At 37.3% G+C, this 71241-nt stretch overlaps 7 protein-coding genes across 10 annotated transcripts; 4 read left to right on the top strand and 3 right to left on the bottom strand.

Moving 5' to 3' along the window:
• Nucleotides 1-9332: 9332 nt before the first annotated feature.
• On the top strand, nt 9333-14893 carry LOC142636443 (glyoxylate/hydroxypyruvate/pyruvate reductase 2KGR). The gene is made up of 2 exons (XM_075810680.1): nt 9333-9911; nt 14179-14893. Exons 1-2 carry the CDS (start codon nt 9489-9491, stop codon nt 14695-14697), a joined length of 942 nt encoding a protein of 313 aa, XP_075666795.1. The 5' UTR covers nt 9333-9488; the 3' UTR covers nt 14698-14893.
• Nucleotides 14894-19213: 4320 nt separating this feature from the next.
• Nucleotides 19214-23135, top strand: LOC142636445 (glyoxylate/hydroxypyruvate/pyruvate reductase 2KGR-like). The gene is made up of 2 exons (XM_075810682.1): nt 19214-19764; nt 22417-23135. The coding sequence occupies exons 1-2, from the start codon at nt 19342-19344 to the stop codon at nt 22933-22935; spliced, it is 942 nt and encodes a 313-aa protein (XP_075666797.1). The 5' UTR covers nt 19214-19341; the 3' UTR covers nt 22936-23135.
• Nucleotides 23136-28412: 5277 nt separating this feature from the next.
• On the top strand, nt 28413-36042 carry LOC142636444 (hydroxyphenylpyruvate reductase-like). 4 transcript variants are annotated; one of them, XR_012844318.1, is made up of 5 exons: nt 28413-29020; nt 30462-30993; nt 33391-33602; nt 34940-35472; nt 36019-36042. XR_012844318.1 is itself a non-coding variant. In XM_075810681.1 (3 exons), the coding sequence occupies exons 1-2, from the start codon at nt 28598-28600 to the stop codon at nt 30978-30980; spliced, it is 942 nt and encodes a 313-aa protein (XP_075666796.1). In that variant the 5' UTR covers nt 28413-28597; the 3' UTR covers nt 30981-30993; nt 34940-35789. The 4 variants fall into 4 exon arrangements, 1 of the variants encoding a protein (XP_075666796.1); XR_012844317.1 differs by lacking the exon at nt 36019-36042 and having other exon boundaries at nt 34940-35789; XR_012844319.1 differs by lacking the exon at nt 36019-36042 and having other exon boundaries at nt 34945-35789.
• LOC142634853 (hydroxyphenylpyruvate reductase-like) lies at nt 33271-35372 on the top strand. The gene is made up of 4 exons (XM_075809104.1): nt 33271-33327; nt 33391-33504; nt 34940-34993; nt 35136-35372. Exons 1-4 carry the CDS (start codon nt 33271-33273, stop codon nt 35370-35372), a joined length of 462 nt encoding a protein of 153 aa, XP_075665219.1.
• Nucleotides 36043-36751: 709 nt separating the features above from the next.
• LOC142636446 (dynein light chain 1, cytoplasmic-like) lies at nt 36752-38199 on the bottom strand. Its single transcript, XM_075810683.1, has 2 exons — nt 37719-38199; nt 36752-37371 (listed from the first exon to the last, which is right to left on the bottom strand). Exons 1-2 carry the CDS (start codon nt 37854-37856, stop codon nt 37216-37218), a joined length of 294 nt encoding a protein of 97 aa, XP_075666798.1. The 5' UTR covers nt 37857-38199; the 3' UTR covers nt 36752-37215.
• Nucleotides 38200-51955: 13756 nt separating this feature from the next.
• LOC142634854 (uncharacterized) lies at nt 51956-52489 on the bottom strand. The gene has a single exon (XM_075809105.1). The coding sequence runs from the start codon at nt 52487-52489 to the stop codon at nt 51956-51958; it is 534 nt and encodes a 177-aa protein (XP_075665220.1).
• Nucleotides 52490-69747: 17258 nt separating this feature from the next.
• LOC142634855 (uncharacterized) lies at nt 69748-70287 on the bottom strand. The gene has a single exon (XM_075809106.1). The coding sequence runs from the start codon at nt 70285-70287 to the stop codon at nt 69748-69750; it is 540 nt and encodes a 179-aa protein (XP_075665221.1).
• Between the last annotated feature and the right edge of the window lie 954 nt (nt 70288-71241).

Below are 71241 nucleotides of genomic sequence, written 5' to 3' on the forward strand. Positions count from 1 at the left end.
GCTTACAAACCTTGAAAGAGGAAGTTTTTTTTGGCAACATGTAAAACCCAAAAATCTAGGGCCTTGTATGTCCATGAAGAAGGCTATCAATTTTATTTCCAAGACATCATATCTGCTTGCTTCTACGATAGATATGTCTGATTATAAACTCATTGAGAAGAATGTTGTTTTATAATTGCCATCATTTGAGACTTTTTTTTAATAACTAAATTGATATCAATGTGTTCCTACTTTCTATTGAATCTTCTTGAGTTAAGATTTTTACTAATTACAGTAAATTAGGCGTTACAAAAAAAATTAGGTGTTAAGATTTTTACTAATTACATGGTTTTTTACTTCTAAAAAAAAGTCATTCTATCTGGTATCTCAAAAAAAAAAAAAAAGTCTTACAAAACAAATTGGGTGAAATTTATTGTGGGGAGTAAAAGGACCTAAGCGGGCATTTGGGTCTTTGGGCTCTAGCAAGGAGGGCCGATCTGTTCTTGAGCTAAGAATCTGTTAGTACTGCGAATCGGCCCATACGCCAAGGGTCCGAGGACACATCCGAGGGTGAGTTTCTCCTCGGACAGACCCAAGATAACTTGGAGATTCACTACGAAGGGCAAGGCAGAATTCCGAAAAGACTGTTGGTTAAGAGGGGGAAACCCTGAACTTTCTAGATACACCGGTGTTAGAAAAATATCATGAGTAAAGGCTGCCACCTCCACATTAAAGACTCTACACCTACCTCCCTGGCCGCATTAATGGGGAAGTGACCCTTGAACAATAGAATTGAAACTTCTGGTCACTATTTAAAGGCACTAAGAGAAGAAATATCTAGGGGGGAGGGGGTTTGAGCAACACGTGGATAAAGTATTAGGAAAAGAAGTATTTAAGGGAGGTGAAGGCCAAAGAAAAGAGGAGGCCAATTTGTAACCAAAAAAGAAATTAAGAGTTGTAATCTTTAAGAAAGAAAGAGAAATAATACAGAAGTAGTCCTCGGCTCACGTCCAGGGAGGTCCATCTGCAATTATCATTCATTATTTACAAGTGTTTGCACACTATAGTTTGTTATCAAGTTCTCAGTACTTCTAATCTAGATTTCAAGCCCACACTCTACAAATTTCATTGTTTAAGGCTCATTGGGCCTGAGCCCATAATAGTCTTTGGATCCAGGTGCAATTGTGCACTTATAATTGGCGCTGTCTGTGAGAATCTAGTCTGGAAGAAACTGGGATACTATGGCAGGCGTAGGTTCACACCATGTAGAATCTCAAGGATCACAACCGGAGGATCTTTTTGAGCGTCTTGAGTGTCGAATGGATTGAGAGGGAAGCGTCCATACAGAATACCCTAGGGCTAGCCATACTCATGGCGGGGGTAGCACCACCCACGAGGATGGTGCTAAAGCCATGCAGAAGGAGATTAATCGTTTGAAAAGAAAACTGCGCCGCGCCAGACGTAAGCCTTCACCGTCCTCATCTAATCCTTCTTCAGTGGAGGTCCGGGGAGGTAGTTACAGCTCCAGGTCATGCTCATCCCCCAACGCAATATCCTCTTGTGAGGAGGACGACCTGCCAGCTCGCAGACACAAGAAACTTCCTTCCAGGGGCTTGGGGAACGATGCTATGAGTCGGGCGTTGCACCAACTCTCCAAATCTCCATTCTCACGGAGGATTGAGAAGGGGAGGCTCCCCAAGAGGTTCACCCAGCCCACCTTTACCATCTACAATGGCCGGACTGATCCGGTGGAGCACGTGAGTCACTTTAACCAGAGGATGGCAGTGCACTCTCACAACGAGACCCTGATGTGTAAAGTTTTCCCCTCTAGCTTGGGACCTGTTGCTATGAGGTGGTTCAACGGCCTTAAATCGGGGTCTGTAGGTTCGTTTGGAGAGCTTACTAGAGCATTCGCTTCGCGGTTTATTACGTGTAGCAGAGTGTCTCGGCCATTGGACTCGCTGTTATCCATGACCATGAGGGAAGGGGAGACATTGAAAGCATACTCCGACCGGTACTGGGAGATGTTTAATGAGATAGATGGTGATTTCGATGAGGTGACGCTCAATACCTTTAAGGTAGGCCTTCCTACTGATCACGACTTGAGGAAGTCCTTGACCAAAAAGCCCGTCTGCAGCGTACGTTGCCTCATGGATCGTATTGATGAATACAAAAGGGTAGAGGAAGACCAACAGCAAGGAAAGGGTAAGGAGAAGGTTATCCCGCAAGAGAGAAGGGATTTCAGGTCGGACAGATACCGCAACAACAAGCCGAGAAGGGATTACGTCGGTCAATCCGGCTCGGCAGCACCTCAGATCGTGAACACTGTGTTCCGAGAACCAGTACACCAATTACTGGAGAAAGTTCGTAAAGAGCCCTTTTTCAGGTGGCCTAGTAAGATGGCAGGAGACCCCGCAAAGAGGAATCAGAACCTCTTTTGTCAGTACCATCAGGACGTGGGCCCCACTACCGAGAATTGTCGGACCCTTTGGAACCACTTGGAGCAACTTGTCAGTGAAGGAAAACTGAAGCAGCACCTGTGTCAACCTAATGGGCAGGGCAGTCAATCTGGCTCAAACAATCAGAAGAATAATCCATCTCGGCCGGCATTGGGAACAATTAACGTTATCTTCGCTGCACTTGGTAGGACCGAAGAGGGAGGCTCTAGGCCGAAGAGGTTAAAGGTGAATTTACCTGTCTTGAAATTTTCAGAGGAGGATAAGGTTGGTACCATTCAACCCCATGACGATGCTTTTGTGGTCACTCTTAGAATAGAGAATTATGATGTGAAAAGGGTGATGATTGATCAGGGTAGTGGTGCAGATATCATGTACCCTGATTTATTTAAGGGGATAAGGTTGAAGCTGGAAGATCTTACTCCTTATGACTCGTCACTCATAAGCTTTGAAGGAAAGACCGTTGTGCCGAAGGGACAGATTCGTTTGCCCATTCAATCCGGCTCAGAAACGGTTGAGGTGGATTTCATTGTGGTTGAGGCCGATTTCATTGTGGTTGAGGCCGAGTACGAAGCAGTCTTGGTGGGCATGCACATGGTACATAGGATGGGTGGAAAGGAAGTCCATGCGTTCTCGGACTCCTAGTTAGTGGTCGGCCAGGTCATGGGGACCATGGAGGCTAGGGACCCAAGAATGCAAGAATACTTGGCCCAGGTCAAATGTCAGCAAGCTAAATTCGATTCTTTGTCTTGTCTCACATCTCTAGGAGTGGAAACACCCATACAGATTCTTTGGCCACGTTAGCAACGTCTTCGGCTCAGGGTTTGCCCAGGATTATCCTCGTGGAGGATTTGCTAGAGCCAACTCTTATCGCTGTCAACGCAGCTCGCATCCATCTGATAAGGCCTGGGCCTAGTTGGATTGACCTGGTCATATCTTTTCTTAAGAACGACATCCTTCCTAAGGACAAGTTTGAAGCAGATAAGATACGTCAAAAGGCGCCACGTTTCTGGTTGTCCGAGGACCAGAAACTGTATAAGCGATCCTTCTCAGGACCATACTTGTTATGTGTGCACCCTGAATCAACGGAAGCACTTCTGGAAGAACTGCATGAAGGGATTTGTGGGAGCCACACCGGAGGAAGATCCTTAGCCCACAGAGCTCTGACTCAGGGTTATTGGTGGCCCAATATGCAGAGAGAGGCTCAGGACTATGCCTGAAAATGTGATCAATGCTAGAGGTTTGCCCTAATATTCATCAACCTGGAGGGGTTCTCAACCCTCTCTCCAATCCTTGGCCTTTCACACAATGGGGATTGGACATAGTGGGGCCATTTTCGAGGGCTGCAGGAAACAAAAGATGGCTTCTCGTGGGGACAGACTACTTCACTAAATGGGTTGAGGTCGAGCCCTTAGCAAATATCAGAGACGTTGATTCCAAGAAGTTTGTCTGGAAAAACATCGTCACTAGATTCGGTATACCACACACACTTATCTCGGACAATGGCGTTCAATTCGACAGCAAGGCTTTTAGGAAATATTGTGGTGATATGGGCATCATAAATAGATACTCCATCCCAGCTTATCCTCAGGGAAATGGGCAAGCCGAGGCTGTTAACAAGGTCATAGTCAGTGGGCTCAAGAAAAGGTTGGACGATGCGAAAGGTAGATGGGTAGAAGAACTCCCACATGTTCTATGGATGTATCGGACTACACCGCACAGGTCCACGGGGGAAATGCCATTCTCTATGACTTATGGAGCTGAGGCGGTGATACCTCTGGAATCTGGTTTTCCCACCCTAAAGACGAGTTTTTTTAGTCCGAGAATAACGATGGCCTCCCCGGAGAAAGGCCTGGATTTAGTTGAGGAACGGCGCGAGGCACTATGGTCCAAATGGCTTATTATCAACGAAGCTTAAACGGGATATGATGCCCACGTGAAGCTAAGGCCACTCGCACCTGGGATCTTGTACTAAGAAAAGTTGTGGGTGCTTCTAAGAACCCACTGGGGTAAGCTAGGACCAAACCTGGGAAGGCCCCTATCGCATTGTTTCAAGCAGGCATAGTGGTCATATCGCTAGCCTGACCTAGATGAAAGAATTGTACCACGCCCATGGAATATAAATAACCTTCGAAGGTATTATTATTAATAAAATGTGCTTTTGTTAGTTAACAGTTCAAAGTTATAAATACCTCTTGGGCTTACAGTTACTATTCTTAAGTGTCAAACAGAAACTTGGTTAAGTGTGGTCCTCGGACCACAAACGTTGTGAAAATTGATATCTTATCATTTGTTAAACAGAACCTTAGTTATGCCGGGTCCTCAGACCTCCTACTTTGGGGAAATTAACATTTGAAGTTACTATTCTTAAGTGTCAAACAGAAACTTGGTTAAGTATGGTCCTCGGACCACAAACCTTGTGGAAATTGATATCTTATCATTTGTTAAACAGAACCTTGATATCTTATTATTTAGACATTGTTCTTATTCTTATCACATATTTTGTGGAAGTCAAATGCTTTACCATTTGTTAAATTGGATCTTAAGGTAAGCAGCTGTAAATATCGAAACAAAGATTCTGTAAGGTATGATCTTTGAACCTTACACTCTACTAAAATTGATATCTCGGATTACAAAGTTTAACTATCATGTGGGCTTTCTAAGTAAGGCACTGCATACATCTAAGCTAAGTTAGTTTTTGCCAGATTCTTGAATGATATACTTTGCAAAGCAAGTGTGCATATGGGTGTTTAAAATTTATAATTGTTTAATTGAGTGGAGTTAAACTTATTTATTCTGTTCTTCCTTTAACTATGTGTTAGTGAGAACTTTCATGACAAATCACAAAAAGAATAAAGTAAAATAAATACAACTTGAATAAAGGTTGAATAAACATTGTTCTTCATTAGTTATAAGCAAAATACATCATTATTTGAAGAAAACTGCAAAGTACAGGAAAAATCCTATGCTAGGCCCTAAGCTTTGGGAGGGGGGTCTTGGAAGGAACTGCTGCCAGCCTCTATGCTCTTCAGCTCCATCTCAAAGGCAGACAAGACTCGTTTCCCTTTGTCTGTTGGAGGAAGGATAGGCTCCACGTTCTGGTTTGGCTCCTGCTCGGCAGCTTCACACCCGTCCTTCTCTTTATGGGAACCTTCAGGTTCTATAGGATCAGGAACGAGTTCTAGCACCACGGGAGGAAGGGCAGGAGAGGCAACAACAAGAGGGTCTTCTATCTCCTGTATGTCTAGGGGAAGCTAAATGTTCTCAGGCTTCCTCAGCTCTGAAGCTTGAGGAACCCCTGCTGCGTTCAAGGCCTCTCCCCAGACCTGTTGACAATACTCTCGGCACAAGGTCGCGAAGGCTTCTGTCAACTGTTCCTGCATTGCAGTTACTCCCTCCTCGATACCGGCCTCGCTTGGGCCGGCCTCCAATGAGCGCTTGTGGGTGCGAGCCTCCTCCTTCATCCGCGTAAGCTCCTTCTCCAAATCAGAGCGTACCCGTTGGGCTTGGGAGATCTCGTCGTCCTTTTGGCGAAGAAGCTTACGTTGCCCCTCCACTTAGTTCTCCATCGTCCTTAAGCTAGCCTCGGCACCATCTTTCTCTCTTTTTAGATCGGCCAGCTGCGATGTGATCTTCCCATTTTCTACTAGGGCCTAGCGTAGGGACCTTTCTTTCTCTTTCCGTAGCTCTTGCTCTATTCCAGCTCGCTTCCGAGAATCCTCCACGAACTTCTCGGTCGCGAAAACTTCTTGGATGGCCTGCAAAAAATGTTAGGGGGTTAAATGTGATAAAGTGTTTACAAATGAACCTAGAGTATAAGTGTGAGGTGGAACTTACCAGAGCTAAATTCCTTTTCAATGACAGGAACAGCTGCGGTTGGCTCATCTTCTCCAAGGCTTCCATGTCCTTAGGCAGCAGAAGAGGACGCTCCAACGCCTCGGCCAGGTGGAGGGCATGGCCTTGTTGGAACAGCCTGATGTTGGACTGAAAGGGAATTGGCGCTCCATCCAGTCTCAGTTCGGGAGACCACATAGCTGGTGCTCGGCGCACCTCGGCCACGTCTTTGATCTCGCCGCTTTCAACCGAACAGGCGCGCCCTTTGCCCTTGTTCAGCTTCTGCTGCTGAGTCGGCGGTGGCTGCTGTTTCGCCTTCTTTGGCTTCTCGCCACCAGCCCTCGGCCTCCACCTTCCTTTTCTTCTTCTGGATCGTCGGTAGGAGGCTTGGGGTCGGCTGGAGGAGGGGGTGGTGGCAAGGCAGGGGGAGCTTGGGATCCCCTCGTCCCCTTTTTGGCAACTTTCTCCCCTCTCGCGGTCAGGAGGTCCTTAAGCACATCCATGTCCTCTTCAATAGAGCTGTCGTCTGGACGTGCTATCACTAGACCGGCTATCCCAGAGGTCTCGGCGGCTTCCTTTTCCTCGTCAGAGAGGACGACAAATGGGCTTCCACGAGGCCTTTGGACGTCCTCAAGTTGAAAGTTGTTTATCTCCTCGTCCAACGTGTTCGACGAAGACACTTGCTCCTCTGGGACAACTGTTGCCTAAGAGTGCGTGGTGAGGGGAATTACCGCAATGGGCTGTGTGTACACCAAAACAGACAAACATGGTCAGATTTGTAGGAAATGTAATAAACTAAAGTTAAAATGCTTAGTAAGCGTAAGTGGACATTTAAACATGTTTAGATGGAGCTATGGGGAGGGAAGTTAGATCCTAAGGAGTCACACCTGGATCTCCCCACTCGACTGGGCAGTGGGGGCCGTCGTGCCAGTTGCCTGAGGCAATGAGGTAGTCGTCCTTCATGCCTTTATTGGACTTAGGCAGACAAGAAATCAACCTAACTACGCTAGAGCGGGACTTGATGTAATAGCCTACCCTAGTAAGTTTATGGCATTCGTACATAAAGGCGACGTCATGCTAGGTAAGGTTCAGACCCATCTGCTCGTTTAGAGCATCGACGCTTCCTAAGACTCTAAAGACGTTGGGAGCACACTGGTCAGGACACAACCGGTGGTTGCGAAGGTATTCCCTGGTCATGCTTCTCATAGGGAGGGTCATCCCACCTTCTATGAAGGCAATCATGGGAATGATAACCTCTCCCGTTTTCCTAGACCCAGCCACGGCTTTCGCCGGACAGTATCTTAAACCTACGTCGCTGGGAATGTGGTATTTGGCTCTGAAACCTTCCATCCTAGCGGCGGTGTCAAATAAACACTTAAATCTACCCATCAGAAAGGAACGAAAGACAAAGTTTTAAGGGAAAGAATGGTTAAGATGGAAGCCGAGGACAGGATCTGAGGAGAATGGGTTAAAGAAAAGAATAGGAACTTACAAGTTTGAAGTTGTGCGAGTTTCCACGGATTTCTGCAGAGAAAAGGTGATTACTAATGTTTTGATGGGACGTGCGGAAAGCGGCCTTGAAATTGCATTCGTCCCGCCCAAATTTTCAGGGGGTAACAAGGGCCGTTAGATGCTCATCTTACCATTGAATGTGGGGGACAAGGTGTAACTTACGGTAATAAATGCGCGCATTTTTGAAATTAAAACCGCCAAGTGGCATCCTCTGGAACACGAAACGATCTCCACACGCGCAGTTATTTACAAAACGTGTGGGGTAAGTTCTCGTTGGATCAAAACCCTATTTATCTCATCGGATGTTGAAAAATAGAGTTTTGAGGGGCTATTGTGGGGAGTAAAAGGACCTAAGCGGGCATTTGGGCCTTTGGGCTCTAGCAAGGAGGGCCGATCTGTTCTTGAGCTAAGAATCTGTTAGTACTACGAATCGGCCCATACGCCAAGGGTCCGAGGGCACATCCGAGGGTGAGTTTCTCCTAAGACAGACCCAAGATAACTTGGAGATTTACTACGAAGGGCAAGACAGAATTCCGGAAAGACTGTTGGTTAAGAGGGAGAAACCCTGAACCTTCTAGATACACCGGTGTTAGAAAAATATCATGAGTAAAGGTTGCCACCTCTACATTAAAGACTCTGCACCTACCTCCCTGGCCGCATTAATGGGGAAGTGACCCCCGAACAGAGTAATCGAAACTTCCTTCACTATTCAAAGCGCACTAAGAGAAGAAATATCTAGAGGGAGTGGGGTTTGAGCAACACGTGGATAAAGCATCAGAAAAGAAGTATTTAAGGGGGGTGAAGGCCAAAGAAAAGAGGAGGCCAATCCTGAACCAAAAAGAAATTAAGAATTGTAATCTTTAAGAAAGAAGAGAGAAATAATACAAGTAGTCCTGGCTACGTCCGGAGGTCCATCTACATTTATCATTCATTATTTACAAGTGTTTGCACACCATAGCCTGTTATCAAGTTCTCAGTACTTCTACTCTAGATTTCAAGCCCACACTCTATAAATTTCATTATTTAAGGCTCATTGGGCCTGAGCCCATAATAGTCTTTGGGTCTAGGTGCAATTGTGCACTTACATTTATAAATCACCTTAATTGCTATAACAGATATATTGTTGATAATTAAATAGACACGAATGCCATTCATTTCTTTATTCATACCAATATGCTTATTGACTTAAGCAGTTAATGGAATTAAACAAAATTTAGGACTCTGTTTTAACTTTGAGAATTATTAGCTTTGGGATGGTTTAATTATTTTTTAGTGTTATTCTTTATTTGAATACAATGCAAGTGCTGAAATAAAAAAGAAGATGTTTGATCACTGTGAAAATGTTGTAACTTTATTTCAATAATTGCATTTGAATGAAATTAGTAAAACAATACATTCAAAATTTTCAGTGCATCTGAATGAAGTTAGGGACTAGTATATAGAATTACTATTCAGTCTCTTTTTTTTTTTTTTTTTTTTATTTTTTTTTATTATAAGGAAATTACAGTGCTGACTCCAACGACACCGTTTTAGATCAGATGTCCTTGCCAATATCAATTCCATTCTCTGGCTCACAATTGACAATTCACAACGCACGTTCAAACTCAGTAGTTCTCCATTTCTGATTCTCTCTTTCCATCACGACACTACCTACTCCACCATCTTCAACCATTTCCCAAAACCCTCGAAGCCCTAACCCTATAACTCATGGAATCCATTGGCGTACTCATGCTCATCCCGATGAACACGTACCTGGAGCAAGAGCTCCAGAAACGCTACAACCTCTTCAAGCTCTGGACGGCTCCGCAGAAGCCGCAGTTCATCAAGGAGCACGCCAATTCGATCCGCGCCGTCGTCGGAAACGCCGGAGCCGGCGCCGATGCCGAGCTGATCGAGGCGTTGCCGAGGCTGGAGATCGTGTCGAGCTTCAGCGTGGGAGTGGACAAGATCGACCTCGCGAAGTGCAGGGAGAAGGGGATTAGGGTTACGAACACCCCCGACGTGTTGACCGAAGACGTCGCCGACCTCGCCATCGGGCTCATGTTGGCTGTGCTGAGGAGGCTCTGTGAGAGCGATCGGTATGTGAGGAGTGGGAAGTGGAAGAAGGGAGACTACAAGTTGACTACTAAGGTTTCTCTTCTTTGCTTTCATTTTTTTTTTCTCTCTTTTTGAGTTTGTTAGGCATATTTGATACATTTTGTTAGGCATATTTGATACATTGCTTTAAATAACAGTTTTTAGTTATTTTGAAATCTGTAAGTTGTGTAAGAATAAGTGAAAATTCGTGTAATGTTGTTTAAAAACTGATAACATGTGTCATGGACCAATTATGCTCTTAATTTTTATGTCATGACATGACTTGGGAAATGTGCTAGTTACATCTGCACGATAATCCAAAAAAATTAGTTACTATTAAGGTTTTTGGAATATAAGAATTGGTTGAAATTGAATTTTATTTTTTGTGTAATTATTAAAAAAGAAAATGATGTGGGGCTCATGCTAAATAAAGGAAGTTGACAAACTACCCCATTTTAGTAATGTTTGCACTTGAGGAATTTACTAGTCACATCATCACGATATTCCAATAAAGTTAAGGTTTTTTTTAGTGATGATATACTTATGTATGATGTGAGACTCGTCATACATCCACGTATTGATTAACCAACTGAATTTGCATAGTGCCACATTTTAGGAATGCATGTTTTGGAGGAATTTGGTAAACATGACTTAGATATATGGAATCTTGTTATTATGGAAAGAGTGGAATAGTCGGGTTTTTGTGGAGAGCTCTATAAACCAATTGCAGTCCCTGTTGAAGTGTTGATTCTTTTTTCTTTTTTTGGTTGCTCTAGGGTTTGGGGGTTTACTCGTTGTACTTCCATTCTTAAGTTTCAAAATTCCCTTAGCTTTTCTGTATATATATTTTTTTAGATACTTTGTGTTCATCACTGTGAACATGAACAAGCAAATTACTCAATGATATGCGTATGATGTGAGACTCAGCATGCAGTCACATAATGTTTAACAAACAAAATTCATTCACATGGTACCACATTTTTGTAATGCTTCACAATCGTTTGTTGAAATGCTTGTTCTTGATGAATTTGCTCATTTTGTTTATGTTTGGTGGCTTTAAAACTAAAAATTGTGTGTGTGCTGGTTTTGAAGCTTTTGGAAAGATTTAAATGGTTGAGTAATTGGTTTGGTTCTATTTGTACTAGTTGTTATTTGCTGGAAATGTGAATAGGATAGAGGGTTGAATTGGTTGCTGAAATGCTTCTTGTTAATGAGTGTGCAAATTTTGTTTATGTTTGGTGTCTGTTCTTTGTTGAATGTGTGTCTAATGGTTTTGAAGCTTTTGGAAAGATTTAAATGGTTGAGTAATTGGTTTGGTTCTATTTGTACTAGTTGTTATTTGCTGGGAATGTGAATAGGATAGAGGGTGGAATTGGTTGCTGAAATGCTTGTTGTTGATGAGTGTGCAAATTTTGTTTATGTTTGGTGTCTGTTCTTTGTTGAATGTGTGTCTAATGGTTTTGAAGCTTTTGGAATGGCCGGTATGGTTGAGTGATTTTTATTTTTTGTTTGTACTAGTTGTTATATGCTAGAAGTGTGAATAGGATGCTGTATTTATCCCAAAAAAAAAAGTGTAGATAGGATGCGGAGGTTGAATTGGTAATGATTGTGAAAGATTGTGGCCGTATATGCCTGACTTATTGAACTGGAATTTTGATTTGGTTGCTCCTGAGCTCGATAATGCTGCAGTCAAAGGGCCAGTGGTGCTTACACTTACCCAAATCAGAACTAAATTCCAACATTCAAGGAAAAAAAAGAGAAAACTAAGAAAACATTTTGTATTAAAATTTTCAGATATTGTTGGGGGTCGATCATTATTGCTTCCCCGTTTGTTTCTTTAGTTTCACTAAAACCAATCATTGTAGTGATTCATGAAGGAAGAAAGAAAATGTTATTGATGTGTTCGAGACAATTTTTTATATGTGGATTGAGTTAAACTGTAGTAAAAGTTGGCCATTTGTTTTTGTTTCTATCTGAAAAAGAAGAATTTGATTTTGGGAGGTTGCTTTGCCAAAAGAATTCATTTCTAGTAGTGAAGTGGAATTCTGATCACAGTTATTTTGTCTGTACTGAACTGTCTGTACCCCAGAAGATTGTCTAATCAACAGAGCCTTGAACTGTAAGCCTAGAAGTCAAGCTTCCCTTCCTCTCTCAAGCTTAATCAATGTTGTCGGGTTAAAGTGGATGAGCCTTGGACTACATGTCTACATTTCATATCTTTTGTTGACAGATAGCTCCAGATTATGAGGTTGTCAATGGTCTTTACTTATAAGAGATACAGAGAGAGAGAGAGAGGAATTATAAGGTGGTCTGCATATCCTTTTTGGTTTCATTGATAAGTGGTGTTTAACTCTTCGATGTCTATTGGATACTTTTTGTGATTGCATTACTAGAGTCCAATGCTAGTTATGCTATTGATTACCAATTAAAGCATTTGGAAAAATTAGTTTAGGAAAAGAAGCATCCTATTATTCATTTGAATTATAAATGTTTTACTCAATATAAGCAGATTTTATGCAACAATATTTGAACCAACCTCTTGGACTGTGAACGAGGTACATCTGTATTAATGGTCAACAGTCTGTTTCTCATTCTTGATTGTGCAGAAGTAATTGCTTTTGGGTTAAATTAAGTATGTGGCTGACCTTGAATAATTTGTTGAAGATCCATAACCAGCCACAAAAATTTGGGACTAATGCTTTGTTGTTGCTGTTTTCTTTGTATAAACAGTGAAAAGTACTCAATGATTTTATATCTTTTCAAGTTCTCTGCTAAAGTGCTAAAGACATTCATTAATTTAATAATGCATTGGGCAGAAGGTTTTTCGGGGGAGAGTACAGGATGCTCAAACTGACTTATTCAGGTGGTTCCAAGTGCAAACAAATAACTAGCTGCATTATAATTATGTGACAGACACGAGTAAGATATTGATATTTTGGGATTGCTTGCTGTCATTTTGCCTTGCATTATGATACCATAGCTGCTGAAAATTGGAGATGGATGTGTATGAAATGGCAGCCATATGACTCCTACACATAGAATGAATGTATTAGTTGTATTAGTTAAAGTGAAGTGGTATACTACATAAACTTTATGACTTTAAACCATCTACAAGCCATGTAAGTCAGATTGCAACCGTATGTCTGCTATGCATACAGTTAACAAGAACTTAACGTTTGAAACTTCAGTGTATGTGTATATCTGAAAGTGCAAGACATTGTATTTCCTCTTAGCTAAATTGCTCAACGTTCGTTATTTAACTCTGTTAACTGCTAAGCTTGGTTATGTATGTTTGGCCAAGCTTGAGATTGTTTAATAAGAGTTTGTGTTTTTGGAAATTAGCCTTATCACACTTTTTTGTCCATGTTAGAATTCAATCCGCCTGCACATAGATTATGCACAATAGCAATTACAACATAACTTAAACTTCACTAATTGATCCTTCTAACTCACCAAGATGTTGGCATCAAATAAACTTGTATTCTCATGTGTTTTTTGTGGGTTAGTTTCTTTAGGAGTTAGGCCAGCAGTATTGCATCAGCTTACTGTAAATTATGAAGAGCCTCATTGAGTGGGATTGATGTTGTTCAAGCTCAGCTTGTTAAAGAACAAAGCTTGAAACTAGGTTGGCTGATATATATGCTAAGGAACGAAAGCTTGAGTATTCATGAATTTTGTAGTGTCTATACGTCTTGGCTTCCTTTATATATATTATTGACAAGATTATGCGTCTACAAATCTTTTATATTACCCCAAGCAAGCTATAGATGGATTTAGTTTGTGCCTTCTTTGGTAAGAATTCAAGTCGTTTATCTAGGCATTTCACTAGTGGCATAGAAACATCATATTTATTATGAAAGTAATTGAGTTCAACCTGTAGCATAATGAAATTATAGGTTGGAGCATGATATCGATGAGAGAAATTATCGAGGCACACACAACAAGAGGTTAATAGCTGCTGGTACAAAATATGCGTGATCAGTTTTGACACTTTAAAGGCAGTTAGATGTGGATATAATGCACATAGATACTCTTGAGTAAGATATCAAAGTCAGATGGAAGTTTTGTAACTGTCTGGCAATTAAATGTCCTATGTTGTATATCAGAAAGTGTACTTGCCATTTGGTGTGATCTGCTTGATACTAGTTGTATGTTATAACAAAGTAATTAGGCCTGTCATATTATGCACGATACTTCCTTATATATTCATTATATTGCTCTTGACCAAGGACTCTACAAATCTATTGCCTTTTTACTCTTTTTCACATGCACTTCTTTCCTTTTCCTTTTAATAATATCCATTTCTTTCTTTATTTTGAAGTTCTCTGGAAAAACAGTTGGTATTATCGGTTTGGGAAGAATTGGGATGGCAGTTGCCAAGAGAGCTGAAGCATTTAACTGCCCAATCTGTTATTATTCAAGAACAGAAAAATCAGACACGAAGTACAAATACTATCCTAGTGTTGTTGAGTTAGCCTCCAACTGTCAAATTCTGGTTGTTGCTTGCCCGCTGACAGAAGAAACCCGGCATATCGTCAATCGTGAAGTCATGAATGCATTGGGTCCGAAGGGTGTTCTCATCAACATCGGGAGGGGCCCTCACGTCGATGAACCAGAGCTGGTATCTGCATTGGTTGAGGGTCGGTTAGGTGGGGCTGGTCTTGATGTGTATGAACATGAGCCTGAGGTACCTGAGGAACTCTTTGGTCTTGAAAATGTAGTCCTCTTGCCTCATGTAGGAAGTGGCACAGTGGAAACTCGGAAGGTCATGGCTGACCTTGTGCTTGGAAACCTTGAGGCTCACTTTTCGAACAAACCCCTGTTAACTCCACTGGTATGATATCATTAAGGAATGTGAAGATTGGTTGGAAGCTCGCCTGCTGCGATCTTATATTTTCTTCAATTATGTAATTAATTGTTTCCAGAACTAGTCAAATGCATCTCAATGGAAGAAAAAACCTTAATAATTTTTCTGTTACATGTAAACATTAGAATCCGTATGTTTCAATGCAGGGCTGAGCTTTCTGATATATAAACACGCCTCTCTGAATCTCTTCCCCTCGATTACTCTATTCTTCTTTAAGTGAGGCTGTGTTTATATAGTCCAAAACTTTGATTTAAAGGCGTTTACTAGAGCAAATGATGTCTGTTCCTTTCAAAATTGTTTTGGGAGTTGGATACACGATATGTAAAGACTGAAGAGGAACGACGCCACCAAGGGGTTTGAAGAAGCAATGTATTGTAAGGGCAACCAATTTTTGTTTGCAACCATTGCTACCTAATTTTGTCCGGAAAAATAAACGCATCCAAATCCCTTCTAACTCTAGGCTTCTACATTCATGCAGATAACCAAAACTTTGCTCAAAACATTGTCACTATGCATCCATTTTGCATAGCTACTGTGAGCAGGGGAGTAGCCAGGAATAATTACTTGGGGGGAGGGGGGTTGTAGTAGAAATATACTAAAATATAATTCAACCAACTTTCATGTGATTCAAACCACGGAAATTGAAAACTACAACGATAATTTTTCGGTTCTTTGTATGGATATTCTATGTTTCTAGGTTGATATATGGACCTGTTATAAGATAAGCAAGTCGAATTTCATCTTATTCGTTGATAAAGAATTCATATATTTATTTACGTGATCCTAGATCATGGTCTATCCCTTTAGATTGAATTCTTGAACATTTGGAGGGACACTTATCAAACATTGAAGTATCAACATTTATTTCTATAGATTACCTAAGTTTTGAATGACATACAACTTTTTCTTAAAAAATGCATTAATTATTTGTCATTTGCTCATTATTTGGCACCTAATTTTAATCCAAAAAAAAAAAAACAATTCAAAAAATGATAAACTAACTTGGAAGAGAGATATAATAAATTATCATATACAATTCATTCTTACATAGTCCCATGACCCTCACCCCACCCGAATCCACTCAAGAGACAAACAACACAAAAGCCAAAAAGGCTGAGTCATAGAGCCAGAGGTTCAAGAATAAAGAATCCAATAACAATAAACACAAAAATATAAAGTCAAATAAATATAAATTGCTTTACTAGCAAAAGATATCACATACACATACTTGATATTTCTATTATGCTATTTAGTATTTAGTTCAGTTTTAGAGAAGAAGAGAGAGAACTGAGATAAGAATGATTGAATGAGATACCTTGAGGAATTGAGGTGAGGGCTTTAGGATTTGAGGTTGAGCAACCAAGGCTAGGTGAGGTCAGTGGCAAGTGGAGCTACAGCGTCACTGCGAGCCGGAGAGGCATGACTGCATGACGTGAGGACTGGGAATTCAAGCAACATGAACTGAGGTCATTAGCAAAGCGCAGATGCGTGATTGCATTAAGACTAGGAATTTAGGCAGAAGCGTGAGGTGATTTTTGTTTGATTAGGATTAGGGATAGGGATTTCAGATTTGGGGTTGGGCTGGGCTGGGCTGGAAGTGCCTTTAGTTTAGAGGAGAAGAATTTTGTATCACTAAGGATTTTGGGCTAACCAGCTGGGCTGAATGTGGATAAATATTTTTATTTTATTTGAAGTTGTATTGAATTAATTGTTGAAAATAATTTGGAGGAGTGCGGGATTTAATTTTTGGAGGGGGCCCATATATATATATATTTTATACTCTAAAGGAAAATTTAAAAATTTGAAGGGCCCCAAAGAGCTATGTAGCTCCGCCCCTGCCTGTGAGGTGTGACCCAAAATATGTCTTCTCTTGTTTCTTTTGTTTTTGCTTTTTCTTTTCTTTTTACCTGTCCAGCATGAAACTGAAGATTCCTCTGCTGTCACGCATGACAGATTATAGCTGACTAGACCACCTTTCACGTGGTAACCTTTTAAAAGTTTTCTCCACTGCTGTATCAATGTATCACATGATTCACATCATCCCCCCTCTCGAATGGTGTGTCACTCAAATTTGTTTAAACACTCCATCGTGTTTCAACTTTCAACATAATTAACATAGAGAATTCCAAGCATTCCCATCAACAATTTAAAAAAATATAGGATCAATTTGTTATATATGTTTAAAAATTAAAAATTATTATTTGAAAATATTTGTAAAAATACGTATGGGTGAAAAAATGTGTGAAAATACATGAAATATTATTTAAAAACTGAAAATGATTGTTTGAAAATACAAACTAAACACCTCCTAACATTTATTATCTCAAAACCCAATTTTATAAGATATAACACACCACTTTATAATACAACCTATATCAAAACTTCTATTTTTTTTTACCATTTCATTTAAATATTGTTTCTTTATTATTTTTCAATATTTTTTTTTATATTTTTTCTCCCTCTCCTGTATCTCTCTTTCTCACAGCATCGTCGGCGCCACACTACCAATAGTCACCACAAAACCCACCACCCAGCCACCCACCAAAAACCCACCACCCAGCCCACAACCACCACTAACAAAAAAAGAAAAAAAAATCATAGCAGAAAGAAACCTCCACATCCACCCACATCCACTCACCACCACCAACCACAGCAGAAAAAAAAAAAAAAAAAAAAACCTCCACCGATGAGGGCTAATCAGAACCCATAACCTGCAAATCAGAACCCAAGGCGTGAGAGTGAGATAATCATAAATCTGAACGGGTGAGGGTGAGTGGGAGGGCGAATTGGAGGTGCGGCGACCTGGCGACGTTGTGGCCAAAGAGTAGAGAGATCGAGCGACTAAGAGTAGAGAGATCAACAACATTGAGACGAAGAGTAGAAAGATCGAGTGATTGAGAGCAAAGAGACCGACGACAAGCAGAGACCGGCGACGAGCAGAGATCAACGACATGCGAAGACCGGCGATGAGCATGACAGACCATGAACCACAGAGAGAGAACAGAGAACAGAGAGGAAAAAAGTGAGAGAGAGGAAAAAAAGTGAGAGAGAGGAAAGAGAATGAGAAATCAGAAAGTGCCGTTGGGGAATAAAAAAACTATTTTTTATTTTACAATAATACAATAAAGCTACAGTGCCCTCTCAAAAATGAGATTGCACTATAGCAAGATTGTAAATTTTATAACATATATCGGTTTTGATGGAGATGGTATTTTGGGGTTTAGATGCTAAAAAATAGCATTTATAGCATATGAGAGGCTTGATGAGAATGCTCTTATAGGTTTGATGCACTAATTATATTACACACTCTCCATCCCATTTTGTTGGACTTCTGCTCTATTTTGATATTTTGTAAAATACATGTACCTCTTTGAAGCCAATAATAATTTTTCTTACTTTTCCCATAATTTATTTTCCATTAACAAACTTATCATTTATTTATTCACAAAAAAGGTAGATAGTGTTAAACAAGTAAAAATTGTGGTGCCCAATTTTTTTTTACTTGAAGAATGTAAGATTATTTACATGGCCTGTATAGTACCATTGTTAATTGTTCACAACTTATTTTTTTGCGTAACATATTTTACATCTTTAAAAATGAAAAAAAAAATGTTAAAGGTATATTAATACGTTTCTACTCTAAATTATCATCTCAATTACACTTAATTCTCTTTCAACTATTGTGCACTAACTCAGACGAAAAATGTATGCACATGATATTTACTGTACTACACTAAACTCCCTTCCATCTATTATTCTATTGACTCGGACAAAAAATGGACGCACATGATATTCATGTGATCTTGTCTGACCTTGACCTCTTTGGAAAGAGCCGCTAAATCAGGTTCGCGTTTAGGTGAAGGAAGTATGACTGCTTTACCAATAGTTGAGACCCAATCGGGAGATGTTTCAGCTTATATTCCTACTAATGTAATCTCAATTACAGATGGCCAAATTTTCTTATCCGCCGATTTATTCAATGCTGGAATCAGACCTGCCATTAACGTGGGGATTTCCGTCTCCAGAGTAGGATCTGCCGCTCAAATTAAAGCCATGAAACAAGTAGCCGGCAAACTAAAATTAGAATTGGCACAATTCGCAGAATTAGAAATTAGTGGTAGTTTGAAAGACCAAAATGCCCTATTTAATTTGTGCTGTTCCTCTTTTAATATATTTATTTATTTTAGATGAAATTTTAGTTTATTTCTTGGCTAAAGTACAAATTCCACCTCTAAAATTAGGGTGTTTTTAGATTTCACACATTAAAATTTCAGAATATAAATTTTTACTATGCCATGTGATCCTAGCATTTTCCCATTTTAGCTAGCATTGACGGAAAAATTAGCAAAAAAAAAGAAAAAAATGGAGAGAAAGTAAAAATTAGTAATTGCATGTGTTGCAATTCCATAGGTACGATCTCAATCCACCAATGACACTAATGACGTCCTTCTATTAAAAGAAAAGAAAAATCCTTGGCATTATTCATTCCTTTCTCTCGTCTTAATCACAAGTCACAACGCATACTCAGTATCAGAAACTCTATTTCTGACTCTCTTCCATTCCATTGCTCACAAAGTTAACACACACCGCCATCTTCAACCATTTCCAAAACCTTAAATGGAATCCATTGACGTGCTGATGCTGTGTCCGATGATCTCGTACCTGGAGCAAGAGCTCCAGAGGCGCTACAACGTGCTCAAGCTCTGGACTGCCCCGGAGAAGTCACAGTTCATCAAGGACCACTCCGCCACTATCCGGGCCATCGTCGGAGACGGCGGCCACGGCGCCGACGCCGAGATGATCGAGGCGCTGCCTAGGCTGGAGATCCTATCGAGCAACAGCGTTGGCGTGGACAAGATCGACCTCGAGAAGTGCAGGGAGAAGGGGATTAGGGTCACGTACACCCCCGACGTGTTGACCGATGAAGTCGCCGACCTCGCCATCGGGCTGATATTGGCTGTGCTGAGGAGGCTCTGCGCAAGCGATAGGTATGTGAGGAGTGGGAAGTGGAAGAAGGGGGACTTCAAGTTGACTACTAAGGTTTGTTTTTTTTGTGTTTTTGTTTTTAAAAACTTTTGAATTTGATCTCTTTTTAAGGAAGTTTTTAATGTCATAATGAATGAGTTTATGACATGCAATTATGGTTTTTCGAGTATAAGAATTGGTTGCAATTAAAACATGTGCACAGTATCCAAAAAAAAAAAATGGTTACAATTAAGGATTTTTCCTATGGGGAACTACTGGTTACAATTAAAGTTGTTCGTAATGATAGATAAATGATTTTGGACTTGGCATATGTCATGGGAAGAAGTGATCGTCACATCTGCTCGAAAGAATTCGTTACAATTAAGGTTTCTTCTAAATATAAGAATAGTGAATTGACTGTGATTAAAGTTTTCTTTTTCTCTTGTAATTATAAATAAATGATGTGAGGTTTAGTAATGATATGAGACTTGGCCATAAAAGTGGTTACAATTTGGGTAGCAGCCACAATGAAGTAATGTGGCGGGATTAGTGGTCAAAAGGCCCACAGTTGTAGAGAAGAAAAGCATAGGCTTAGCAGGAAAATGAAGACTTTTGCCTAAGCGACACCCAATCTAAGAAGGGATGAAAGAAAGAAAAGGTGAGCCTAAAAGTCCACACACCTTTCACACCACAAAAGATAAACACCAGCGAGTATGAATAGCAGAGCCAGACAACGCAAAGGCAGCAAAAATTGTGCGAAGGCTAAAAAGAAATAAATTCAGATGAAGTGGAGCTTGTACAAAGGGCCAGAGCACCACTTACTCGTACTCAGCCAATACATGAGAGGTGGGTCACGGGTTAAGGTATTCAGAGAGTGTGGTTTGATGGTGAGGAGAAAATGAGGTCTATTTTGGAGTTCAAGCTCAAGCCTTTGGGGGAAATGTCCTGCTGGGATAACATCTCACCTAAAAGAGGTAAGAATGAGCTGGGACCACTTGATGCATGCCATAGAAGTAGGTGGTGAGATAGCTTAATTCTTATCTAGATGAGTAAAACAAAAACGAAGAGAGGTAAAAAACAAGACAAGTAATTTTGTCTAGGAATGGAGAGTGGTGCAACCAACACATTCTGAGCAGAGGTAGTGGCTGAGCAGCTGGCAAGCTACTAGGCAATCTTGGAAGGATACTCATAAGGAGTCAAAAACGGTTGAGGAACAAAAAAGACAAATCCCACAATGATAGATGGTATAAAAAAGGGGTTGCTATGAATAGTGAAAGGGGGACAAAAGGGAGGAGAGGTAAAAAGAAAAGAAAAAATAGAGAATAAAAGAATACACGGAAAAGCTAGAGAGAAAAAAAATAAAAACTGGAAAGAAAAACAAAGAGGGAAAATGAATGGTAGGAATAGAAGCGTGCATCAATAGGCCACATTTTCTCTCCCTCTCAACATACCCACTCTCTAAGGATTGAAAATCGAAACTCAAACCATTTAGGCCCTTTTCCAAAGTGTGTAACTTTTATGGCAGGAGCTTTTCTTGAGGCTACTCATGTTAGAGATTGGCTCCCTTCTTAGGTCTGCTTCTGCTGAAAAGTTTAGTCTATTATCTGGTAGACAAGCTTTCCTTTTTTATTATCCATATTTGTTGGGTGATTCGTCTACTGTTCAGTTATTAAGTTATTTGTCTTTTTTGTTGTAGTGTTTTTTTTATTTGTTGTATTATTCTGCTGTAACTCTGTTAACCATTTTCTTGATGTTAGTTTTATATATTCCATTTAGGGTGGGTTTGGATAGGGAGGCTGCGTCTACGTCTCACGTTTATGACTTTTTTTTTTTTCCCCTGACGCACATAATTCAACAGCAGACATGATGCACTGTTCACCACTGTGCGTGAACAGTAACCGCACAGTGGTGTACTGTTCATGTACTTTTCAGCTTTTTTTTTTAAATTAAAAATGGGACCCGCATCACTATTCACACATTTAAAAATTATTTTGCTACAGTGTTTTCAATTTTCAGTTTTCAGTTTTCGGCTGTATCCAAACGGACCCTTAGTATTATAATTATCCTGTTGTTTTGTATTTTTGCCATAACATTTGTAACAATTGTTCCTACTGTGACCATGCTATACGCTTAGCCCACAGTACTCATGCTAAGGTGTGTCTACGTCGAGTTGGCTTGACTTGTGCATAAGCTGGCCTGATGCATAGTCCCAGTAAGACCAGTCCCAACTTTTTTATCTTAGACTAATGGGCTACAACATAGCAGAAGGGATTGAAGCCCAACAACACAAAAGGGCCTACCACAAAGAGAAAAGAATGTTCTTGAGGAATTTGCTTGTTCAAATGAATGTTCTTGAGGAATTTGCTAGACACATCTACATGATATCCCAAAAGAATTGATTAAGGTTTTTCATAATGATATATGAATGATGTGGGACTCAGCATACTTATTCACACAAAAAAAAAAAAAAAATGGAAGTCCCACCTAGCAATTCAAATGTCCTATGATGTATATCAGAAAATGTACTTGCCATTTTGTTTGATCTGCTTGATGCTAGTTGTAATCCGGCCTGTCATGTTATGCATGATGCTTCCTCATATATTCATTATATTGCTGTTGATTAAGGATTCCACATTTTTGTTCTTTTTTTTTTTTTTGCATCCCTTTTTCACATGCATTTCTATCCTTTTTCATTTTAATAATATCCATTTCTTTCTTTATTTGAAGTTCACTGGAAAAACAGTTGGTATTATCGGTTTAGGAAGAATTGGGATGGCAATTGCCAAGAGAGCTGAAGCATTTAACTGCCCAATCTGTTACTTTTCAAGAACAGAAAAACCAGACACAAAGTACAAATACTATCCAAGTGTGCTTGAGTTAGCCTCAAACTGTCAAATTCTGGTTGTTGCTTGCTCGCTGACAGCAGAAACCAGACATATCGTCAATCGTGAAGTCATGAATGCATTGGGTCCGAAGGGTGTTCTCATCAACATCGGGAGGGGCCCTCACGTCGATGAACCAGAGCTGGTATCTGCATTGGTTGAGGGCCGGTTAGGTGGGGCTGGTCTTGATGTGTATGAACATGAGCCTGAAGTACCTGAGGAACTCTTTAGTCTAGAAAATGTAGTCCTCTTGCCTCACGTTGGAACTGCCACAGTGGAAACTCGGAAGGCCATGGCTGACCTTGTAGTTGGAAATTTGGAGGCTCACTTTTCGAATAAACCCCTATTAACTCCACTGGTTTGATATCCTTAAGGGATGTAAAGATTGGTTGGAAGCTCCCTTTCTGCAATCTTATATTTTCTTCAATTATGGAATTCATTGTTTCCATAACTTGTCAAATGCATCCGAATGGAAGAAAAAACTTTAATATTGTTTGTGTTACATGTAAACATTAGAGTCTGTGTCTTTCAATGAAAGGCTTAGGTACTTGATGATTGAGATCAGGTCGGCAATATTGCATCGTGGGCAATTTCTCTCAATGTCTGAGATTGAGAGTTTAGAAAACAATTTTCAATCTCAAATTTTGAATAAAAAGAGTTTAAATTTGGTAAGAATGAGGTGTAAAACTCTTGTTTTACATTATTCAATAAGAGATTGTCACATTAATTTTTTACTTAAAACTCAAACCACTACACCTAATAACACCATATCAGTATTTTACTTACAACTTGAAATATAGTGTTTATTAAGATGTTATCTTATGTGATCAAATATATTTATATTTTGAAAATATGATGATGTGACATGTTCTTATTAAAGGGTGTAAACCAAAGATATACACTACGTCCTCATAGAATTTAGTTATCTAAAACAAAGTTAAAAAAAAAGTAAAAGAGTGAGAAATTTAAAAGTGAAGAAGTAAAAAAAAAAAAAAAAATTGTGAGATAAAAGAGAGTAATTGCACATGGGCAATACTGAATCCTCTCTCTCTCTCTCTCTCTGTGGGGGCTGTGTTTCTATGGTCCAAAACTTTTATTAAAGGAGTTAGCAGAGTAAGTGATCCATGTTCCTTCCAAATTGTTTTGGGGATTGGATACATGATATGGGAAGAGGAAATGTATGGTAATTTGCAAACAGGGCAACCAATTTTTTGTTTGCAACCATTGCTACCAAGTTTTGTCAGGAAAAATAAGCATCCAAATACATTCTAGCTCTAGACTTCTACATTCTTGCGGATAACTAATACTCTTCTCATAACATCTTCGTCATGCACCCATTTAGCATAGCTCTTATGAGAGCATTAGCAATGGGGGGTGTAGAAACCCCCCAGTTGCTATTTTGCCCACCAACAGGTCAAAAATCATCTCCAGCTGGGTATGGGTTTCTAAATTTTTTTTAGCAACTATGAACAGTTGGATGGTGTATTTTTAGAACCTACTGTAGCTGAGGATGTAAACAAAAAAAAAAATATTTTATTATAATATCACTTCTTTCTTTCTCTTCTTTCAAGCACACGGTTACTCATTTCTCTCATTTCTCATCTTCCCTTCTCTCTCCCTTCTCTCTGATTTGGTGTTTCTTTCAGATCGGTGTGGACTGAAGATCGGCAGCAACAGTGTGGCAGTTTGGAGATCAGCAGCAATGGCGTGGTGGTTTGGAGTGGCGGCGACGGTGGATTCTCTCTCTTTCTCTCATTTCGATCCTCTCTCTCTCTCACTCCAACTCTCTCTCAATTGGATGTGGGTTTTGGTTTTGCTTTGAATTTTTGTTGGGGGTATTGATGCCAGATTCATGGTGGTGGCGGTAGGGGATTGCTGTGTTGTTGGTGGGGATGAGTTCACTGTGGGTTTAGGGAGGTTGCTACAGATGTGGGTGGCGATTTGGTGGCAGTGAGGTCTGTGGGTGTTCCAATTCTCTCTCTCAGATTGGGTGTAAGTTTTGGTTCAGCTTTGAGTTTTTGTTGTGGGTATCAATGCATTTGCAGGTTCATGGTGGTGGCAGTGGAGGGTTGCTATGGTGGTGATGGGGATGGGTTCACTGTGGGTTTACGGAGGTGGCTACGGATTTGGGTTAGATTTGAGTTGTGTTGTAGTGGGTCTATGGGCTTATGGGTGTTGCAGTGGGTCTATGGGTGGTTGGTGGTGGCAGTTTGTTTTTGGAGTAATTTTAGTGGTGGTGGATTTGGTGTTTGTGGTTGAGTGTGGCTGAGTTTGGTGGAAGATGTTGTGTGGGTTTGCTGGAGAGACACAGAAAAAGGTGGAGAGAAAAGAAAGATGGGAAAGAAGAGAGAGGAACTAATTTTTTTTTATATTAATTGTTATTATAATTTATATTATTTTAATGAGTTGTATCAAAAAATAGAAACTGGAATATTTGATGCGTGGTAAAATAGATAAAGTAGGTTTTGAGGATGTAAAATAGAGACTGAGATAAAAACCTGGCTGCTAGTGCTTTGAGAGGTGAAGATGGTGATTAGGGCTCCGTTTTGATACAACTGAAAACTAAAAACTGAAAAATATTGTAGCAAAATAATTTTTAAAGGATTTTGTTAATGTGTGCCCTTAGGGCACACATTAACCGGACCCATTTTTAAATATGTGAATAGTGCTGCAAGACCTATTTTTAATGAAAAAGTTGCTGAACAATGTATGAATAGTGTGTGAACAGTGTCGTCAGTGGATGAACAGTAATTTTTGTCTCCTTAAAAGCTGAATGCTGCAGCAAGAAAAAAAAAAGGGCTGAAACTTGTTGAAAGCAAACGTAGATGCATTCAGCCGAATCCAAACAAACATTAGGGGTTCGTTTGGGTACAGCTAAAAACTGAAAACACTGTAGCAAAATAATTTTTAAATGTGTGAATAGTGCTATATAACTCATTTTTAATAAAAAAGTAGTTGAAAAGTGCGTAAACAATGCATGAACAGTGCAAAGCAATGCGTGAACAGTATTTGCGCAGTGTGAACAGTAACTCCTATCTCCCCAGATATGCATGCAAAGGAGAAGAAAAAAAAAAAAAGAAAAAAAAAGAAAGCTGAAACACATGGCATCCAAAACGTAAACGCAATAATCCTTATCAAACTCAGGTGTAGCTCAAAATAAGATTCTCTGTTATTTTCACATGATTTTATTGTATCATGTATTTATTATTTTTTTTCTCTGGTACTCCTTGTCTGTCATATCATATTCATAAAAAAAAAAGTTTTGTTTATAAATTTTCTCAAAAAAAGGGAGTGGTGAACTTTTTGGAGCAACAACTGTCCCTACCTATAACAAATAATAACACCTAAACCCAGCCAGTCTATTATCTATAGCAGTGAAGGAAATGACAGCCTAGTTCAAATTGTATTTGCCTAGAGGATACAACCATCTACACTATCCTCCATCCTATTTAGCCAGTAAGAGGTGGTATATCTATATGCCGGGTGCAAGATATCATTTTCGGCCAGTAAGAGCCTATGTTCTGAAATATTTTAATGATGTCTGTGATCTTTCCTAAGCTTGAAACTAGATTCAATTATCTACGAAGGACCTCGAAGATCACCTCCATAAATAACAATTGCAATCAAACCAAATTCCTGATGTAGGTAAGATTGGATCTGCAAGTTATTCTAAGTGTGTGTTTGGATTGGGTGGCTGCGTCCTGCGTTTACGTTTTTGACTTTTTTTTTTTTTCTTCTTCCCTTCGCACATCTTCCAACAGGGGACAGGTGCACTGTTCACCACTGTGCGTAAACAGTAACCGCACAGTGGTGCACTGTTCATGTACTTTTCAGATTTTTTAAAATTAAAAATGGGACCCGCGTCACTATTCATCCATTTTAAAATTATTTTGCTACAGTGTTTTCAGTTTTCAGCTGTATCCAAACGGACCCTAAGACTAAAATTTTTTATATCACAATTCTAATGTGACATACTAGAAGCGGTTGTCTATTATTTTCATGTCGACCAACTAGTCACATCTGGGTTGGGATAAAAATTGTGGCATAAAAGTTGTGTCCATAAATTTTTGCTTTGATGCCCCCCTCAATATGAATCAATAACTTTCCCTTGTCCAATAGGAAGAGCGTTTGTTAATTAAAAACTAAGTAGCATTTACCCAAAATCCCACTATATCTGTACTAATTTCTTATACGTAAGGATTCAAATTTTCTAGATTTCCTAGGATACTTTATCAATAGATTTCCTTAAATCATAACCACATTTTAATGATTTAAAGATCATTAAATCATTAAAGTGTGGTTAGGATTTAAGAAAATTTATTTGATAGAGTACCCTAGGAAATCTAAAAGATTTGAATCCTACACGTAAACCCTTAATTTAAGACACAAATGGTTTTGATTTGAGCCCTGAAACAGCTCACCTAGTCCTAGAGTAATCGAGCTAGCATTTACTTCCAGTATAATATCATTTTTTGCTCCAGAAACTACTTCAAACGAAATAGAGGGTAAAGTTAAATAAAAAATTGATAATGTATAACAAAAAGAGAAGTGCTACATTTATGATATTTTCATAACAAATTTTAGATACAATATTTTCACAAAAAAAAAAAAAAAAATTTACCACTTAGAATTTGTTATAAAAGTGTTGTGAAAATATTGTGAAGATAAGATTTCTCTGATCGGAAAAGAGATTACACTCACAAAATTGCTAGTAACTGCCCTCACTAGTTCATACTGTTAAGGAAAATTCAGATAAGAGAAATTCCTATATCAGCAAGAGTGATATGGAAAATTCTCACATTAGTAAGAATATATCGGGACCACAGCTCTCCCTTGGTGTGGTGGTCATTCTACAAATATAAATGCTTGTGGGGTGTGGAGGGCAATGGCTGGAATTCAAGTCTCTAGGAGAGAGCTTCACATATATATACACTTAAATTAGACTAGAGTAGAAATTCTATCTTGTATTTAAAAAAAAAAAAAAAAAATATATATATATATATATATATATAGTTAGTGTAAGTTTGTAACAACAATATATCTGGTATTTTATGGTAGTGTAAATATCTTGGGATTAAGTTAATCAAATAGACAACTTAGAGACCATTTCATTTAAGGAAATATAGCTCATCTCAGCAACCTCATCAAAGGAAAATTTATCTTCTTAAATCTTTCATTAACATATGTAATCCCATGACACTAGAACTCTGCCTTGTATAGATTCTGACAATTTTGTATATATCTTACAATGTATCACGTTCAAATTCAATCAGCATTACAGAATTATTTTCCACAGTCATCTTTTAATATTTTAATGAAATGTAGTTAAAAACTTAAAATAGATAATTTGATTTAAAGTATTTTGAAAAATAAGTATGTAGAAATAGAAAGAAAGTAAGTTTTTAAACTAAATTAGACAAATTTTTTTACACAAATACTCTAAATTATTGATCACCCTAGTAATAGTGGAGTCGGATATAATTTGCCTTGTCAAATAATGGATGGAAATTGTTAAAACCACAAACTTTATTCGAACTGTGATGTGATAGATGATTATTTATTATTATTTTTAATAGATATGGTAAGTGATTATTGATAAGTAAAAATATAATTTAGTAGTAGACCCAGATAACAACTAATAAGAAATTACAACAACAATGGTTCTTAAAAATATTATAAAATAATAATTTATTACTGTGTCATGTTAGGATTCCGTTTGATAACCGTGTTTTAACAACGAAAACTGTTGTTTAAATACAATAACATATATTTTTATATACTTTTTTCACTCACATAATTTCTACAAAATTTAAACAACTTTATTAGATGAACATTACTAAACTGGCATATGATTTCAATGCAATCTTGGCAATATCATTTTTACCTTGCCACTTTTACAGTCACTACCAACCACCATCAAACCAAACACCGACGGTATATATTAACCGAAAATCAAATCCCAAATCCCCCTCAAAACCCTAAACCCTAACGCTAACCCTAATTCCCAAATCCACAATTCACTTCCAATGGACTCCATTACCGTCCTAATGACCAGCCCAATGTCCGATTACCTCGAAAATCAACTCAAAGACCGCTTCAACCTCGTCAAACTCTGGACCTATTCCTCAAAAACCGATTTTTTCAAGCACAATTCCCATTCCATCAGAGCAATAGTCGGCAACACCAAAATTGGCGCCGACGCCGAGCTCATCGACTCGTTGCCAGAGCTGGAGATTGTCTCGAGTTACAGTGTTGGGTTGGACAAGATTGATCTGAGGAAATGTCAGGAAAAGGGGATTAGGGTCACAAACACACCGGATGTGTTGACTGATGATGTTGCAGATGTGGCTATGGGGTTGATGTTGGCGGTTGTGAGGAGGGTTTGCGAGTGTGACCGGTTTGTGAGACGTGGGTTGTGGCCGAAAGGCGATTTCAGATTGACTAATAAGGTTAAAACTTTTGTTATTTATGTATTCATTCTTGGTTCTAATTGTTTTATTATGGTTTTAGTTTTAATGAACAATTGGCAATGAACAATGAAATTGAATTCTGTGTGAAATAGAAATCTTTAATGTTTGGTTAAATTGCAAATTACAACCTAGTGTGCATTTGAGAAGCAATAAAAATTATAAATTATTTCACTATTCAGCTTATTTTTGCTATTATTCGTAAGTTTCACTGCACTTTTTGGTACTATTTAATAGGCTCACGGTACTATTTCAACTAACTTTTACATTTATTTACCGTACAATCACTAATAAATTTTCAGTTTTAGCAAAATAAGCGGTATCCAAATAGACCCCTAAAGTAAGTTTGGTGTGTTTGGATTTTATGCCATGAAGTTTTAAAATTTAGATTTTACACTTGAAGTTTGGGAATATTTGGATATTACATCCTGATGTTTCGAAATTTAAATTTTACCCTCTAAAGTTTGGGGTTATTTGCAATTTACCCTTAGTATTTCATAATTATTACAATTTTCAAGGACTAACTTTTCCATCAATCTCATTACTTTGGAATGAAAATGTTTAATACTCTTCAATTAATTGTTCCATAATTAAGATTTTAATCATAAATGGAATTGCCAAATTTAGTGGAATTTAGACTCCAGGATTTTCTTGTTAGCTATATATCTTTGATAAGGATGAGGTAGTGTGAAGTTTTTTTTTTTTTTTTAAATTTAATTTTATTTATTTTTTTAAATTTCTCTTATCCATGATTTTAATATGGACACTGGATATGATGTAGCATAGTTTTATATTAATTGAGAGAGAGAGAGATTGGTTACAATATGGGAGCTATGAAAGTTGATTGTAATGGTGTACGGCTTATCAATAATAGGTTATTTAATTTTTGTTAATGTGTCTGTGTTGAAGAAAATAGGGCAGGGGCCAACTAGTTTTGGAAAGCCTACCTAGGTGTGATCATATTAGTTTCCTACTTAGTAACCAATGCCTGAGGGGCTTAGATGGTAAGGGACTAGCGCTCCTTTAGCTGGGTTGAGCCATAGTCCAGCCTCAGTCTTGCCTGGGGATGTAGTGGTTTTAGGTGGTGGGAAGCAATGGTCCTTGAGAGAAATCAATGCCACATCGTCACCACAAGGGTTTGAACTCATTACTCACCCCATATCAAGACTTTAATTGCTAGGCCACCCCCTTGTCAAACATGATATTAGAACAGTTTACTAGATTCCAAGAAATGAATCAACAGAGACATTATTAAAAATAAGATGTAGAAAATGAGTTTGTGTTAGATGTACTAGAATGCTTAGTGTGTCATTTACTTGAATGGTGACTTGAATCTACTCTTTCAATCTTTTATTTTTTCCTTGTGTTTTTCTTAATCACTTGCTAAATTATGTATATATATTTATTTTTGTTTCTCTTTCAGTTCAGTGGTATGCAAGTTGGAATTGTTGGGTTGGGCAGGATTGGTTCAGCAATTGCAAAGAGAGCTGAAGCATTTGGATGCCCTATCAGTTACTATTCTAGATCTGAGAAACCAGAAACAAATTACAAGTACTTTTCGAACATTATTGACTTGGCTGTCAATTGTCAAATTCTTGTTGTTGCATGTGCTCTGACAGAAGAAACCCATCATATTGTCAATCGTGAAGTCATTGATGCATTGGGGCCAGAGGGCATTCTCATCAACATTGGACGAGGCTCACATATTGACGAACCTGAACTTGTGTCTGCACTCCTTGAAGGCCGTTTGGGTGGGGCTGGGCTTGATGTCTATGAAAACGAGCCAGAGGTTCCTGAACAACTGTTTGGGCTTGAAAATGTAGTTCTCATGCCTCATGTGGGGAGTGACACTGTGGAAACCACTGACGCAATGGCAGACCTTGTTATAAAGAACTTGGAGGCGCACTTTTTAAAGAAGCCACTCTTAACACCGGTAGTTTGATATTATTAAGAAGGTATGTGGTTATGACTTGTTGGCAATCTTTTGCTTAGTGGCACCATATATATTTATATAAACATATATGTTTTGCTGGGGTTTCTCTAATAAAAGGCAAATGAAATTTAATGTAACAGTTGCATGTTTCAATTTTTTGAGCATGGGACTCATAGTTTGATATTATATTGTTCTTCTCATTTGATGAACTGCAATATCTAGGTTCTTTGGTTTTCCCCTTTTCTTTTTAGTGCACCTTTTTTTTTTCCCTAATTTTTTATGAACTTCACTGGAAATTTTATGTATGAATAGGATCCAATGTTGGTAAAAGCCCGGGACGCATTTAAGCACAAAGGCCTCTTAGAGCCTAGGCACAAAGCGCAAGCATGCCCCTAATGGAAGTGGAGTGCACATTTTAAAAAAAGTAATATAATCAATTTGAAATTTATTAAATTCTGTGATTAGCAGTCGTTCACTTTCTCGCCTAGAGGATTTTTGGATTTGTGCACATTTTGCTAATTTGTTTGGCTTTCCATAGTACGCCACCTGTGTATTTGGGGAGCAGCTTGTAAATAATTTAATTTCTTTTTAATAAAGATTCTTATTAACTATAAAAAAAATTGAAATTAATTATTAATGGAGAATGTAACATCAAGTGATCAACTAACGATACAAAATTGAAATATAAAATTCTATATAATTCTCTTGTCAAAATGTACAATGATATTTGATAGCCATGATCAAAATGAGGACATTATGTATATGTTTGAATCACAATATACCCAAAAGGCAAAGGCTGAAAAGCACTATAATGTCAAATAATTATTTCTATGCCCAACAAAAGCAATGCAATGCAATCCTGAAAGTATATAATCATTATTCTCATTGAGCGTAGGACCATTATTATTGTCATTACAAGATTTGTAACCCTCATTGTCTTCCTCATCTACTTCCTGTAAATTTATAGTCTCTCCTCATCATCTTCCTTGTATATTTCATTTAAATTTAGTCTTTCTCACGAGGAGGTGAACTATAACTTGAACCTATTGCCCTCCCTAGTGACCTTGTTCTTGCTTGAGTCTCCTTAGTGAGAATGTGTGGTATATGGAGTGTGGTCCCAAATAGATTTTTACTTTCTATAATTTGTAAAGGCGTGGAGGGGTGGGCTTAGATGTACAATATGATAACATAAAATTGAATTTTATATAACAAATCCATGGTGTATATCAACAACATCCAGATCTGATAGCTGCATTTCATATTATTATTATTATAAAAGCCCTGAAAAGCGTGCATTGAGCTATTTGGAAAAAGCTCCTAAATGTGCCTCACTTTAGAAGCGTAAAATGCTGAGCTTTTGGCTCTTTGTGCTTAAGTGTGCTTTTACTAACAGTGAAGAGCTCAATATTTATTCTGTTGGAGGCCAATGCATCATTAATTAGGAAATTTCACTTTGGATTGTCCCACTGATAAGCGGTGTCTACAGGGTCTTCAATGGACAGAATTTTGAGCACCTTGAGGCCATCAACTTTGTCACTTATGCTGTCTTTCAAAACTTCAGTGTGTTCATCACATTTGGAGAAAACAAAAAATAAAAGGAAAGATGCCATTAATTTTGTCACCTATGCTGTTTTTCAAAACTTCAATGTGTTCATCACATTTGGGGAAAAGTAAATACAAGAAAAGGTAAAAAAAAAATACAGTTACTTGTTTGGCGAAAATCTGAATTGGATCACAGTCGTGCATTCTTTTTCTTTCTAGTTTTGATGCAGATAGAATTTGAAGGAAGCTTAAAGGCAGTACGAAAGCTCAATTATCTGTGCTTGAAATTTTCATTAAAAAATAATGACACTACTACTGCTTTAAATTCTGATAATTTCTTTGTCTGGTTTTTAGATAAAGTATAAGTCTTGAGTATATCCAAACATGAAATTAATTGAGAATATGCTCTTAGCTATATATGGAAGTACCATTATGCTCTTAACTCACTTTTAAGCTCATGCATGCGTTATTGGCTTCCAAAGATAAGCTCATTCAGATTTACATATATCTAACATTATTTCAGTTATGTTTGTTACTTATTTGAACGAGACCTGCCTTCTTCATTAATGGCATTTTTAATGCTATCAAGTAAAGTCACGGCATATAAGCCCCTGATTTCAGCTTGAGCACAGAAACCTAACAAAAACATGTAGTCCTTCACATTTTCTAATGAACACCATAGGTATCTTAATGACTGATGCATCAATGTATGAATAGCTCGAGCAAGAACTTGAAAAAAGTTCAAAATATTTAAACTATGGAACTAACATCATTGATTGAATTCCTGAAAGAGGACTCAAATTCAGTACAAGCAGTAGTAGCAAGCATATGGAATGGTGCTGATGCTGAGCTTGTTGATTCTTTGCCTAAATTATAGATTGTTTTGGCTTACAATGAGAGGTTCGACAAGATTGATTTGGTGAAATGTAAAGAAAAGGGAATTCATGTTACAAATACACCCAATGTGTTAACAGATGATGTTGCAGACATGGCAATAGGGTTGACATTGCGGTGTTGAGGATTTTTGTGGCTGGTAGTTTTGTGAGGACTGGGGCATGGAAGAAAGGGGATTTCAAATTGAAAACAAAGGTTTGTGTATTTTGTGTGTGTGCGGGTTTTTTTTCCCAATTTTTTCTTTAGGGTAGGGTTGGGGGGGGGGGGGGGGGTGTTTTGGTTTGGATTGGTTGTTGAGCTGTAAGTGGGCAAAATTTTTCAAATAACTATAAAAATCAAACTATATCATTAGTTAGCCAAAGTTTGAAACAAATTTGGTATCTAACAATTCGAGTCCTTTAGACTCGATTTTGGAATGCTAAATCGAGTGTAATAAACTCGATTTCAAGGTCGTTTGTAGCTGATGTGGACAGGGAGTCCACATCGGCATGAAACTCGAGTCCAGAGGACTCGAGTTCTGTCAAATAGAAATCGAGTCCTTAGGACTCGATTTCATTTTGTTTCAGAAATTTAAGTTCTATTCAGCAACTGAGCGTTGTTCCAAAAACCAACTTGGTGTTCTTCCAAGCCAAGCCCCAAAAACCGAGTGTTGTTTCAGCAACTCTCCACTTCCAAGCCCCAAAAACTCGTGAACTAATCAAATCCAAAACGAATCAAACCCACTCTCCACTCGGTGTTCTTCTCCTCCATTGGCGCGGCGGCGAGAAACCACGATCTGATTTCCATCGCCTAAAGTTTTCGTTGCCTGGGTTTGGTCAGAATCGACGCCTGAGTTGCTGGGTACATGTTCTTCTCCTCCACTGGAGCGGTGGGGAGAAACCACATGCTCAATCCGATTTCCATCACCTGAATCGGCGCCTGGGTTGCTAGCTTTTGCATCGTTGCTTCTTTCTTCTTCGTTGTTTATCTTTGGTTGTTGATCTGTGCTTTTTGATTTCTGGGTTTTGCTTCGGCGTTTTGATCTCTGCTTTTTGTTCTCTGGATTTCTTCTTCGGCGTTTTGATCTCTGGGTTTTGCCTGGGTTTTCATTTCTGGTTCTTCAACGTTTTCTTCTTCAGCGTTTGGATTTATGGGTTTAGGTGATACGAAATCGAGTCCTACGGACTCGATTTCTATTTGACAGAACTCGAGTCCATAGGACTCGATTTCTATGCCCACGTGGACCAAGTGTCCACATCAGCTACGAATGAGGTTGAAATCGAGATCAGTGCACTCGATTTAGCATTCCAAAATCGAGTCTAAAGGACTCGAATTGTTAGATACCAAATTTGTTTCAAACTTTGGCTAACTAATGATATAGTTTGTTTTTGATAGTTATTTAAAAAATTTTGCCCTGTAAGTGGTTTGAAACTTGAATTTTCTTGATAATAAAAAATTTCTTTTCAATCTTTATTTCCCTTATGTACATACAGTCTTGCTATACTGGAAGTCTCTTTTTCGATTCTATTCATTTGTTTGTTTGTCCTTTTCAGTTCAGTGGTCAATCAGTTGGAATTGTTGGGTTGTGCTGGATTGGTTTAGCAATTGTGAAGAGAGCTGAAGCATTTGGTTGGCCCATCAGTTACTGCTCTAGAGCTGAAGAACAATATCCAAATTACAAATACCATTCCACTATTTTTGACTTTGCCTCAAATTGTTAAATTCTCATTTTGGCATGCAATCTCTCAGATGAAACCCACCACATTGTTAAGTGTTAACTGTGAAGTCATTGATGCATTGGGGGGGCCAAACGGCATTATCATCAACGTTGGACAAGGTCCACTCATTGATGTAATCCAACTTGTTTTTGCATTGTTTGAAGGCCGGCTGGGTGGGGCAGGACTTGATATGTTTGAAAATGAGCCAGAGGTTCCTGAACAACTGTTTGGGCTTGAAAATGTAGTCCTCCTGCCTCGTGGGGAGTGAGACTGGAAGCCTGCAAGGCAATGGCAGACCTTGTGGTCATAAACTTGGAAGCATACTTTCAAAACAAGCCTCTTTTAACTCTGGTGGACTTTTAAGGAAGGTACATTGGCATGAACAGTTGGGTTTTTTGGCTTTGTTTTGCTGCCATTACTGATTTAGATGTCGATGTGTTGAAACATTATTCTCTTCACCAGCATTGTAGCAAAAGAATTGTCATATCAAAAATGGCAGTAACATATTTTTCTCATTCCATAGCATTAGCATATTTTAACTTCAGTCATTTAGTCATAGAAAGTTGCTAACTATATTCTCCCCTCACAAACATATTTACCATTATCTCATTCATCTGCCTCCAACTGTTTATATGGATTTTTAGAATAATTAAACTATGAATTTATATTGTGATTACAATATAAATTGACACAGCATGGTGAGTCTAGAGATTTTTTTTTTTGATATAAGAAACATCATGACAGATCCTATTAACATACAATCCGTCCATCATCCTGGAAAATATGCAAAACGTCCACATTGCGAGTCTAGAGATTTCACATCTTCAACTTATTTTCCTGCAGTGGCTTGCTGGCTATTGCTCTGTGATTTTGTCTTTGTAGTGAAATTGTCTGTTTTGTTTTGTCGTTTTTAGTAAGGTGATTGTATTCAACAGAGAAATAAAAGTCACAAAAGGCTGTCACGGCCCAGTTCATCTGCTTCCAATGAGGAGATGAGTAAACCCAATCTGATATTGAAGACTTCAGCCCATGGGAATTATTAAGCTTTGCCCAGGCTGCAAGACCAAGGGCCAAGCTATTGGCATGGGTGTGTATATATATATATATGAAAAGATAAGGATGAAATCACTTTCTTGGAATATTCTTCAATAATTACGTATTTTATTTCATACAAAAGACTTTCTGATCCTAAGATACAGAATTTATTTGTCACTTTTTCCAGTGTTGGTACTCATCAGTCATGAGCCCTTACTCATTTTTAACACTGTATCAGAACATATAATATTATAGTTCATGTGCGATTAGCATATCGAGTTAAAAGAACCTGCTCCTTTAGATTATTATGAAAAGAAAGCGGGTTATCAAGATTAGAAAATGGACCTTATGCGCTTCAAAATATCTTTATAAACGTTGCAAGAATTTATTAGAGGTGGACCCGGTGATGATACTATAACCTATGCATTAAGTCAATGCCGCTATTTACAAGTTTTGTGGTACCTTTCATGTCATTGCCATTATGCCAAGTAGATCTGGTATATAATATATATTTACCACAGCTATCACAAACCCAACCAAGATTCAACTTTCAAATTGACTGCTAGATTTAAACTCACCTGCATTAGATAGATGCCCATGATTCTAACGTGCTAATGAAAATCACAAAGATCCATTCAACCTTAATACCATCCTATTTTACAACACATATATTTACATTTCATTGGCTTCTCAGCAACCAAAGACAGAATTGAAGATAAGGGAAGTGAAATAATTTAAAGAGCAAAAACATCAGGACAGCCAAGATATGCACAAAAATGGGACACAGCAAACACCCCAGCATGGAACCACAACTACAAGGCCTTCAACAAAGAGAAATTCCAAACTTCTCCCCATTTGGCCATGGCCATGCCCATGGTGCATGGATACAATTATTTTTGATTGTTTCTAATATTTTAACCCATTTATTTCTGTACTTATTATTTTTGCTCCTTTTTCTTCTTCCATTTCAACCAACACCACAAATTTTGGAACAAGTACCATCAGAAAAATGTGGCGCACTTTTTCCTCCATCTTCTGCCTTTCTCTTGAACTTGGTTGACACACTGCCTTTAACCTCAGTGAGAGGAGGAGGAAGAAATCCCTTTGAAGATGAGGAAATTGAGAGTCTCCAATTTAAAGTAGATGAAGGATCCTTCAGAATGAGTGAAGAAACACCCAAAATTTTTACCCACCACGCACTGCCATCCACTCCCATAGTTCTTGTCAAAATCCTGCCAATTGTACAACCATAGATTTCAACTTTCAAAATTTCAAAAATTCAAAAAAAGAAAAAAAAAAAAAAAGACAGATCTCCACATCATCTCATTTATTTCTTCTTCTTCTCCTCTTTGTTCCTATATACTATAAATATATGGCGCAGACAAAAAAAAAAAATTTCATTCCAATGATCCAGGAAAAAAAAAAAAAAAAAAGACTTTCATAATGAGGTTATGTCATGTTAACATGGACTAGCCAATGCCCATGCAAAAGAAAGAAACAAGCAAAGAATAAAAAGGAATATTTGACAATAAATGAAAGTACTTTCATTCTATGTATTTGAGAGAGAGAAAAATAGAACCTTTTTGATGTGTCCAGCTATGGATTTGCAGTCAACCACATCATAGTGATCTAAAGCTTGAGAAGCAGAGGCCATAGCTTGGATCTGCATCTTGAGTGGCATGTCTGTGTCTTGTATCATAGCTTTTCCTTCCAACATCTTCTTCTACTTTTTTTTTTTTTTACTCTCTCTCTCTCAAAAGAAGAAATACTCAGTTTGGAATGGGATAAGCAATGTCTCTCTTTTAACCTTCAAAACCCAGAAAGATGCTCTCTATCTAACGTGTAAAGAAATGGTACATACTAGATGATCATAGAAGAAACACAGGCCTAAAAAAGACAACTGCCTAGGAGCCTTCTGGCCCTTCTCTGTCTTCCAAGTGTCAATGACTCACTAATGAGAATGCAATTTTAATATTCCAACCTTGATGTCCTCTTTTGTCCTCACCTTGGAGTGCTTTTTGACATTATTCTATACGGATTCATCAAGCATCACAGTCACGAGGATAACTATGGAATGGATAAAGCTGGTGAGGCTTAAAATAAAGCTCGGAATTTTGTTTTGGTTTGTTGTCCAATGAATGGTGTAGCGTGTAGGTTGACAATGAATTCAGTGAGACTCGTTTAACCCCACTAAACACGGCCCCTTTTTAAGGCTGGTGTTATATTCGGATATTTTTCAGTATCTACATTCCACAGTTAAAATTAGACTGTTTTTGTCATTTTATTTAGCTGTTGAATGGATCTTGCATCAAAGGCATACATGTTATTATTATATAAGTTTGTTGGATCTGAATTCTAAACCAATTTAGGCTATGAACAATCTCTTTGTCTATTTAAAATCCACAAATTTAGGAAGCTGTAAAAAGATATATATAGAAATTAAAGATAAGTCAATTAGGTAGTTCGTGAACAAGTTCAAGTTTGCTCAACAAGTAAATGAACCAAGCTTGAACTTGCAATTTATCTATATATATATATATTAATATCTAAAACTCAGAGAAAATTCGATTAGGTTTTGATTGAATTTTTAATTTTAAGTCCAATTAAATTCTAAATTACACACATATATAAAATGAGAAACCATTATATATTTTAGAAATATATGATTTAAAAGAAATATAAGCTAATATTATGTATAATTTGATTCTCTTTTAAAAAAATATATAAATTATGATTATTTTTAATTGTATTCATACGTATACACAAAAATATATTTTAATTTTATATATTAATAATGCTCTTACTCTATTGAGCTTGGTTTATTGAAGCCCAAGGACACATAAGGCTCTGGGCCAAGCCAGGGCCGGCCGGGCCAAAGCCCATTATGTGAGTATATATACATACTTGTCTCCTTGATGAAAATATCTAATTGCATATTTCCTTAGCTAAAATATCAAGAAAAATATAGATTTAAAAAAAAAATATCAAGAAACTAGGAACATGATACTATGATTAGGACATGCTAGATTCTTACAAAATGAGGTGTTTTTTTTTTTTTTTTTTTTTTTTAAATTTTTTTTAAATTTTTAAATTTTTTTTAAATTTTTAAATTTTTTTTAATTTTTTTTTCCCTACGAAATCATACTCTAATGTATGACCTCTCTTACATACTGTTGACTTTTCAATAGATAACAAGTTAACAACCTCAAAGAAAAATAATGAAGAAAAAGGAACACTTTCTGAACTTTTTTTTCAATGCCGACCAGCCCGCTTGCAACAATTACAAATTTACTATAGGATTAATTTAGTTTGTTTTTGGATAGGCTTAACTTTAAGGGGCGGCTCCACGTTCAACTAGCAAAAAAATTATATATAAAATTTTTATTTATTTTTTTAACTCCTAAAATAAAAATTTGAACACTACTCTTTCTTCTTCTTCTTCTTCTTCTTTTTTTTTTTTTTTTTTTTTTTTTTTTTTTTTTTTTGTGTGAAATACTATTTGATGATGCAAAGAAAATCAGTAGGCTGGATGCTTTGGACTTGACAGGACTGCTTGCTCTTTCGATGGCCTGGAAAAGAAAGAAAAGCGATCAAATGTGACCGAGATTGCCGGCCAAGAACCCTCCGATGGCAAAGTTAGTATTCTCTCTATATTTTCGGAGTTCCAACTTTTTGGGAAATATCAAGCGTACGTTTTTCTGGTCTGAATGGATGTTTATATAGTGTCCTAGGAACAGTTATTAGGCTTGTAATCTCCCCTGGATTTGAGGAAGTGCGAGGGTTTAAGGATAACTTCTACAACCGTTTAGGAGTTATATTTTTTCATATAACGGTCACCGGAAGTTATGCGTATGTTGCAAAGTGGTGAAATGTACTCAAGAATTCCCAAGTGTAAAGGGCTTTTCCAGGGGTCCTCTTGTGGACGAACCCCTTCAGGACGGGGATGATAGCCTTCCTAGGACGAGTGCTGCGGGTGTGTTTTCGTCTATGGGTGACCATGGGCATTAGCCTCGTCCTGGTGCTTTCTTCTGGACGACTACTGGTGTGGATGACCATGGACGGTCTGGAGTACTTTAATTTTTCTTCATTCCTCATCAGTTGCCCCTTCATCCAGGGGTTATGCAGTACATCACCAGACTTCAGGACGAGCTTTCCAAGAACATTTATTACCATTATTTTCTATTTTATTTGTTTTTCAGACAGCGTACCACGTGTCATGCTTTCATAGGTGGTTGGTCACGTCGACTTACCTCCTCGAGGCAGATGCCACATGTCGCTTTCTCATTGGTCTCGTTGTTGTGAATACCGAGACTTTTCTACCTATAAATAGTGATTTCCCTCTTGTGCCCCTCTCATTTTTTCAGATTTTCTATTTTGACACCTCTCGTCCGTCGCCTCGTCTAGGAGTGTTCTCAGCATCCTTAGTATCTTTCTTCTAGAGCCAGGTATTCCCTTTACTCTCATTCTCAGGCTTTTCTTTTTAAGCTTTAGGATGTCTGAAATGGCTACCTGTTTGTCTAGCGACAGTGTAGACAAGGCCATAGACGAGTAGCACTTCTAGTAACGATAGTAGTAGTAGTAGTGGCCACACAATGGAGGAATATACATCTGGTGTTCCTAGAATTCCCGTTGAAACCTTACAGGAAAATTTTAGGACGAGGGCAGCCTCTGGAGCTGATACCTCGACGAGCGTCCCGCCGTCCTCCCCTTTGGACGAAGAAGAAACTGTGTATAGTTGTGCTATAGAAATCCCTTCTAAGACAGACGAGAAGAGGTTAGATGCTCGTAGGAGTTGGTTCCAAATCCTAGACGATCTGAATCCTAGGTTAGCCGTCCGAGGGGAATGGTGTTGCCAACCCCGTTTTGGAATAGGTATTTACGAAACTTACTTGCTAGGGGAGCTTAGATTTCCTTTGAATGCCTTCGCTAGAGAATTACTCACTAGGCTGGGCTTGGGAGTTTGTCAGTTTAACCCCAACGCGTGGAGACTTATTGTCTCTATGCAAGTCTTATGGAGGGAGGTATTTGATGGGAACCGTCCTATCACCGTGGATGAGATTCTGTACTATTATAAACCATCCGAGATAAGTCAATCTTTAGGTTTTTATCAGTTTACAACTAGGGGCAATGACTGTAGGTTGATTAAGTCTTTGTCTTCGTCTGACAGAAACTGGAAGACAAAATTTTTATTTGTCTCTGGTTTCTGGGCGGGACATCCTATCGAGGTTGGTAGAGATGTATTTGCCCCTTATATTGGAGAATTAGGGAACCTTCGTCAAGAAGGTATGTTACGTTTTTCCTTCATTCTTTTTTTATTTGTTTCGTTATATTTTATCTTTAGACAGTTGTCTAACCTTAATTTTCCTCTCTTTTCTCAGCTGTTAGACGTCCTTCTTTAAGTAAGTTTCATTGTGACCGCGTCCACAGAGCTCGTCTACACCCCGAGAGGAATTTTAACTCGTTGGTGACTCTTCGACGCTTGCACAAGTGGGGACTTGGCCCTAATCCATCTGCTGAAGCCCTTGCGCACGAGCAAACTGTCTGTAGATGTGAGTGCTTTTCTTATTTGAAATTTTGAAATTTTTTTTTAATATATATATGTGTACATGTGTTTTTCAGGAATGGCAACCATTAAAGAAAATAAGGGGAAGGAAGTGATCGATGAGACGGCCAGACTTGAAGTTCAACCCCAGCCTCGTCCTGCTGCTGGAGATAAGAGGAAAAGCTTGTCCAAAAATTTGGACTTGGGAAGCTTACCTAGTCGTCGGGGGAAGAAGACCAAGCATGGGTCGTCTAGGCCCGAAACTGCTAAGTCTGACCCTCCTTCCTCCTTGCCGTCCATCACAGTCATTTATGTGGACTCATCTATGCCCGTTGGTGTCGCTCCATCCAAAACCCATGCTCCTGCTTCGTCCCAGTCTCCTCAAAGGATTTCTATGAACTTACTGGAGAATGAGGATTTGGCTTGGGAACGATTCCAAGAGCCTGTAACAGGTGAGGATGTGGCTGCGTGCTACGACATGTCTTTGAAGGAGTTTGAGCATTCCGGTGTCCACGATCTTTTTAAGGTGAACACCTTTGTCTCGTCTTGCTTTAGCAATGTTATCTATTGTTATTTTTATTACTTGAACCTTCTTGTCTTCTACGTAGGCAATGTCGAAGTTCATAGCTGCGTCTAGGCAGACCACGGAGATGGACAAGACGAGGATTCTTCTTGAAAAAAGAATAGAGGAGATTAAAAACGACTGCAGAACTTGGGCCGAGGTGGCGAATAAGGCCAAGGACGAGGTTAAGGGGTTGAATGCTTTAGTGGGGGAGCTGAAATCTGATGCTGCTAAGAAGGACGATCGTCTTGACTTTCTTCAAAAGAAGAACGACGAGCTGAGTCTCCTCTTTAAGAAGGCTAAAGACGACGCAGTGGAGGAGTTCAAAGCGTCCAAGGAGTTTACTAACCTGTTGGACATGAACTATGCAGCAGGGTTTGAAGATTTTAGAATGGATGCTATAGAAAACTTTTCTGGAGTTGACTTTAGCACCATTAAACTCAACCTTGGCGCTGCTACAAGTTCTCTCCTCCAAACAAGCTTAGACGATGTTAATATTGAGGATGATGCCACCACCAAGCCATCTTAGGACGACCGCAACGTTGATGCCCCCCCTTCTTGAAGACAATTTTTAAACTAGTGTTATTGTTATTCTGCTTTTCTTTTGGTCTGTTGTTTTTTGGACCCTTTTTAAGATGTATTCGAGTACAATTATCTCGTCCAGAGTGTTCTGGACGAGTTTATTAACAATTTCCTTTTAAGGCTTATTTTATAAGGGTTTTTGGACGGTGGTCGTCTACCCTCTTTTAGACTAAAGAATATTTACTTTTATCCATTATTTATTGTATGGACGAGTTTATCCACTATTTTCACCATTTATGTCATTGGCTTTTAAACAGTGTTCTAAGTGTTGAACGGTCGTCCATGTGATTTTCTTATGGACGACCCACCTAGGCATGGACGTCTTTCTTAGCCAATCAAATTTTTACAAGTGTAACTTGTCTTAGGACGACAATGATGACTTTGCCAGTATTTTACCTCGTCCTTTGGGAAATTATCACTCGTCTCCTTGCAAGAGGCTTATAATGTTTTACTCGTCCTAAGACATTGAGGCGTCTTGGCTAGATGCTCGTCTTTGAAACTTTATGCTTTAACGTATGCCTTTTTCTTGTCTATCTACTTCTTAGACTAGTATGCCTTAGCTTTTTCTTTTCGCTTTATCCTTATTTCAAGGAAAGCTTAGACGAGTGTGCCTTAGTTTTTTTTTATTTTTTTTATATATATATATGTCCTCATTTCGAGGAAAGCTTAGACGGGTGTGCCTTAATTTTTTTATATGTCCTCATTTCGAGAAAAGCTTAGACGAGTATGCCTTAGCTTTTTTTATCCTCATTTCGAGAAAAGCTTATGAACGTTACATCCCTGCGTCCAGAGATTTTCATTCGTCTTAGGCTTTTGCCACCTTGTGGGTATCATTATGGAAACTAGATTAAGTATATCAGAAATCCAAACCATATTATTGTACATTGTCCACAAATATGGCACGCTTAGAAGCTGGTGCATTATTAAAACACTTAAGAAAATACATAACCTCGTCTTTTACAAATTGGTCTGTAAACGGTGCAAAAGTTTAAGAACTAGTGCACTTTTTATTCTTAGTACACACTATAGTAGTAATAAGAACACAACAGTAGGTATAAGTAAACACATAGATCGTGGCTGTAGTTGTCCATAGTATCAACCTTGTCCCCGGATTACTTTGTCCAAGTTCATCACTGATAGTACCTCCTCAGGTGTTCCACGTTCCAGGGGTGCTCTAACTTTCGTTCGTCCAGGGCCTCCAGGTAGTATGACCCCTGCATCTTGCAGTTGATTACCCTATAGGGTCCTTCCCAATTGGGTCCCAATTTTCCATGAGCCGGATTCCTAGTTGCTAAGGAGACTCTTTTGAAAACAAGGTCCCCAACACTGAATCGTCTGGGTTTCACCATGGCATCATGCTGCCTAGCCATAAGATTCTTATATCTTGCTGTCCTTTGCTCCGCATCCATTCTTACCTCGTCAATAAGATCGAGGTCAAGACGAAGTTGTTCCTCATTCTCTCTTTCCTGATACTTAATCACTCGATGATTAGCCATATGAACTTCTACCAGTATGACGGCTTCACTTCCATAGGCTAGTTTAAAGGGGGTCTCTCTTGTCGGAGTTCGTACAGTCATCCTGTAGGCCCAAAGAACACCTGGTAACTCATCTGGCTATATCCCTTTTGCCCCCTCGAGCCGAGTCTTGATGATTTTCAACAGGGATCGGTTCGCTACTTCTGCTTGTCCATTTGCCTGTGGATGGGAGGATAAGGAATAGTGATTCTTGATTCCAAAATATTTGCAAAAGTCCCTGAAAGGTGCGTTGTCAAACTGACGTCCGTTATCTGATACTAGTACCCTGGGTACTCCAAACCTACATAGAATATTCTTCCATACAAAATTTTTAAAATTTTGCTGAGTGATTGTTGCAAGAGGTTTGGCCTCTACCCACTTGGTAAAGTAATCGATCCCTACTACCAAAAACTTCATTTGTCTGGTTCCCATGGGGAAGGGACCTAGGATTTCCAGTCCCCACTGTGCAAAGGGCCATGGGGCCATCATTGGGGTATGGTACTCTAACGGCTGTCTAGGGACATTGCTATAGCGTTGACACTGGTCATAAACCTTGACATAGGCCTTAGCATCTACCTGCATTGTAGGCCAATAGTAGCCTGCGCGCACGACCTTATGGACTAGTGTTCTCGCTCCTGAATGATTTCCACATGCTCCTTCATGAACTTCCCTTAAAACATAGTTTGACTCATCCGGAGCCAAGCACCTTAGGTAAGGTTGGGAAAAACCTCGCTTGTACAACACTTCGTTTATGAGGACGTATTTGGCTACCCTAACCCTCAACTTCCTCGCTTCGTCCTTGTCTTCTGGAAGCCTTCCATCTTTAAGATAGATTACTATTGGACTCATCCAATTTTCTCCCCCTCCTATCTGTTGTATGTCCAGAAAGTCTGTGCTTGGCATATATTGGACGTTGTCGTACTCGTCCGTAACTCCTCCTACCGAAGGTGCTTTCACCAAGGCATCTGCTTCCTTATTTTCCTCCCTGGGGAGTTGAACAAAATTTACTGCTGAAAACTTTCGTGCAAGTCGTTTCACTTTGCTGAGGTATTTCTTCATCTGATCTTCCTTGGTATCACGCATTTCATTTACCTGGTTGATGACTAGCTTAGAATCTCCTCTGACTATTATCGACTCTGCCTCTAAGGACTTAGCCAATTCTAATCCTTTGAGTAGAGTTTCGTACTCAGCCTCGTTGTTGGTGGTTTGATACTATAGACGGGCTGCGTACTCCAGCTTGTCACCCTCTGGGGACTTTAGTATGACTCCAACCCCTCCTGCATATAGTGTGGACGATTCGTCTACATTAATAACCCACCTTTCAACTCCTTCCTCTTTGTCCAGCTCTTCCTGGCTGGGGGTGAACTCTGCGATGAAATCTGCTAACGTCTACGCCTTTATCACATTCCTTGGAAGGTATTTGATGTCAAACTCGCTAAGTTCCACAGCCCACTGTACTAATCGTCTAGCGGCTTCCAACTTGTTCATTGCCTTCTTTATGGGATGATCTGTTAGGACGTTGATAATATGAGCTTGGAAATAATGCCTCAGCTTCCTAGAAGCCGTAATCAAGGCAAAAGCTAGCTCTCCATCATCGGGTATTATCCTTCTGCTCCTCTCATCGAATAGCTTGTGTAATAAACTGGTTTCTGGATTCTCCCTTCTTCTCTGACCAACGCCGAGCTTATTGCGTGTGGGGACATCGCCAAGTACAAATACAGCTCTTCTCCAGGTATAGACGGATTTAGCAACGGCGCTGTTATGAGATATGTCTTCAAGTCTTTGAAGGCCTTTTGACGCTCGTCTGTCTACTCAAATGCCTTCCTGAGGACTTTAAAGAATGACAAACACTTGTCAGTAGCTTTCGACACAAACCTGTTAAGGGCGGTAACTCGTCCGGTAAGAGACTGGACTTCCTTGATATTTTTCGGTGGTTCCATATTCAGTATCGCCTGGATTTTGTCCGGATTTGCTTCAATTCCTTTGTGCGAAACCATGAACCCTAAAAACTTCCCCGACGAAACTCCGAAAGCACACTTGCTTGGATTTAATTTCATGTTATACCGCCGAAGTGTATTAAAAGTCTCGTCAAGTCGTCCAGATGATTGTCCTCGTCCAGGCTTTTCACTAGCATATCATCTACATAAACCTCCACATTTCGCCCAATTTGAGGACGGAACATGTGGTTAACCAGTCTTTGGTAAGTCGCCCCTGTGTTCTTCAAACCGAAGGGCATTACTTTGTAGCAATACAACCCTTGGCTTGTAATGAATGAGGTCTTTTCTTGATCCGCTTCGTCGATCTTTATCTGGTTGTAGCCTGAGAAGGCGTCCATGAAGCTCAGCACCCTGTGACCTGCCGTCGAGTCCACTAGCTGGTAATGCGTGGCAATGGGTAACTATCCTTGGGCAAGCTTTGTTTAAGTCAGTAAAGTCCACGCACATTCGCCACTTGCCGTTAGCTTTCTTCACCATGACTACGTTCGCCAACCAATCTGGATAATAAACTTCTTAGATGAACTCCGTTGTAACCAACTTCTGGACTTCTTCCTTGATGGCATTGTCTCGTTCAGGAGCAAAACCCATTTTCTTCTGACGCATTGGTTTTGAATAAGGACAAAGGTTCAGGCTGTGAGTAATAACACTTGGATCAATACCAGACATGTCTTCATGACTCCATGCAAAGACATCGAGGCTTTTCTTCAAAAACTAGACCAAAGCATGCTTTGCCTCTTCTTCCATGCTCGCTCCAATTCTAGTGAACTTCTCAGGCTAGTTCTCTTCCAAAAGGACGACTTCTAACACCTCAGTGGGTTCCACTGCGATCCTTCTCCCGTCTATACTCATTGCCTGTATATGCTCGTCCATCGCCAGCATGGCTAAGTAGCACTCTTTGGCGGCCAATTGATCTCCTTATACTTGGCCCACTCCGTACTCGGTCGGGAATTTACTGGACAAGTGGTAGGTAGAAGTTACCGCCTTCCAATTATTCAAAGTTGGTCTTCCAATAATTGCATTATATGACGATGCACAATCAACAACAAGGAAATTTACCTCCTTGGTTATCTGCTGTGGATATGTTCCAACGACCACTGGTAATGTGATGGTGCCTATTGGTTACACCTTCATTCCTCTGAATCCCACCAATGGCGAATTCACTAGTCGAAGCTGATCTCGTCCTAGCCTCATTTGCTGGAAGGCGGGGTAATACGGAATGTCCGCAGAACTGCCATTGTCTATCAACACCCTTCTGGTCATGTAGTCAACAATGATTAGGGTGATGACTATCGCGTCATCGTGTGGGTGGTGAAGTCGTCCTGCGACCTCGTCTGTGAACATAATGGCCTACTTGTCTACTTCCTTCGTCTTAGGAGGTCGTCTAGACAGCTGGATGTTCTGCACCACCTTCAGGTATGTCTTCCTCGACTTGGATGACTGCGCTGTCGAGTTTCCTCCGATAATTACTCTTATCTCTCTTAGTGGGGGTCGTGATGACTCTTCCAACTTAGCTTTCAGTTTCTCATCTCTTTGGTCTCATCCAAGGAAGTTCCTTATCTTTCCTTGTTTAATGAGATTCTCTATCTGCTGCTTCAAATCAAAGCACTCGTCCGTGTCATGTTCGTGGTCTCTATGAAAGCTGCAATACTTGCTCCTATTGCGTTTCTTAGGATCTCCTTTCATCTTATCCGGCCACTTCAAGGACGGATCATCCTTGATCTGCATAAGAACCTACTCTAGTGGCATAGTCAAGGGTGTGTGTTGCTGATTTCTCGCTGAGGAACTTGCCTTCTTACCATCCTTGTCTTTTCTCTCGTCTACCCGAGCCTTCTTTGGACGAGGTCCTTGATCTGAGTAACGTTGGTGGCCCGCTTCCGAGCGCTCTGCTCTCTTTCTCTTCTTGGCTATGATAGCGTCCTCAGCGTTCATGAAATTCTGGGTCGAATGGACGAGTTCGGCCATAGTCTGTGGTTCTTGTTCGTAGAGTTTATGGATGAACAAGTCAGAATTGACCCCATTGTGGAAAGCGGCCAACAATAACTTGTCATCCATTTCGTCTACCGTTAAGGCTTCCCTATTAAACCAAGTAATGAAGGACCGCAAACTCTCATTTTTTCCTTGCTCTTTAGTCAGCAAACTAGAAGAGGAACGCTTGTGGCGTTGTCCTCCAGTGAAATTATTGACAAACAACTTACTCAACTCTTCAAACGATCCCACTGAGTTTGGGGGTATTTTGCTGAACCACACTCGCGCTGGTCCCTTAAGTGTGGTAGGGAAAGCTCTGCACATAATCTCGTCCGGGTCCCCTTGAAGGTGCATGGTCGTCTTGAAAGTAGCAATGTGATCACACGGGTCATGATTTCCGTCATACGAATCCAAGGAAGGAATTTTGAATTTCAGAGGTAGGGGATGACTGTTGATGGAAGCCGTGAAAGGGGAGTCCGTTCGGTGAACTAAATCATCCACTGGGTTTGCCCGCCTCATGTTCTCTCTCATCTCATCCAAGGCTTTTCTCATTTGGTCCATCTTTCTTTCCAAGTGTGGCACTCTTCTTGAAGCGGTACCCCTTGTCTGATTTTCGGACTCAACATTTTCTCTTCCACCTTCCTGACTTTGGGCTCGTCCTTCCGTGTGCCCATCTTGGCGCTGCCTCCTAAGGTTGATCTCCCTATTCAACTCCTGATTCTGACGGGTTAGTTCTGCCATAGCGGTAGCCATGGATTGTATATGTTGAACAGAAGGCGGTTGCACGACAGACGCTGACCTACGATCGCGAAGGGGATTACTAGAAGCATCCATACTCTCCTGGTGGCCTGGGCTGGTAGCCTTTGATCTTGTTCGAGCCATTCAGCCTTTTGTCTGGGAAAGGCTAATTGTTAACAACAAAAACAGATAGTCGAACGAAAAGAACAGTGAATAGATTTTCCCACAGACGGCACCAACTGATGATGTAAAGAAAATCAGTAGGCTGGATGCTTCAGACTTGACAGGACTGCTTGCTCCTTCGATGGCCTGGAAAAGAAAGAAAAGCGATCAAAGGTGACTGGGATTGCCGGCCAAAAACCCTCCGATGGCAAATTTAGTATTCTCTCTATATTTTCGGAGTTCCAACTTTTTGGGAAATGTTAAGCGTACCTTTTTCTGGTCTGAATGAGTGTTTATATAGTGTCCTAGGAACAATTATTGGGCTTGTAACCTCTCTTGGATTTGAGGAGGTGCGAGGGTTCAAGGATAACTTCCACAACCGTTTAGGAGTTATATTTTTTCATATAACGGTCACCGGTAGTTATGCGTATGTTGCGGAGTGGTGAAATGTACTCAGGAATTCCCAAGAGTAAAGGGCTCGTCCAGGGGTCCTCTTGTGGGCGAACCCCTTCAGGACGGGGATGATAGCCTTCCTAGGACGAGTGCTGCGGGTGTGTTTTTGTCTATGGACGACCATGGGCGTTAGCCTCGTCCTGGTGCTTTCTTCTGGACGACTGCTGGTGTAGATGACCATGGACGGTCTGGAGTACTTTAATTTTTCTTCATTCCTCATCACTATGTCCAAATATTTTCACAACAAATTTTATATAACAGACTGTCATTAGTGGGGGAAAAATTAATTTCAATGGTGGGTTTAAATTAGAACTTGTAACAACTTACAACATAATTTTTTTTGTGAAAATGTTATAAACACACCCATTTTTTTTAAAGCACATCTAAAATAAGCCATACAATTTTCTTAACAATTTCTTGGTCTATTATAATTAAAAAACAAAAAAACCCAACAACAAACTAATTTGATCTAAAATCTAGGGGGAAAAAAAGTAAGTCTAACAAGAAAAGTAAAAATTTGTTGATCTTAGATATTAACAAATTTGAAATAAACTAGTAGATAAAAGAATTCTAGGTAGTAATTGTGAACACAAAATTTCTCAATTGCAGAAAATCAAATAAATTGAAAATTTTATCACAAATATATTTTTGTATTAATCAAGTAGTGAGTACAATATTTGTTTTGACTCTTCTACAAAAAGTGCTTCTCTGATTCTATCTTCTTTGAACTCGACCTGAACAAGAAATCCTCGGTCTTCTTCACAACAAATCTCTAGCTTTGAGCTTGTTAATATTCTTCAAGTCCTTCCAATGTTCTTCAAGTTCTTTGAAGATTCTTCAATATTTTAGAGGCAGAATTTCTCTAGAGTTTTGCGTGTTCAAAATGAGAGAGAATGTCCTCTATTTATAGTGGTTCCAGAGGATAAACTTCATTTTGAATTGATATGCTTGAAAAGATGTAGTAGACTTTGATTGACCCAAATTTTGCTTAGAGATAATTATCTCTATTTTTCTATTTTGATAAAGATCATATTTTGATAAAGATAATAATCAATAAAGATAAATAATAATCTATATTTTATTTATTTATTTTAATAAAGATAATTATCCCTCAATTTTTAATAGAAAATTTATCTTTATTTTATTTTATTTATTTTAATAAAGAAAATTATTCATCAATATTAAATAGGAAATTTATCTTTATCTTGTGGGCCCAATGACAAGTGGCAAATTTTAATATGCCAATGTGATGTCAATTTGGATGACATGTCATTATATGATTTAATTAATTTAATGACATTAATTTAGAATATGCCACTAAATTTTTTGTGGCATTTTGTAATTGGCTTGACAAATTTTTGCATCCTATAGTAATAATTAAAGTTCATTTAACAATAATAATTAATATGTTTATTGTACTTAGAAATAATACATAATTTTCAAGATTTAATCTTAGTAACAATAATTAGTATGTTTATGATAAAACACAGGTGCAAGCCACAAAATTCTTACCTTCTATATTGTGAATTAGAGTGTGTTTGGGAATCTTGGAAGCCGATTTTCCTTGATTTTGGTAAATTAATTGGGAGGTTTGTTTGGAGAGGTTAGGTATGAGGTTAAGAGCATGAGACTTAAGAGACTAGATTTGTGCGGTGGCTGCATTATTTCTAACTAATGGGGTAATCTTTTAAGCAAGAATTCAAAAGAAATAAAATTACTCAACCAAATTGCCAATAAACCCGCATAACGCACCTTAATGACAACCTTTGAATCATCCAGTCTCCTAATCCATTTGAGGGGAAGTTCATATTCCTTTCATAATATACTCTAATTACGTCTTTGAACCACAAGTTATGTAATTTCGAATTTTCTTGATTTCCATCTATATAAGAAGTTTCATAAATTGGTCTATTTTTAAAGCGTATCTCTTTAAAGTGGAATTCATCCGGCCCCCCCCCCCTCTTTTTTTTTTCAATTTTAATTTTGTCCAAAATAAATATTGCTAACTGCCTGAAATGAGAAGCAAAAATATTTTGATAAAAATGTTCCTTGGTAATATCAGCATGACTTTCGAAGTCTTTCGAAGTCGTGTGCGGTAGAAATACCAAACTAAATACTGCGAGCAGTACTGGGTCTTGAGCGAAGGGTCCTCTCTACCTCGTGGCCATGGTTATCCAACTGAATTTCAAAGGCCATCAACCTCGCCAATTATGTTGATTTCATGCAAAATAAATTGATTTGTAATACTTCAATAATCTTTTATTCATAAGGAACCATGTGGATAATAATTAACTACTACAATTAGTAAAGTTGATGCAGGATTGTTTGTAGATCAGTAGTGAACTTTGATAGCAATGTATTGGTTCCAGTTAACTCCGGGACGTCTCGTACACTGCAAGTATGAATTTCTCCATTTACAAGAAACACAATTTCGTTTGCCTTGTGATACTTTTGCTGATCAAAATATTCGAGACCCTTGTAAACTTGATGGACGCTTGAATTATATTCTTGAAAACAAGCAGAACGCATTGACCATTGATAATACTCTGTTGCATTGATCAACAACTTATACGCCTCTGCAGTAGTCTCATTAACTTTGGCTGCAGTAAATTCCAAGCCAATCCTAGAAAGGCCAGTAAGATTTGCACTGGAGCTGTGAGGATCTGACTCCGAAATTGAGGTGCAAACATCAGGAAAGTCAGTTTGGGTGCAAGTTTTGGTTATTAGGGGCTTGCCAATCTCATTATCGGCTTTTGCAAAATGGTGGCTTGAAAGCAAGATAGAGAGTACAACTGAAATCACTAGGAGACACGAGGAAACAACTTTCATGGCCATTTCTTACAACGCCACGGAGGAGCCTATGAAATTTGCTTCGCCTATTTTTATATTGTAGAACCGTTTGAATTTGGTTAGCATGGGGCGTAAAAACTATGTTTTACATTATCCAATAAGAGATTACCACAACAGTTCTTTACTTAAAACTCAATACATCTTGCCATATCAAATAACATATTATCTAGTTGATAATGATCACATAATTAGGATTCGTTTGGGAGTTCATAAGATAATGGAAGGAAATTATCAGAAAGGAATGACATATATTTAACAGAAATAAATGAAATGGAATTACGTATCCTTGTTTGGATGTTTTTAAAATAAAATTATGAAAGTATATAGAAAAAAATGTAAGGTAAGTAACTTTGTTTGAAAGTAACATAGAGGGAATGAAATTGAATTATTTTATAACTATATTACTATTGGACTCCTATCTATATTATTATTATATAATAATAGGTAAAACTGAGAGAAAGTCCAATTAGATTTCAAATTGGAATTCAATTAGAGTTTAATTTTGCGCCACGTGTCCCATTTAATTTAAGTTTTTAAATTTTTGTGTCAAGTGAGTTATTCAATTAATTCAATGTAAAAATTGGATTTCATCTAAAACTCTTGTTTTACACCATTTAATAAAAGATTACTATATCAGTTTTTCGCTTAAAAATTAAAACTTAATACATCCTATCATACCAAATAGCATCCTATCTAGTTTATAATGATTACATAATTAGGATTCATTTGAGAGTTGATAATAGAATGGAACAAAGTTATCATATAGGAATAAATTAGAATGAAATATATTTAAGGGAAATGAATGAAATTGAATTATATAACCTTGTTTGAATGTTTTAAAATAAAGGAATGAAAATGAATAGAGAAGAATGGAAGGTAAGTAACCTTCTTGGGAGTAACATAGAGGGAATGAAATTGGATTATTTTATAACAATATTACTATTAGACTCTTATTTTAAAATAAAAGACTAAACATATAGAGGTATTTTGGTAATTTTAGTAGAAAAGTCATTAAATTTAATTTAATTTCCTCCAATTCCTTCCCATTTTGAGAAGAATGAAAATTTGAAATTTTAAAGGAATAGAAAAGAATCAGTGTTTTCTCCTAACTATTCCATTCCCGTACTCAAACTCCCAAACATGGAAATGCACTTTCCATTCGCTCCATTAAAACGTCCAAATAAGGGAAATGAAGAATATTTTAAAATGATTATTTTCATTCATTTCAATTCATTTCATTTCCCTCATCCCAAACAAACTTTTAGTGTCTTCTTTTCTTTTTACCTTTTTGGACAATTTATAGGGAAGTCAAATAAAAATCCCCTATACAGCTTTATTTTCTACGAATATCATATACCATATATTTATTTTACTTTCCTTATAAAATAACTAAAATTGTATTATAAAATACAATATATTCTTGTCCTCATTTTGTGCTTTTTACGTTGGTATAGCATTTATTTATTATACCTTCCTTATAAAAAAAAATCCTCTCTTCTTCTTCTTTTTATATATTTTTTAATTTTTTTAATTTTTCATTTTTCTATAGGGATTTATCAAGTATCCAAGCCATGAGGATAACAATGGAAGGGATTAAGTTAGTGAAGTTAAAAATAAAGCCCAAAAATTTGTTGGAATTTGTTTGGTTTGTTGTCCAATGATGGTGTAGGTTAATCACACAAAATACAGTGGCGACTCTAGGAATTTTTTCCCAGAGGGATCATTAAGAAACTTAAATTGTACAAAATCTAATAAAAAGAGATCTTCATAAAGTCTTACAATTTCCTTTTACGAGTTTTCTTATTTTAAAATCGTTGCATAATAGTTTTATTATCAATATTGTAAGCTAAATCTCTTGCAAAATTTTAGATTAATCAAAATTTTCTTGGTCTTTTACTTTTTATTTGTTAGGGCCTAATATACTGTTAAGAAAACCAAAGTTTAAGGACAAAATTTGGCTGCAAACTTAATTCTACCCTAAAACTACAACTTTCACTAAACAAATTAACATGACTACATATTTTAAAAATCTAATCGTTAGTGATCTTTATGTTCTTAAAACACATATCAAAATTTTATGTCATCGAATGTTTTTTACTATTCAATTCATAAACTTATTTTTAGGTATAATTTTAGACTATAAAATCTCAAAATTTAAACATTTGATTGATAACATAGCTATTGATCATTGATCTTCCTGAAATTTAGCAAGTATGGAGAATATAAGAAGGAAATGTAATCCAATGATGCGTTTGTCAAAATTCGCCTCCAATAATTTTTTTTAGTAGAAAGTTTTAGTCTATAACCAAGTTTATTGTCAAACTTTATTCAAAGTTTGGACCTAAAAAAGTTGAGGGTGATCACAAATTGTTTTTTAAAAGTAAAAAAAATCATATATTTTTTAAATTTATATATAATTTTTTTCCAAGTCAGGTGGTCCTACCGTCAATGTGGAGCCATTTACTGACTAAATGTGGCCTTCGTAATGTTGGCTTATTCGGATAATTTTAACATTTACATTTTACAGTCGAAATTAGGGTTTTTTTTTAATACTTATAATTAATTATTTAATGTATTTGCAGTCAAAGGTGTATATATATATTACAAAAAATAAATGGTATTATAGTAAATTAGTAATACCAACTTAGCATCCTACTTTTGTCTTTCAATTATGGATGACAATTTTTTCCCGTCGTACTTCTCCTTGCGTGGGTATTCCCCACCCCGCAAAGGTGGTGAGGTGGGGATGGGGCAAGATTTTAGCCCCACACCACGGGGTGGGGCGAAGATGAGTTTAGACTTTTTAAACCCGCCCCACCCCTCCCCTTCTCGTCCCGGCCCCGCCCTATGTTGCTAATAAGGGTTATAATTGTAAAATTTTCATACCCTAAACCCATACTATTTAAACAAATATATTAATATTAGCTTAATTTATTCTATCCAATGTGTTCTTTGCCTTTATTTTGTCATGTGTTATACTATGAGTTTTTATATTTTATATATTTATTTTTTATGATTGTCTTGTTAAACACTTGAATATATTATTCAATTTTTTCTAAAAATTGATTTGATTTGATGGGATATATTTAGTTGTTATTTTAAGTATATTTTTATTAATGAATTAGGTTTCATTAAAAAAATTATACTAGTGTAGGGCAAATTAACAAAAAAGTAGAATTTTACGGGGTGAAGCGGGGCTTCGCGGGGCCATAAAGGGCGGGGATGGGGTAAGAAAATTTTTCCCGTCATGCGGGGCGGGGTGGGGATGGGGCAAGATAAAATCTTACGGGGCAGGGGCAAAAACCCCATCCATCGGACCCGCCTTGCCCCATTGCCATCCCTACTTTCAATCCAATAGAAAAGTGACATGTAAATAGACACATGACAATTATTATACCAATCCAAATGAAAAGAATTTTTTTTTTCTTAGTGGGGTGGTCATGGAGTCTACAATGACTTAATCCTCCCTAGAAACAAGCTCAAAATTATACACAAATATTCTTCAAGTTTTTTCATTTTTAACCCATTTAATATTGCTCCAAATTAGTACTATTAGTACATCTGTATATGAGTCTAAATTTGGTAAGGATGAGATGTAAAATCTATATATTACACCGTTTAATAAGAGATTGCCACATTAGCATATATATATATATATATATATATATGTATATATATATAAGTTGAAGCGTAGTATTTATTGTTATTATATTCTAGTTGAGCCATATCAGCGTTCATGTCATTAATACAATTTTTATCTTTCCTTTCATCTTCCTTTATTTTTTATCTTTTCTTATTCACACCCTCTTACTATAAATTTGTCAATAAATTTTTATCTTTCCTTTCATCAATAAATTCTTTACATACTTTTCCCTCACAAAAAAGTTATTTCTCTCTCAATTTTTTAGTGATTTGCTTTCTTGCATCTGTGCTTCAAGTTGATAAATTTTTTTGTTCTTTTGAACTTTATTTTGAGTTGATACCAATTGGTTTTGTGTTTGGATGCAATTTAGTTTTGTGTTTTAAGTTTTTTTCCTCTTTAATTGTTGATTTTATTACATGTGTTTTTTTTTGAATTCTCAATTTGGGTTGCTTTGAATTCATCGGTTCAGTTGTTCTATATATGTTATTTTTATTCAGCATGGTATTTGTTCTATGAAATTCCTTTTAGACTTGATATATTATCTTTTCATTTGATTGTTTTTTTTTTTCCTCATGTTGTGATAAATATGAAGTCATTAAACAATTGACTTCTAACAAAAATTATTCTATTTATATATATTTAGAAATCTATTTCTTCTTGGTTCCAACTTTCAATAGTTTAAATTTTGTATGGGTCATGGAGATTACGAAGTCGAACTGTCACACTTTGTATCAATATAATATAAATGTTTGACAAACGTTACTACAAGAACTGATTTCTCCCTCCCTTGTGTGTGTGTGTGTGTGTGTGTGTTTGTTTCTCCAAAAAAAAAAAAAAAAAAAAAAAGAATATGGGCAAAGCTAAGTTAGATTGCTTTTGTGTGTGGACAGAGTTATGTGCCTATTTTCCACGCACACCTCTTGTGTACACTTTGCATCATTAAAGGATTTATCCTAAATGATGTATTTCTACAATAATTTTCTTTATAGGGTTTGACTCCTCTAAGTTATACATTATTCCTTAAAAGTGGTGTGAGAAAAACTTAAAGAAATTTACCATAAAACACCAGGCATTTGGTCTATCTATGAGACTAATGTTTCTAATCTTTTGAAATTTTGTGGAGCATATACCTACTAATTAGGCCATTTAAATCATTTGAATTTAAAATCACCTATAACGTAAGGAACAAAGGGGTCTATAATACATTCATGTTCTCCTCATATTGTGATAAATCTGAGTAGTTGAATAGTACTGCTTTTTTATTAGTTATTTTATCATTGCTACATATTTTTTCTTGAAAACTAGATACCATCGATTTAACACCAAATAAATATTTCAAAGTTCATTTGCCTAATTACTTTGCTGTATGGTGAGTTGAAACATTGCTGGGTAATTATGTATGTTACATTATATGTGTAGCCTTTTGACTTGCAAAGGGTAAGTGCTGATTTATGCTAACTTTTTTTTATTGGTATTCTTTAGAGTTGTAATGGTTCATAGGTCTAACGAGGCTCCATTAATTTAAGTCAGGCTTCAATCTCACCCAAATGACAAGCAATAAAACAAGACAATTCATGTTCAACTTTCAAGTTTATTCTAGAAAAAAGAGGAAAAAAAAATTGGTTAACTTTTAGGTAACCCCCAATTTGTTGTGTTAACTCAACATTATAAAATAACTTTAATTTAGTGATATGGACATGCATGGTTTATGATTTTTTATGTTGCAAAAAAAAAAAAACTCAAGCTAACATCACTTACACTACTACAATTAATCATTTAAATTCAACTGTATCCTCCATATCATTAAATTATTAATATTTTCTCCCATTTTTAAAAAAAATTAAACATAAATTTTTTTAATTAAATACAAATATATAAAATGTTCGTTATAAAATTGTACTCATTTTTTAACATTTATACTTTCTCTAACATTTCTCATTCCTTAGCTTTCACATATTTATCTCCCCACTACCCTCTACCTTAATATCACTCTTCATCTTTCCCTTTATCTACCTTCATTTTGTCTATTCTTATTCTTATCCTCTTATTATAAAATTTTCATTCTCTTTTCTAATCTATATTTCTATTCCTCCTTTTGGTGGATTTTTTGATAAATTTTTCTTGTATCTTTGCTTTAAGTTGATAATTTTTTTTTGTATTTTTTAGAACTATACTTTGATTTGACGCAATTTAGTTTTGTGTTTTATGTTTTTTTTTTGGTTCTCTTTGATTGTTAAATATTATTCTCCTGCAATACAAGAATATAATATTATTCTATAAAACATAACCTAATTTGGATAATTTTGTGTTTATTGTTATTGTGGGGGTAAAATAAATAAAATATATATATTTGGGCCTTGGGCCTGATTTGGTGATGTAAGCTTGTCCAAGCAAAGCTTTTGAGACCCGCAGGCCAGTTCACGCTACAAGGGGTGAAGGAGTTGTCTGATGAGGAGTATCTCCTCGGACAGGTCAAGTAAAGGTCATAGGACATGGCAAGGGGTTTGGAGACAGAATTTCGGAAGATCTGTTGGGTAAAGGCGTGATCCACGCAGTTGTTGGAAGGAAGAACATGCAAGAAATATCAGAGGAGAAAAAGCTGTCACCACCGCATTAAAGACCCTGCACCTACCTCCCTGGTCGCATTAATGGAGAAATGACCTCTGAACAGTGAGGTTCAGCCTTCCAGCTGGTATTTGAAGGTTTCAAGAAGGTGCTGGATGGGACAAGTATCGAGTGAGGAGATTTGTGATACACATGGAAGAAAAAAGGAAGAAGAACATAGAGACAAGAGAATGAGAGAGATATAAAAGGGAGAAGACGGCAGAAGAAAAAGGGGGATTGAATACTTAAACTGTAGTTGCAATATTGTTCTTAAAGAAAGAAAGGCAATACAAGTGGTCCTCGGCTTACGTCCGAGGAGAATTTCTTTGCTATTCTCATCTGTTGAACACGCGGATAACGGCAATCTAGCCTGAATTCTCTCTTTATCCAATGTCCATAGTCTAGGTTTCAAGCCCATACTCTATAAATTTGATTGTATAAGGCTCTTTGGGCCTGAGTCCATCTAGTGACTGGACCGGGTACAAATTGTGCACTTACAGTTATATCTTTTATTTTTACTTTTTTTCTTCTCATTTATTTTATTCAACTTTTAAATTCAGCCACATCCTCTTTGTCATTAAATTATTTATATTTTCTGTCCTCTTTTATTTTTAAAAATTAAACAAATAATATTTTACTTAAATTCAAATAAATACAATTTGACCTCATAAAATTGTACTCATTATTTTTTTTAACCTTTCTCATTCCTTTACATTTTCATCTTCCCACTACCATCTACCTTAATATCATTCTTCATCTTTGCCTTCATCTTAAATTCAATAAATACAATTTGACCTCATACAATTGTACTCAATTATTTTTTTTAACCTTTCTCCTTCCCTTTACCTTTTCATCTTCCCACTACCATCTACCTTAATATCATTCTTTATCTTTGCCTTCATCTTCCTTTATTTTGTTTCTTCTTTTTCTCATCATTTTATTATAAATTTGTTATTTTCTCTTCTATTCTATGCATAATTTTACCTCACAAAAAATTTTATTTCTCTCTTTTTCTCTCTCAAGTTTTGGTGGATTTTTGTTTTTATTTTTCTTGCATCTTTGCTTTATGTTGATAGATTTTTGTGTTATTTAAAACTCTACTTTGGTTTGATGTGATTTAGTTTTATGTTTTAAGTTGCTTTTTTTTTCTTTTTTCTTTGATTGTTAAATGTTATCCTATTGCACTATAAAGAATTAAATATAGTATATAGGAATGTAATATTATTCTATTACATAACATGATTTGGATAATTTAGTGTTTATTGTTATATATTTTATTTTTACTTTTTTCTTCTCATCTTAGTTTATTCAACATTTAAATTCAAACCCATCCTCCATATCATTAAATTGTTTATATCTTCTCTCAATATTTTATTTTTTACAAATTAAGCATATAATATTTTACTTAAATTCAAAAAATAAAACCATCCTCAAAAAAAATGCCAATTTAAAAACACTAAATTAAAAAAAAACTAATGAAAATATCAAACCAAATATAACATAAAGAAACTAATGATGTATATTTAATGCAATAGAATCATCATCAAATTTTGGAAAACAATAGGTTGCCAATGGAGAGAGAGAGAGAGAGAGAGAGAGAGAGAGAGAGAGAGAGATTGTAAAGAAAAAAACAATACAAAGTAGTAAATAATAGATAAGGAAAAAAAATTAAATGTTAATTAGTAACTGTTAATTGGAAAACAAAGAAGATATAAGGAGAAGTAAATAAAAAATAGCGATGACCATACAAAGAACATTGAAATCTTCACAGTGCAATAAACTAAACTGTTACATTCATTTTTTTTTGAGGGAAAAACTTGCATCTTATAAATAAATTAACTGGCCAAATCAGCCTGAAGTACAAAATCAAACTATGGCGAAACATCCTTCATCCACACTAAAAAGTTCGGAATGTTAGCAGCAAATCTTGCTAAACCATGAGCAACAGAATTACATTATGTCTTTGTATGAGAGTAAAGTAAATAAATATATAAAACAATGAGAATTAAACTTTGCATCCGTAATTGAAGGGCCTATTGGGGACAGCGGGTTATGTTCATCATCCAGAGCTTTTATAATCACCATTGAATCACCCTCTAGCACCGCACTTGAAATGCAGCGAAGGACATTGCTTTGGCAGCAGCCAAAGCCTCAATTTTGTTATTGCTAAATTCTTGTTGCAATACCTAAGAACAAGAAGCCATAACAAGGCCCAGATTATTTCTTATCACCACCCCAATACCTGACTTATTTGCACCAGAAAAAAGAGTTCCGTTGAAGTTTATTTTTGCATAATTTTCTGGTGGAGAATGCCATTGAGGTTTAGGATGGTTTTGATGATGAGGGATCGGTGCCTGGGCTGCCAGAAATTTAGAAAGCCTCTCCTTGGACAGTTGAGCAATCTGGTGTAGTGAGCAGGCCGGCTGGTGTAGACAAACTTTGTTTCTCTGTGACCAAATTGTTCAAACCATCCACGCAAAAAGCTCTGTGTGTTGCTGCTGCATAATTATCCAGGACATCAACTCCTTGAAGTCCAGGAAGTGAACACGGCATTGAAAATTCCATGTTCTTGAGCTTCCTCCTTAAGAAACCTGTAACCCGATTTGCAAGAGTACTATCCTGTTGGGCATTGTGGAGCCTAGTTATGTTTGATCTGGTTGACGACCCGACTCGACCCGAATAATGTTGCGTGGTTTTTAATGGGAGATTTTTTGAGGCTTAGTCCATGAAGCGGAGGCTTGGGCCGACAGGCCCAAGCTGGAGATTTTTTGGCCCATTTTGTAGCCCATTGTGAATCCTGTGCGCAGGATGTAGAAAACGCAGTTTTTGTGATTAAGGTTTTCTGTAGTCGGTTTTGAGAGAGAAAAAGAAACTGTAGCCGCACTTTGTATTTTTCCCTGATAATAGTGAAATCCCTGCAACTCTGTGGACGTAGACAAATTGTTGAACCACGTAAATACTGTCTTGTGTGTGTGATTATTTTCTTTGGCGTGTGTTTTTTCTTTTATTTTTTGTTTCTCACAGGTTTAGGAATTCGTGGAATTCCCTACACATCCATCATGTGAGTGAGGCCAAATTAAAACATCATTAGATTCAATTTGGCCTAAAGGAATTTTTTTGATAAGAGCAGCTTCCTCATCTAAAAAATCCTATCAATCAGCCCTTTATCCCATAGTCGTGTTTCTGCATTAATCAAGGTATAGACAGTTGCATTTTCCATAGATTCTAATGGATAGGAAACAACCTGTGGGGGGTGTTTTCTTGGCAGCCAATAGTCTTGCCAAATTTTTATGGATTTCCCATTTCCAACTTGCCATCTAGCACCCCTTTGTAAGACATCTCTACCTTTGAGAATGCTCCTCCATGCATATGAGCCTGATCTTAAATTTGTTGCCTCCATAATAGAACAGTTTGGGAAGAAGCGCTTAAAACACCTTGTAGAATAAGGATGACTAGTTCTACAGTAGTCGCCATGCTTGCTTAGCCAAAAGTGAATCATTATGAAGAGCCAAATCTCGAAATCCCATGCCACCCACCAACTTTGATTTCATTAGTTCATCCCATCTCATCCAATGAATCTTCCTACGGCCTCCCCTTTGTCCCCAAAAGAAATTTTTAACCAAGGATTCAATGTCGTGGTACAAACCCAATGGAATCTTGAAACTTCCCATAGTATAGGTAGGTATTGCCTGAATCATAAATTTGATCAAAACTTCCCTTCCTGCTTGTGAAAGTAGCTTCCCTTCCCATCCTTGCAGTTTTTGCCATACCCTTTCTTTGATATAGTTGAAACTTGCTTTCTTGCCCTTACCCACAAGAGATGGAAGACCCAAGTACTTCTTGTATTGCAAAATTTCCGAGACTCCTAGGGCCAATTTAATCTTGGATTTAATAGCATCTAAGGTGGATTTGCTAAAAAATAGGGTTGTTTTACTCCTATTCACTTTTTGCCCCAAGACACCTTCATATGACTCTAAAATATTCAGGACCTTGCCACACTCCTCCACTGCTGCCCTGCAAAATAGGAGACTATCATCTAAAAATAACAGATGAGTTAGTTTTGGACCACTCCTGTAAAGAGAGAATCCATGAATATCCCCATTCATTCCTGCATGTTTAATCAAACCATTCAGTCCTTCAGTGCATAGCAAAAATAGAAAGGGGGAAAGGAGGTCTCCTTGTTTGATTCCTCTTGAGGGTTGGATAAAACCCTTAGGCTCCCCATTAATCAAAATAGAGTAGGTGATAGTTTTTACACAAATCATAGTCAGAGTAATAAATCTCTCATTGAAACCCATCTTCCTTATCAACTCCTCTAAGAAAGTCCATTCAACCTTATCATATGCCTTACTCATATCCAGTATATGAGCCATAAATCTTGTGGTACCAGAATTATGTTTGTGCATGCAATGTAAAGTTTCAAACGCTACCAAAATATTGTTAGAGATCAGCCTATCTTTGGTAAAAGCTGACTGGTGTTCGGTGATAGAGGAGTATATTTTTCAAACGGATGGCTAGGATTTTGGAGAAAATTTTGTATAACACGTTACACAGACTAAACGGACAATATTGATGCACATATTCAGGGTTATTAGTCTTAGGAATGAATGTTATAAAGGTATGATTTATAGGGTGAGGTAAGGTACTTGAATTCAACCAAGACAAGATAGAGGAGGTGACATTCTTATCAATAGTGCTCTAGAAGTATTGGAAAAAAATGGGAGGCATCCCATCTGGACTAGGAGCTTTGAGTGGAGCCATTTGTTGCAAGGCAGCTCGGACCTTGCACTCCATAAAATCATGTGTAAGAGAAGCATTCATCTCCTCGGTTATGATTTGTGGAACATGGTCCAATACCCCATTTGACGGATCTAATCTAGCTAAAGTGAAATGATCTTGATAATACTCGGTCAACATCTCCTTCGGATGATACTTCCAAACATGCTGCTCATCTTTGATTCTCACTATCTGATTTTTCTTGTATCTCTTTGTAGCACAATTGTGAAAGTATTTTGTGTTCTTATCTCCTTGAATGGCCCAAAAAAGCCTAGACCGTTGAGCCCACATACGAGCTTCCCTATCCAAGAGCTCATTTATTTTAGATTTTAGCTGTCTAACCCGAGAGTTGTTTCCATTGATCAAAGCTTCAGATTCGGCTCTGATCATCATTTGTTTTTTGTTTTGTTTTTGTTTTTTTTTGTTTGTTTGTTTGTTTGTTTGTTTTGTTTGTTTGTTTTGTTTTTTTAGTTTTTTTTTTTTTAGTTTTTTTTGTTTTTTTGTTTTTTTTTTTTTTTTTTTCAGACTAGGTCTTGTTTTACACCGCCAAACACATTCTTGTTCCACCAAATTAGGTCATTACCACATTTCTCCACCTTTGCCAAAATCTCTCTATCCATCTCCACCCTAAACCAATGATTCCAAGCAGCCTGAACAATTTCTTCACAGCCTGGGTTTGACAACCACATCTCCTCAAATCGGAAAGGTTTCTTTTGAGGTGAAATATTTAAAGGATCCAAAACAACAAGAAATGGACAATGATCTGAGGAATCACATTGTGTAAGTGGTGAACTCTTGAACCAGGAAATTTTAGGAACCAATCATTTGTAGCCAAACCTTTATCAAGTCTTTCCCAGATGGAGGTACCATTCTCGAAGTGCTTGCACCATGTGAATTTTGGCCCAACATATCCTAAATCCATGAACTCGCATTTGTTAATGATGTCACAAAAAAGTTGCATTTGATTATGGGGCTGAACTGCACCCCCCACCTTCTCATGTTGTAGACTGATTTCATTGAAATCACCTAAGTATAACCACGGGATATGCTGCATAGAATTGAGATTCCTAAGTTTATTCCAAGCCTCACATCTTTTAGTTGTTTCTGGTTCACCATAGAATCCGGTCAATCACCATTCGTTCTCAGTATCTTTATCTATGGACGCATCAATATAATACTTGTGTGAACCCTCAATCTTCAAATTGATTGTTGTTTTCCAAAAAAGGACTAAACCTCCTCCTTTTCCTTCTCTGAGAACCACCCATCGATTGTCAAAATCAATGTTTCGTTGAACTATGTCTAGCCTTGCTTCATCTATCAGAGTTTCAGCTAAAAAATTGACAAAGGGATCTTTTGCCTGTATAATTTCTACAACCTCTCTTCCTGTACGTAGGTTCCCAAGCCCACAACAGTTCCATGCTAAGAAACTCATTGTTTTTGGCGGGGCTGATGATCAGCCTCCACCAATTCAAAAATATCTACACCATCATCCTAATAAACCTGTTGTCGCTTGGAAGGTAAATTTGCATGATCAAGTGCTGCTGAAAAGTTCCTTTTCTGCCCTATGTTGCACCTGAGACTTGGGTTGCTGTTTGAACTCTCGATTCTTGGTTTGCGGGCCCATGTTGGCAGTACACGAAGTTGGGTGGATGAGATAGAAACCCTAGTTGTTGCCTCACGTTATTCATTAGTTTGGACCGAATTTGGAAGTGTAGAAGAATCACGTGGTTCTGGTCCATAGAAACTTAAATGCAAAAATTCTGCAGAATCAAACCTGGCCAGCTCATCATCAATATCCTTTAATTGTGTGTCGAATCCCTTAAGTTTCGTATCTGAGTCCGTAGTGGGGGTAACGTCCCTAATGATCACGCAATTATCCTCGCATTGATTATCATCGCATTGAGTAGTTGGAGTCGTTACTATATGGGAAGAAACATCCAGCCTGACGTTATGATCTGCGATTGGACTGTCCACTCCTATCAAATCACTTCCCTCCTTCCTATTTGGATCAACCGTTGCCTCAGTTTCGCCTTGATTCACCGTGACTTGAACTGGACTATCACAATCGATGGAAACGTTGGCATTAATGTGACTAGTCTTTTTCATGGCCTTGTAGAAACTTGGTACTGAGATTACATTCTTCCTTGAAGGCACAAACACCGGAGCTGGAATAGTAGGGCCCAATTGTCGTTGCTTAGGTCGGAGAGTCCCCTCACTTTCAATCCATAACTCACAATCCTTGTCCGCATGAGTGAGACGACCACACCAATAGGACAAGTTTGGGAGTCTCTCATACTTGAAACGCACCCAAATCTGTTTATCATTCTCTAGCGTGATAAGTCGCCCACGGCACAGAGGAAGAAATAAGTCAATGGCGACATTAACACGAACAAAATTGCCACCATCTGCATCCTTGGCTTCTGCAAGTCGAGTAATTTCCCCAATGACATCGCCTATTTTTTCAGCTGCCTCCATTGTCATATAGCGTAGTGGAATAGCATGTAATTGAACCAAAAAACTTGCTTTATCAAAACGAAGTTCCTGCAAAGAGCTATCTTTGTCATAGCACTGCATCACCACAAGGTATTTGTCAAAATTCCACGGCGGACTTAGGAGGATTCTGTCAACATCATCTTTGTTATCGAAGGTGAATAGAATTTTGTGGTTGCCTAGATTCTGGATTTGGAAACCATTACGAGCCCTTCACAATGGCGTAAAGGTTCTAGCGATTTCGTTAACATTGAGAGCTCTCTTGGCAAGAAACTTGGCAGCAATGGAATAATCTAAGGTGCTATCTTCCTTAGTAAGTCTACATCTAGGACCCTCCCTTTCTGATAGCGAGAGACGGCTCCAGTTTTCTGCAAGATCTTCCATTGGATGATAGCCAATACACACCTCTCCTGTTTCCCAATACCCCAATCGGAAAAACCCAACTAGCTGAAGAATAACTGAGTTATTCCTCGGAGACAAAACAACACCTTCGTACCGAAGGGACAAACAATGCCACTGTGCAACAGAAGTCAAAGCCTAACAACCAGAGCAAACAGAGAAACCTGTTTTAAAATTGTGGTGTGACTGTTAAATTCACTTAAAAAATTAAATCAATAATCAACAATTAAATAGAATTATAGTACTACATCTAAACTTAAAACTAATCAAATTCTAACCATGAAAACCATATTCTAATCATAACTAAAAAGGACATGTTCTCCAGTAATAATTGGAATTACATAAGAAATAAAATTTTAAAATCCCTTATCAGTTAGTAAATAAACGATAATGGTAAAAAATGTTACAAATGAGATCATTGAAAGAAAATGATAAAACTAATTAGTCACCACTATCATTATGGAGTTGTAATCTATGGTTTTATGCATCTAATGAAGTGGAATATATATATATATAGAGAGAGAGAGAGAGAGAGAGAGAGATTACTTAAGGTATATGTAAAGATTCACATTAAATAAAACGTATATGTAAATGTTTAAAAAAATGAATATATAAGGTTTTAATTAACTTAAAAGATATTGAAAAACCAATTGTTAATAATAATAATAAAAATATATATTTAATGAGACCACTTTAAAAAAATTATCACGCACGACGTGCGGGTTTGCGACTAGTTTTACTTAAAATTCAATACATTCTACTACACCTAATAACATTTCAATAAACTCACAATTTGATTGGATTTATATATAGGTATTAGAATTAATTGAGTGTGGTTGTGCTTATTCTTAAATATATGATAAGATAATGTAGCATGTTTGGATACAAAGGTAAAATATGAGTTTTATACCACGTTTTTATAGAATTTAATCTCTTAATATATTACATTTTTTTGTCTATTTCTATTTTAGTACGCCTTCAACTTTGACGACTTGTTTATAGAGTAAAAAAGCATGTGGATTATAATTAGAAGGAAGGATGCATGCAAGAAAGTTGAAGGAAGTGATTCAATTAAACAAAAATAAAGGAATGGAAATAAATAGAAAGAAATAGAAAGTAAGTAATATTGTTTGAGAGCAATATAGAGAGAAATGAATGAAATCATTTTATGACAATATCACTATTAGACTCCTATTTTAAAATAAAGGACAAAATTGGTATGAGTATTTTGAGAGTTTTAGTATAAAAGTAAAGAAATTTAATTTCATTCCCTCCCATTCTTCCTAATTTTGAGGTGAATGAAAATTTGAGATTATAAGGGAATAGAGAGGAATGAGTGTTTCCTCCTACTCATTCTATTCCATTCCACTCAAACTCCCAAATAAGGGAATAAATTTTCTATTTTCTTCATTAAAACTTTCAAACAATGAGAGACAAGAATATTCTAAAATTATTTTTTTTCCATTCGTTTCCATTTCATTCATTTCCCTTCTCCCAGACGTAAAATTATTAGGTACTTCCGGAGTACCATAAATGTGTAGTCTCTCATCTCACATGAATGGTGGGTCCCACCATGAACTTAATTAGTGGGACCCATCATTTATGTTAGAGAAGGGAGAACGCATTTATGGTACTCCAGGAGTACACAATAATTTTCCCTCCCAAACAACAGATTTATTGTCCAAGTCATTAGGATAACGATGCAAGAAATTAAATTGGTAAGGCTAAAAATAAAGCCCAAAAATTTGTTGGAATTTGTTTGGTTTGTTGTCCAATTGATGGTGTAGGTTAACCACACTAAATGTAGTGGCGATTCTAGAAATTTTTTCTACTGTGGTTATTAAGAAACTGAAATTATTCGAAATCTAATAAAAAGATAATTTCATATATTGACAAAAAGAATACGCAGATATATAAAGTTTTACAATTTTCTTCTATGAGTTTTTTTTTTTTGAAATCGTTACACGATAGTCTCATTATCAATGTTGCGAATTAAATCTCTATCAAAATTTTAGTTTAATAAAAAATTTCTAGGCTTTCACTTTTTATTTTAAAATCGTTGTATCTCCCATAATTTTTGGTCTGATTAACTCAAACCATAATTAAAACACATGTGCAAACCACAAAATTTTTACCTTTTATATTGTGAATTAGAGTGTGTTTGGAAATCTTCGAAGCCGATTTTCCTTGATTTTGTTAAATTGGGAGGTTTGTTTGGAGCAGTGTGGGTGATACTGTACCTTATCGGCTGGTACAGCCGGTATATACCATACCGGCCAGTGCACCGGTACAGGTACACCCCTGTTTTGTATCGAAAAATTACCGGTCGTACCGATTGCGTACTGGCCGTACAGGCTAAAACCAGCCGTACCGGTGCAATACGGCTGTTTTGGCCGGTAAATGAAAACAACGAAAACCAGATGAGAAAAATGAAAAACAAGGCTGAGTCTTGTGAAGCTAAGTTGTGCTGCGCTGAGAGAGTGAAAACCATAGACAGAGGCAGCAATGAGAGTATGAGATAGAGGCAATGAGAGTATGAGACAGAGGAAGATGAAAATGTGTATTGTAGGCTTTTATAAGGAGGTTGACCTAATAATGGACGGTTAAGATTGGTTCAAGGGTTTTCAAGCTTCTACACCATTGGATTTATTTTTTGTTAACTGTGTTTGGTTACACGAATAGGTGGGGGCTGTTGGTTCTGGGGTTTTAAAGATTCTGTTCTCTCTAGCAGATTCTTTGCTAAATGCTATATAATATATATATATATATATATATATATATATATATATATATCAAAGATAATTTATAGATTATCTTTGCTAATATATATATAATTTATAATTTATATCTTTGCTAGATAATTTTTTTTTAACTTTAAACTTATAAATTTTCTTTGCTAATATATATATATATATATATATATATATATATATATATATATAAAATAGCGGTAAACTCGAAACGGTACACTAGTATTGACCGGTATCCGAAATATATCGTACCATTGGCCAAACCGGTACAACCTCCGGTACGGTATTGACTTTCTTAGTTTGGAGAGATTGAGTATGAGGCTAAGAGCATGAGACTTTTTTTTTTTGAGAAAAGAGCATGAGACTTAAAGAGACTAGATTTGTGTGGTTGGATGTTTATTTCTAGCTCAGGGGTTAATCTTTTCAAAGGTAATTGATCACGCCAAGTATGCTAATTTCAAGCAAAATAAATTAATTTGTGTTACTTCAATAATCTTTTATTTTTATTTTTTGCTGAATCAATAATCTTTTATTAATTCATATGGAACCACAAAAAAAGATATGGACTATAATTATTACAATTAGTAAAGTTGATGCAGTATCGTTTGTAGATCAGTGGTGAACTTTGATAGCAACGTATTGGTTCCAGTTAACTCTGGTACGTCTCGTGTACTGCAAGTATGTATTTCTCCATTAACAAGAAACACAACTTCGTTTGCCTTGTGATACTTTTGCTGATCAAAATATTCGATACCCTTGTAAATTTTATGCACACTTGAATTATATTCATAAAAACAAGCAGAACGCATTGACCATTGATAATACTCTGTTGCATTGATCAACAACTTATACGCCTCTGCAGTAGTCTCATTAACTTTGGTTGCAGTCAACTCCAAGCCAATCCTAGAAAGGACAGTAAGATTTGCACTGGAGCTGCGAGGATCTGACTCCAAAACTGAGGTGCAAACATCAGGAAACTCAGTTTGGGTGCAAATTTTGATTATTAGGGGCTTGCCAATCTCATTATCAGCTTTTGCAAAATAGTGGCTTGAAAGCAAGAGAGAAAGTATAGCTGGAATCGCTAGGAGGCACAGATCAGAAACACCAACTTTCATGGCCATTTCTTACAACATAATGGAAGAGCCTATTGAAAAATATCGGCTTTGCCTATTTATATTGTAAAAACTAACTAGTTCATAATGGTCAAACAATTAGTTTCTATTTTTTTTAATACTTTTTTTGGAGAATAACATGGAAGAAACAAAGGTTTGCCTCTATATCTTCTAACTGTACAGAAATTATTATCACATAGCAATTTTTAACTGGGACTATTTTTAACTGGAACATATAGTCCAAACCTTTTGTCCTCACCTTGGTGCCTTTTGACATTATTCTATATGGATTTATCAGGTATCACAGTCATAAGGATAACCACAGAACTGATACAGGTTGTGAAGCTAAAAATAAAGCCCAAAATTTAGTTGCAATTTGCTTGTTTTTTTGTCCAATGGATGGCGTAGGAACTAGTTTGCCTCCGAATTTAGAGACTTATTTAACCACACTCAATTACATTCTACAGTCAAAATAAGGTTATTTTTATCATTTTAATTAGTTATTGAATGGATCTGAGGTCAAAGCCATGCATGTTAGAGAAGGTATATATTAGCATCCTACTTTGGTATTTCAATCCAATAGAAAAGTGGCATAAGTACACATCATCATTAATTAGCTGCTCTTGTTGAACATTGACATATATAGGGGATGTGTGAGAATTAAAAGGTCTGTTTGTTAGTTTTTATTTATTTATAACAAATATATTATATTCCCCGAGGTTTCTCGTTTTTTACCCATTTAATAATATTTCATAGTATTATCTCTCTAAAGAGCTTATATTATTATGCCACATAAGCTTTTGAAATTTTACAATTTTACATGTAGGTCATTATTTTAATAAATACTTTTAATTAAATATAAATTCTATTATATATATTTAAAATTTCCATTAAAATTTTGACATATGATATTTTCTTCAAATATTGGAACATAAATATAGTTACATGTACGAACACAATTAT

This window comes from Castanea sativa, chromosome 5 (genome assembly GCF_040712315.1).
Source record: "Castanea sativa cultivar Marrone di Chiusa Pesio chromosome 5, ASM4071231v1".
NCBI classification, from domain to species: Eukaryota; Viridiplantae; Streptophyta; class Magnoliopsida; order Fagales; family Fagaceae; genus Castanea; species Castanea sativa.

Coding starts and splice junctions, on each gene's coding strand:
- LOC142636443 (XM_075810680.1), top strand. CDS start 9,489: ATGGAATCCATTGGCGTACTCATGCTCATCCCGATGAACACGTACCTG. Junction 9,912..14,178: donor ACTACAAGTTGACTACTAAG/GTTTCTCTTCTT, acceptor TTTATTTTGAAG/TTCTCTGGAAAAACAGTTGG.
- LOC142636445 (XM_075810682.1), top strand. CDS start 19,342: ATGGAATCCATTGACGTGCTGATGCTGTGTCCGATGATCTCGTACCTG. Junction 19,765..22,416: donor ACTTCAAGTTGACTACTAAG/GTTTGTTTTTTT, acceptor CTTTATTTGAAG/TTCACTGGAAAAACAGTTGG.
- LOC142636444 (XM_075810681.1), top strand. CDS start 28,598: ATGGACTCCATTACCGTCCTAATGACCAGCCCAATGTCCGATTACCTC. Junction 29,021..30,461: donor ATTTCAGATTGACTAATAAG/GTTAAAACTTTT, acceptor TTTCTCTTTCAG/TTCAGTGGTATGCAAGTTGG.
- LOC142634853 (XM_075809104.1), top strand. CDS start 33,271: ATGGAACTAACATCATTGATTGAATTCCTGAAAGAGGACTCAAATTCA. Junction 33,328..33,390: donor ACTCAAATTCAGTACAAGCA/GTAGTAGCAAGC, acceptor CCTAAATTATAG/ATTGTTTTGGCTTACAATGA. Junction 33,505..34,939: donor CAGATGATGTTGCAGACATG/GCAATAGGGTTG, acceptor TGTCCTTTTCAG/TTCAGTGGTCAATCAGTTGG.
- LOC142636446 (XM_075810683.1), bottom strand. CDS start 37,856: ATGTTGGAAGGAAAAGCTATGATACAAGACACAGACATGCCACTCAAG. Junction 37,372..37,718: donor TAGCTGGACACATCAAAAAG/GTTCTATTTTTC, acceptor TACAATTGGCAG/GATTTTGACAAGAACTATGG.
- LOC142634854 (XM_075809105.1), bottom strand. CDS start 52,489: ATGGCCATGAAAGTTGTTTCCTCGTGTCTCCTAGTGATTTCAGTTGTA.
- LOC142634855 (XM_075809106.1), bottom strand. CDS start 70,287: ATGGCCATGAAAGTTGGTGTTTCTGATCTGTGCCTCCTAGCGATTCCA.